Source organism: Vicia villosa, linkage group LG2 (assembly GCF_029867415.1).
Source record: "Vicia villosa cultivar HV-30 ecotype Madison, WI linkage group LG2, Vvil1.0, whole genome shotgun sequence".
Taxonomy (NCBI): Eukaryota; Viridiplantae; Streptophyta; class Magnoliopsida; order Fabales; family Fabaceae; genus Vicia; species Vicia villosa.
In genome coordinates, this window is record NC_081181.1 from 186,059,163 (window position 1) to 186,131,251 (window position 72,089).

Sequence of the window (72,089 nt, forward strand, 5' to 3'; positions counted from 1 at the left end):
ATAGCAAGAGGGAAGTAAATCCTCTTGCCCTTTGATAGGTGCGGTGTCTTTGAATTGGAAGGTACGTGGCCAGAGGAAAATAAATCCTCTTGCCCCTAGATAGGAATTCAGTCCTTGATAAAGGCACCTGAAATTGTGCTTCCTAAATTCCTAAGATCCTTGAAAGGGTTAGTTAATGATGTCATGATGTCATGATGTTATGCGAATGCAGTTCATTAGACATAGTGTGAGATAGTAAGGGTAAACCCGTCCTTTAACAAAACCTGCAAGGAAGCAACAGTTAGTATGTTATGTGAATGCGCCTCATTAGGCACAACATAGAATAGTGAGGGCAAACAAGTCTTTTAACAAAACCTGCAAGAAAACAAAGGTTAGTAGCAAACACAGACGAGTCACACAAGTGTCCTTAGGTTTAGAGGCTCGCGTGAAGTTCGTAGGTAAGTACCCTCCCCACTGAAGTCTAGTTGGTTCAACCTGTCTTAAAAGTAACCAGGTTCTATGGTGCTCATATCCTTGATCTTTCTCGTGGGCATTGTCTCAACATAGCGCACAATCGGCCAGCCAAAAACATCCCTTGAGTCTAATCTCAATGAGTGTAGCCTCGAGTATCAACCGGCTTTAGTCAGGAATCCAAAGCCAGCCATCTCGCTACTTCTTATAAGCCAAAGTCAAGTTCGACTAAGGTTCTAAGGGCGAATTAGTGCTCATGACACCACGCGGTAGCCAAATGTCTCCTCGATCAAATTCAAGGGCCATCAGGACAAACCAAAGTGTCACACTAACGGTGGCCACCAGTTCAACCATAACGATACATGTCGTACAGTCTCCCTGATCTCATGCCACATACCTAAGGTACTCAGATCCGGGTTAGGATCTTTCACACAACAGAATACCCAAAACAGCCCTGCAAAAGTAAAGCAAGCAAAACAAACAATAGAAAACATTTAAGTGAATCCTAAACTTTTAAGGTAACCCCTCTTATTCGAAAAGTCCCCAGCAGAGTCGCCAGTTCTGTAATACGGTGAACTGACTTTTTAATAATCGAAATGTCGCGGTAAGCAAGAGTCGCCACCGACTTTTATTTTATCCAAACAAATTCGGAAAGGCAAAAAGAAACAGAAAAAAACCTTTTTAAAGAAATCTAAGTTCGGGGGGTAATTTATGCAAAGGGAAGGTGTAAGGCACCCTTTGCATCCATGGTTTTCCATGGGCTCTTAATTGCTTTGCTTGCTCGTTTGTTTAGAAAATGTAGATGAAAGAGATAGGGACTTTAGCTTGTGAATAAGCGTTGCCCTTTTGAAAAATTATGAGAAAGAATATAATAAAAAGGTTTGAGCATTGCAAGGCAATTAGGGGCAATTACCTTAAACTCAGATGATAGGTCTCTTTTTAGCCTTTCAGAATGAAAGGGTCTATCCTTGCCATAAGAGGGCAGGAAGCCTTTCGTTTGGAGGTTGAAGGGTCGTCGAAGCATCCTTTACCATAAGACTGTCCCATGCCATAGAAGGGCAGGTAGTCTAAGGCAAGGATCAGAATAAGCCATTTCGTAGGCAGCCAGAAGATACCTCAGCCTTTTTCCGTAGGCAACATCCGAGGGTCGAGGTCATGTTAGTGTATCGAAGGCAGCATCATTTTTAGGGTCTCATAACCTTTATTCGAGGCAACATGGCTGAGGTATCTTCGAATTCGAGGGACACGGCTTATTCTGCAAAAATACAAAGGCAACAGGCAACAAGGCAACAAGGCAACAGAGAGGTTACCCAAAAGCATGCGTGTGTGCACCAATCATGTGATTCAATTCAGTTATTTATCTTGTATTTAGTTATTCTAGGTCAGTTTAAGGCTTGCACTCCCTAAGATTACTAACCACACAATAATATAAAGCAATAAAGGGGGCGGGAAATTGTAACCAGCGGATCCCTTATCAGGGTTTGACACAAGTAATAATAATAACAGGCATAAAATAAAATGAGGTTTAGGTTACCAACAACGTAGCTTTGGCAATTGATAAACCCTGAAAAGGAAAGAGACAAGACAGAAAACATATAGTGAGTGCATTATCAGATTCGAAGGCGAATTCTATTAACCATAAAACAAAAATAAAGAAGTTAAAAGTAAATGAGTGAAGAATACTTAGCTTGGCATTTGCCCTGACAGGGTTGGTGGGCAAAAGGTTTGCCTGAAGCATTAACTCTGACCATTGAGAACTGAAAGAAGAAACATCAAGGCGTGAGTGTATAGGCAGTTCATTGTCATTAAAAATAAATCCTAATTAAATAAAAGGCAGGAAAATATTTAAATAATTAAAGACTAAAACTTAGCTTTTGAATTTGACGTGGCGCGTTATCGGGAGAAACCCTGTTGGTAACCCTGAAAAAGGCATGAAAGGCACAAAGAAATATCTTCAGTGTATGCATGATCTTCGTAAACCCTGATTAGGGTATGAATTAAATAGGATTGAAAATCGGATCAATTAATTATTGGTCTTCGACCTAATTAATTAAATCGGCAAAAAACAAAATTTTGATTAAATTACTTAAACCTGATATCAATTAATAAAACCGTTTATAATTAAATAAATGATTAAACAATTAAGTTAATTTAAATTTCGAATCAAATAAAATTATTACTAATAATTAAAACAAATTAATTAATAAATTATAAAATAAAAGTTATGAATGTTTTCTTATGTAAACAATAAGATTAAAAGAAATTTAGTTGAAAGAATTTTATTAAACAGATAAAAAGAATAAAAGAAAACAAATTAAAAAATCAATTTATGTAATAAAATATAAAATAAATTGGAACTTAGCGTGAATATTCAGGTGTGGACGATTCGTAAAGGCGCATGGTGGTCTTGCACCTTTTGGTCCCTTGGATTAATCTTGAAAGGAAATCTGGTGGCTGAGAATGAGGCTATATCGTAGTCTCGTATGCATCGCGCGCATGGAATCTGGAACAGGCTAATTTAATCAAAAATAAGTGGAGACAGGTATCGAACCTGCCCCTTCATGCACAGAGATCACGCGTTCCCTTCCACCACTAAACCATCTTCAGTTTGCTGTTTATATAATCAAACCAACAAATAATATATAAAAATAATTAATGTTAAAAAAAAATTAATTGCAGAATTCGCGCCCAGGTCCCGTCATCTTCTCCAACGGGATTCTGGAAACACAGCTACCTATAGCAACGGTTTAGCATCGTGGCCGTAGACCTTGCTCCTCAAAACCTGCAAACGAGCATCACAAAACACCAAATAACAGCATAGATCAAAGGCATACAACCTTGCGAACCCACGGGAATCATTAATTTGGTCCGAAGCTCGCTAGAATCGGGATCCCCAAAATCGTGGCTATGAACCCTAAACATGGCAGAGCGTTCATACCTCAACCAAAATCAAATTAAACGTCCAGATATCATGCAATCACCGATACAAACACAAATATAGATGCAAAATTCGTTTAAGACGTATGTATGGATATAATTGAATTCAAAGACACACGAACAAACCGTAAGGGTATGGTGATGGTGGCTCTGAGCGTTTTGGTAGGTTAGTTCTGAGTTGATGATTTGCATATTGTCGGAGGAATCAATTGCTGAAGCGTTGAGTGACGATGCCGCTTGCGGATGCGCGGTTCAACCGGAGTGAGCGACGGCGAACATGTCTTCTCGATCTGTTCCTTTCCTTTTCCAATCGTTTTTTTTCTGCAAGAAACCTTATACCAATCATACTGAATTATGAGTCAATTAGTAAAAGCATATTTGGAAAAACTGATTTATATTCAGAATTAAAGGGTGACCGTTGTGTAAAAAGAATGGCCCCTGTAGCGTTTTTGTACGTGTATGTGGGAGGAGTTGATTCTGTTACGCAGAGCTGATGGTAATGTTGAAAGTTAACAAAGAATATCAACGTGAATGGGTTTTAAGCCTTTTTTACGGTGAGGGTGATTGAGAATGAGAATAAGGATTAGCATGTACGTGGAAATCAGGATCCCCCTCCCTACAGGGTTTTGTTCCTATTTATAATATACCAAATTAGGTTAACCCTAATGGACCATAATTTATTAAAACTAACCAAAAGCCCAAACAAAAGAAATTATCTTAATTGAGTTTTTTATGATTATACTTAAAAAAAAAAAAACTAACCTACAATATAAAAAAGGTGTAGAATTTAAAATCTTTTTATTTTTTATGAAAGAGTGAAAAAACTATGAAAATTAATTATAAATTATAAAAAACAGATTTTTTGTGATTTTAAGAAAAAGTAATTTAAAACGGCAATTAAATTAGTAACAAATAAAAACGTCAGTAGTGGGGATTTGAACACAGGACCTCGCGCTTTTGTACATTTCACGCTCAAATTCTTACCACTTGTGCCAACTCATTTTAGTTGAAATAAAATGGCGTTTGTAAAAATATGTGAGGGCAAATTTTGGGGTATGACAGAAGCCGAGCTCCTTGAACACATATTCATACATCGCAAAGCCATCCCCGTTGAACCGAGAGCATATGCGCTCGTCCTGAGACGGGCACATCACTTGGTAATTCGGCGCTTCGCCCTCTCTCAAAACCTCGATTTCTGTGAAGGCCCCGTCTAGAGACTCAGTGTATCGGGAAGTGACCGTTAAGGCTTCCTCGGCTATCCAGTCGGCCGCAACCGTGCATTCGTAACTAAACAAGGGCATTGGGGAGACCCCTCCCTCGGCGTCGGAACCCGGAGAACCAGCATGGTCATTGTCGACCAGAGAGGGCGCGTTTTGATCCTCGATGATCTCAACATCGGAGCTAGTGGTCGTCGAGCCGTCCGACTCGCTACTCCATGAGTCAGATTCCGAGCTGGACTCCGAGCTGGCGCTCGAATCAGATCCACCTGCACGCAGAAGGGAGAAAGTGAATTCGACAGTTCATCAAATCCACCCTTCCACCGCAATGCAAGCGAAAGGGTAGAGCAGGAGCTGCGGAGCCCTCGGCTAAACCCTCGTCGAGGAAAGACGCCCGTTAGCCGGGGACTCGCAAAATGACGTGACACGACAACGAAAAATCGTATCCGAACAGGCACGACGGTCCAACGCCACATCATCTGGTCCACCGACCCACGCTAACCCCCGGGCATCGCCTGGATAACCCGAGGAGGAAACAACGACCGCTCGTTGGACCCGGCCTACGTTTACGACGACGACCGCGAAAATAAAGCGCACAAACCCTAAGGAAAAGAATAAAGCAACGAAGAGGGAAGCGAACTTACGTGAAGACATGATGATGATGACCGGATGAGCTTCTCGGTAGACGAACGGTATGTTGAACAATCTGGAAGAGTATCTTCCGAGGAACGCCTGTCTGATGCCGAGCAGGTAAACAGAGAGAGGAAAACTTCCAAATGAGAGAATTCGCCCCCTTTTTATAGGGAAAGGGCTCGGAAGGCGAAGCGTCACCTCTCCTGACAAGCGCCGCCTCCTAGACCCTAGGTCATCATTACCTATGCCACGTCAGCGCGTGTCGCCCACGCGCGACGTTTCACCCGCTCCACGGGCTGCTCCGAGGTCACGGGTCCGAGCATAAAGCAAAGTCACAGCTTCTTGACCAGAAAGCTCCGACTTGGGGGGCTCCTGTTCTGGACTGGGCCAAGGTTAGGCCCAACATAGTTTTCGGCCCAGTAAACCTCAGAGGCTCACGTTCCTCCGTGACCCTCCTACGCACCTAGAATGCCCACTTTAGGCGTGCTCGGCATCCCCATATCCTCGGTACATATAACACCCGGCATGCCCGGCACTAACATTCCCGCGAACACCTTCGTTGCCGAGGACCTTGCTCCGCGCAGGGTTCCTTCATATCCAGTCCTCCGAACAACACGGATTCCACGTGGCTCCTAAAAGACCGCGTCTCCCTTGAACTTCGGAGCGGTTAACCAGGACAGAGGGCATGCACGCACCTCCGATATTTCCGCTCAGGAAACCTGGCAGTCTCCTAGTTGGGCTTGGGAATCCAACCCAATAGCGAGATCATGGCCCAGCGCTGGGGGCTATAAATACCCTCTTTAACTAGAGGGTCAGGTATCCAATTCTCTTCTAACCTTAGCTAGTACTTGCTCTCCTTTGCACATCTACTCACTTTGGCATCGGAGTACCTTGCAGGTACACCCCCCTCTCACTTCACGAAGACCAGCATCCGAGCAGGCCTTGACGATTCTTCTGATCAGGTACGATCATATACACTGAAATGTATATACACCGTATCTACACTTTAATATTTTCAAAATATTTTAACTCTAACACAAAAATCAAGGCAAAAAAATAATTAAAAAAAAAACAAAAGTGCATGTAGTTGTATGCATACACGGGTCGGTGTAGTGTAGCTTTTTGGTGTAATCATAATATTTCTCTTATCCTATAATGCATGTCAAACACATTTGTTATATATCTTATCATAATCACCAAATAAATCTAACAATTATATTTATATTTGTTACTAGAACATTTATAAACCAATCATATCATACTATTTTCATTATAAAAATATACATATGTTATACCATTAGTTGATTTAGTAGCAGGTTAAGAAAATTAAAATTAAAAATTAAAAATTATATAATTTAATCATGTTTAACAGTATTTTTAATATCAAATTTATGAAAATTATTATAAAAAAATACTAAGAAAATAAAACATTCATGTTTGATGGAATTCAATAGAGAAATTGTATTTTTTCTTTCTTTTTTTAATCATTTTTCATCAAATATCTCAAGGATTGAAAAGTGCATATTCAATCAATCTGGTAAGACTCAAACAGACAAATGTGTGTGTCTTAGGAAGATGCACGTTTTTTACATCTTTAATCTTAACTATTTTATATAAAAATATATTTAATAACCAAAATAATTGTGCATTATTTTTTCTTTCTTTAATATGCAACTTGTTACTAGATTAGTCAATATAAATCAAATCATGGGACCAACCAATCAATAATGTCTTAACTATTCTTAATTTATTTTCCTCTCCCTCCTTCACTTTAAATATACACTTACACTTACACAAACACTTGTGCTGCTCACTCTTCTCATTTCTTATCTTCTTTTCACTCCCATCCATCATCATGACCTCAACTACCACGCCACTCCTTCCATGGAAGGTTCGCTTCGCCATGTCCACCATCTCTTCTCTTATCTCCGCCTCTCACCGCTCCAATGACACCGTTAACCGTCCTCTCTTCAACTTTTTTGATAGAAAAACCTCTCCTAACCCCAACTTCATCGACGGAGTTTCTTCCTCCGACATCATCGTGGACCCCACACGCGATCTCTGGTTTCGCCTTTTTACCCCAATCTCTGTCTCCGACACACCTCTCCCCGTCTTCGTGTATTTTCACGGTGGCGGTTTTGCTTTGTTCTCTCCGGCATCCATCTCATACAACGCTGTTTGTCGTTTATTCTGTCGTTCGTTTTCAGCTATTATTGTATCTGTTAATTACCGTCTTGCCCCTGAGCATCGTTTTCCTTCTCAATACGAGGATGGTTTGGAAATCCTGAAGTACCTCGATCAAAATAGCAATGTTTTAGGAAAATCTGCTGACATCACTAAATGTTTCTTGTCGGGTGATAGTGCGGGTGGAAATTTAGCACATCATGTAGCGGTTCGGGCTTCGTTAGAAAATTTTCAAGTTTTGAAAATTATTGGTTTGGTTTCTGTTCTGGACTGGGCCAAGGCTAGGCCCAACACCGCTTTCGGCCCAATAAGCCTCAGAGGCCCATGTATAGTTCATGGCTTTCCGACACGCCTTGCTCGGCACCAACACCGCGCTCGGCGTTCATTCTCCCCCGGACATCATCCTTGCCGAGGACCCTGCTCCGCGCAGGGCTCCTTCATATCCAATCCTCCGAATAACTCGGATCCCACGTGGCTCCTAAAAGACCGCGTCTTCCCTTGGACTTCGGAGCGGTTAACCAGGACAGAGGGCATACACGCACCTCCGATATTTCCGCTCAGGAAACCTGGCAGTCTCCTAGTTGGGCTTGGGAATCCAACCCAATAGCGAGATCATGGCCCAGCGCTGGGGGCTATATATACCCTCTTCAACTAGAGGGTCAGGTATTCAATTCTTACTCACTCTTAGCTAGTACTTGCGCTCCTTTGCTCGTCATCTTACTTTGGCATTGGAGTACCTTGCAGGTACACCCCCCTCCTCCTCCTTCCTAGAAGATCCAGTCCGAGCAGCCTACGACGATCCTTCTGATCAGGTACGATCAGTGGCGCCATCTGTGGGAAAGTTGCTTCCCCATCTTTAAAGAACAAAGATCAAAGCTAACCATCACCAATCGTCATGGCTGACAACAACAACATCCCAAGCGCTGACCCTTTCCTCCTTCAAGAGCTGATCGAGGAATCCTCCCGCGAGCTAGCTAATCATCGTCGGGGGAGTCGTCGGCGACAAAGGTCCGGGCATGAAACCCAGGACACCCAGCTGCTGCAGGTCCTACAACAGGTCCAGAATGTTGACCATGTTCCTCCAGAAGGGCACGTTCAGAACGGCGAACCGATCCGAACGACCAACGTGCCGGAACATGCCCAGAATGTGAATGAAACCGACCCTCGCGACGGGCAACATGCTTCCTCATTCACCCACACCTCCGAGAGGCAGAGAGCCCGTCATGGAGAAGAAGAGGAGCCGCTCAACATTCCCGAAGGCACTGACCCCATTACCGTCCGCTTGCTCAAGGAAATACAACTGACCAACAGCCTCCTCAGAATTCAGGATGACCGAATTCACGAGCTGGAAAGACAGCGGCGACGTCGCCCTTCCCCACGGAGGCGCTACAGGTCACACTCCTATTCCTCCTCGCGCTCACCGCCGAGAAGATACCGTCGGCGTTCCCCGTCCTCTTCAAGGTCTCCCCCGAGAAGACATCGCCGCCGGAGGACTCGTTCCCGTTCTCCACACAGAAAGAACAGGAAGAACCAGAAACCTGAAACCGCTGAACAAAGAAGCCCCTCCCCCGAACAGGGCCGTCGGGGTCCCTCCAAAGCAACGACGGGTAACAACCAAGAAGATCCCCGACGAAACAGGCACTACGATTCACCAGGGCCGAGCGACGAGGAGGACTTCCGCAGCCCCTTGTCCGCTAGTATACGGAGAGCCCGCCTCCCTCGGGGGATGGAAAAACCGCCAGCATTGGACCAATACGACGGAACCACTGACCCCGACGACCATATCCGGAGTATCGAAGCGGTCATGGACTATCACGTCGTCAGAGGCTCGATCAAGTGCCGCATTTTCCCGACCACCCTCAGGAAGGGAGCGATGAATTGGTACAGGAACCTCCCTTCGAACTCCATCCATTCTTGGACCGAGCTCAAAGAACTCTTCTTGAGCCACTTCACAGCCTCCCGACGGCAACCGAAATCGGAAGCCAATCTCGAGGCCGTAGTCCAAGGACCCAACGAGCCTCTCCGAGATTACCTTGAAAGATTCAACAAGGAGGCCGTCCAAGTGCAGACAAAAGACTACATGAAGAGGTACATCTTGGAACGAGGACTTCTCCCCGGCAGTGACTTCAAGAAAGCTATTAAGATCGAGAAGGTAAACTCGATGAATGACCTCCTCAGCAAAGCAAAGGTATTCATCGATTTTGAGGAAGGCGAGGCAGCCGCAATCAGAGCCCCGAGGGGCAGTGGCGCCGCTCGCAGCTCAAACCTCGAAGACTCGGGGTCGCGCCGAGGACAAGACAAAAGAAGGGACGACCGGGCCCGAGATGTCAAAGAACGGCGAGGACCAGCAGGGCGTTTCAACGACTACACTCCTTTGAACACCTCCCGGGAGAAAATCCTGTCCGACTGCCAGAACGCCGAGTTCAAGAAATCCAACATCAGGCCCCCGAAGTCAAATCCTACAAGACCGGGGACGGACAAGTCCAAATACTGCAAGTACCACAAGAGTCACGGGCATATGACCGACGAATGCGTACATCTCAAAGATGCCATAGAGACCCTGATCAAAGAGGGCCACCTGGCAAAATACACCAAGAAGGGAGAACCCTCCAGAAGAGACATCCCTCGAAACTCTGACGAGGGGAACTCACCAGACAGCAGACCGCTCCAAGTCGCGCTGTCCGTAACCCGACCGGAAGACTTCATCCCTTCAGTCGGCGTGACGACCGCCCTCAGCACCTGGGAACATTTCCCCACCGCAATGGTCATCTCCAACGGCGGCGACCCCGGCTCTCTCACCGTCAGTTCGGTCAAGAGAAAGTTCGACGAGCTACTCAGCGCCAATGCAGATCTCGGCCCTACTCTTCGGAAATTCCGAGGAAAGTCAGAGCCAATCACTTTCTATCTCGAAGAACTGCCCGGCGGAGCTCCAAATGCCACCATTCCCCTTCTCGTCCGAGCCAGAATGGCAAACTTCGATGTGCGACGGGTCCTGGTAGATGAAGGCAGTTCAGTCGACATTATGTACTCCCACCTCTTCCAAACACTTCAGCTGGACGACTCGCACCTCACTCCCTATGTGGGTTCCGACCTCCAAGGTTTTAACGGAGCCACCACCAAACCATGGGGCTACGTCGAGCTGATTGTCACCTTCGGGGAAGGGGAAGCGTCCAGACAAGTCAAAACCAGGTTTCTGGTAATCGACTGCAAAACATTGTACAACTGCATCATCGGACGCCCAACACTGGCCGAGCTAACTGCCGTGCCCTCCACAGTCCATCTGAAGATGAAGTTCTACACGAGGACAGGGAAAGTGGCCACCATCAACGCCGACATTGAAGCTGCGAGAAGGATCTTCGATGCATCCGTCAAAGGACTAGAGCTGATCGCTCCTCCGACCAGCTCCAACAAGAAACCAAGAGCCGAAGATAAGCGTCCTCGGGAAGATCAGGTTCCAACGGCCAACGTCAGCTCAGTCGACCTCGATGCAAGGTTCACACAAGAAGAACTGAAGACCGGGGAGGAAACACAATCGAATCCCGTCCGACCTGTTCCCGACGGAGACTTCGAGCTGATCCCCCTGGGAGACAACCCCAACAGAGCAGTGAAGATCGGCAAGGGTATCCCTGACCTGCCGAGGAAGCAACTCATAGCCTGCCTTCGAGCCAATGCCGACCTGTTCGCCTGGAGCGCCGCAGAGATGCCCGGACTCGACCCTGAGGTCGCCTGTCACCACCTCTCCATCAATCCAACCGCCAAGGCCGTAGTACAACGTAGGCGTCGGCAGTCTCCCGAGAAAGCGGAGGCTGCCGAGAAAGCTGTAAAAGACCTCCTAGAGGCAAATTTTATTTCCGAGGCCAAGTACTCAACTTGGCTCTCAAATGTTGTACTTGTTAAAAAATCTAATGGAAAATGGAGAATGTGTGTTGATTATACTGATGTTAACCGGGCATGTCCAAAAGACGCCTACCCTTTACCTAATATTGATAGACTGGTCGACAACTCGGCCGGCTATAAACTGTTGTCCTTCATGGACGCTTATTCTGGTTACAACCAGATTCCCATGGCGAAATGCGACAAGCAATGCACGGCTTTCATGACCGAATCGGGCAATTATTACTACAACGTAATGCCCTTCGGACTCAAAAACGCCGGGGCAACCTACCAGCGGATGATGAACAAGGTCTTCCGAGGGGAAATCGGCGACACACTCGAGGTGTATATGGACGACATGATCGTCAAATCTCGAGAAGACTCCGACCACACACTACATCTCGAGCGGGTCTTCAAGCAGGCCAGGTCCTGCAGGATGCGCTTCAATCCGGAGAAGTGTACCTTCGGAGTACGGGCAGGCAAATTCCTCGGTTTCTACTTAACAGAACGAGGAATAGAAGCCAACCCTGATAAGTGCCGAGCATTCTCAGACCTCCCTACCCCCACCAATAAAAAATCCATCCAAGTACTAAACGGAATGCTCACGGCATTGTCCCGCTTCGTCGCGAAATCCGCCCAGCATGCACTTCCATTCTTTAAGCTTCTTCGGAAAGAAGCAGCTTTCGAGTGGTCCGAGGAATGCGAACAAGCATTATCCCACCTCAAACAAGTGCTCTCCAAACCCCCGGTGCTATCCCGACCAGACAGCAACGAGGTTCTCTATCTCTACTTGGCCGTCTCGGGCGAGGCAGCCAGCGCGGCCCTGATCCGAGAAACGGAAGACGGGCAGAAGCCAGTGTACTTCACTAGCAAAGCCTTACAAGGACCCGAGGTCCGCTATCAACAGATAGAAAAAATCGCGCTGGCCCTAATAACGGCCGCCAGAAGACTGAGGTACTACTTCCTTGCCCACACTATCGTCGTCCGGACAGACCAACCGATCAAACAGCTTCTCAGCCGACCAGACATGGCCGGAAGGATGCTGAAATGGTCCCTCGAACTGTCCGAGTTCGACATACAATACGAGGGCAGGAAAGCGCTAAAAGCCCAAGCACTCGCCGATTTCGTGGCCGAGATGACGACGATCTCCAACTCCCTAACACCCACCGTGAATAAGTGGACCATCTACGTAGACGGTGCCTCAAGCCACGCGGGCAGCGGAGCTGGGATCATCTTGGAGAACGACGAGGGACTCGTCATCGAAGTATCCTTAGTCCTCTCCTTCGCCACATCGAACAACCAGGCCGAGTACGAAGCCCTCCTAGCGGGCCTACGCCTTGCAGAGGACGTAGGCGCTCGGGAAGTCATGATTTATACCGATTCACAACTGGTCGCGTCGCAAGTTAGCGGCGATTACCAGGCCAAAAACGACACACTAGCCGAGTATCTGTCGCTCGTCAAAGAAAAGATGAAAGGGTTCGCGAAGGCAGACGTCGCACACATCCCTCGGGAACACAACTCGAGGGCCGACCTCTTATCCAAGCTCGCAAGCACGAGAAAGAAGGGAGGGAACAAGTCGGTGATACAGGAAGTCTTGTCCGATCCAAGCGTAGCCAAAAACGCGCCGGCCATACAAGTGTTTTCCATCGGAGACGACCATTGCTGGATGACTCCGGTATACAAATACCTCATGAACGACGAACTCCCCGATGATCCGAAGGAAGCTTCAGCTATTAAAAGGAGAGCCTGCTCGTACACAGTCATCGAAAATAAACTCTATCGGCGCGGCTTCTCCATTCCCCTTCTCAAATGCATCGACGACTCGCAGGCAATGGAAGTACTGCAGGAGATCCACGAAGGGATTAACGGCCAGCATCTCGGCGGCCGGTCGCTGGCAAGGAAAGCCCTCAGAGCCGGCTACTATTGGCCGACCATGCAGCAGGACGCCAAAGAGCATGTTCAAAAATGCGACAAATGTCAGCGGCATGCCGACATGCACCTAGCTCCCCCCACCGAGCTCAAATCCCTCTCCTCTCCTTGGCCTTTTTCCACCTGGGGAATGGACCTCCTCGGCCCTTTCCCGGTCGGCTCGTACCAGAATAAATATCTCGTGGTCGCCGTCGATTACTTCACGAAATGGATAGAAGCCGAGGCGCTTGCCAAGATCACATCTCAAAACGTGCTCCGTTTCTACAAACGAAACATACTTGCCCGGTTCGGGGTCCCTCAGGCCATAATCACCGACAATGGCACCCAGTTCACTGACAAAAAATTCCAAGAGTTTGTGGCCAAGCTTGGCACGAAGCAACACTTCACCTCAGTCGAGCACCCTCAGACGAACGGGCAGGCCGAGGCGGCCAACCGAGTCATCCTCCGAGGATTAAAGAGAAGACTCGGCGAAGCCAAAAAAGCCTGGGTCGAGGAACTACATAGTGTACTCTGGGCGTACAGGACGACGCCTCATTCGAGCACAGGCGAAACTCCTTTCCGACTAACTTACGGCACCGAAGCCGTAATTCCCGTAGAAATCCGAGAGCCTTCTCGGCGCACCGAATTCCCCCTCGAGGAAGAACTTAACGACGAGGCCATGAGGGAAGAACTCGATATGGTAGAAGAGATTCGAGCAGGGTCAGCCCTCCGAGAAGCTAAACTAAAACAGCAAATAGCTCTTCGCCATAACGCCAAAGTTATAAAGCGCGAATTTGAAATCGGCGCCCTAGTACTTCGCAGAAACATGAAAGACTCGCGCGAAGGCAAGCTAGCCCCAAACTGGGAAGGCCCGTACCGAGTTTATGACAAAACCGAGAACGGCGCCTACTACCTCGAGAATCTTCTCGGTGAAAAACTTGCTCGACCCTGGAATGCTGAAAAACTCAGACGTTATTACAGTTAAACATAAGCTAAAACGCCCGGCCCCCAACCAAACTCAGGTAACGGACGGGCACGGAGCCACGTCGTCGGTACGGACGTGAGTGTTCCACGACAGCAACGATCGGTTCCTCTCGTCGGATAGACGGACCGACCCCTCGGCGGATTCTACACCTAGACCCCCCGTGGAAGTACCTGCATGGCAGAACCCCAGCTCGCGATGGGATCGTTCACGCCGCGAACGCTTGGCCGCAACCGCGGTCTCGCGCTCGCTAAAAGCGCATACCTGCTCTGCGCACCCGGCCCGTACTCAACACGCCCGGGCAATCAATCTAGGTCGAGCATAGCCCACAAAACCAATAATATCACAAGTATACTGGTGACTCTCCGGCATGTCCGAACATAAGTCATCGGTCACCTAGAACAACCGCAAAATACTTTAAGTTCAGAGGAAATACCTCGTCATACAAGCACGGCAGGAATGTTATCGAAAAGAACAAACATACAGTGATAACGCCGAAAGTAAAAATAAACAGATATAAGCAAGAAGAATTGTAAGACATTAAAATTGCCGACCAAATGCCAGGCGATGTCAAAGGTTACAATCATTACCGGGCACGCAGGCCCCAAAAATTATCCGGGCATAGCCCAACAAAAAGAATGGCACGCAGGCCGAGAAAAACGGACACGCAGGCCCGGAACTACACTTTCTACTCTTCACTCCCCGGGGACTCAGGCACCAACACGCCATCTACGATCCTCGAAGAGAGCCCGACATTATCCTCCTTCAAACCAGGGTTCAGAAGCCTCAGCTGGTTAAGAGCACGCTCGAAACCGACGTCGGCCATGTCGGCCAGGCTTATCTTCAGGCTTTCTATCTTCTCCGCAAACTCAGCCCTGGACTTCAGAGCTGCCACATCCGGCGACTCGTCAGCCGAGGGAGCCCATTCGAGTCGAAGGTCAGCCAGCTTCTTCTTCTCAGCCGCGACCTCCGCATCTTTCTGCTTCAGGGCCGCATCGACCTTCTTCCTCAACTCCTTGCGCTCGACCTCCATGGTCTTCACCTTGTCCTCGGCCACCTTCTTAGCCGCCTCGGCCTCCTTCAGGGCCTCGGTCGAGCCCGAACCTCCACTAGCCAACACTTGGGCCATCTCCAAGACCCTCACCACGGCGGCACTGTCGCACGCCAACTGTTTCTGAAGAGACGGGGGATCCATATCACTGATCCGACGAGCTTCATCCGGTGAGGTAGCCAAGGGGAACTTCTCAAAATAGCCTCCATCCTTGTAGCAAGAAGGCAACACGAAGGCGCGCCCGGGACCCAGGTTCGACTGATCCGGACGTCCCCCCTCGGAAGCACGAGGTCTCTTGGGTAACCTCTCGTCGACATTGATCTTGTGAGGGGAGCCTGCCGAGCCTGAGTTCTCTCCAGCTCCGGTACCCTGGTTCCTCTTCTTCTGATTCTTCCTCGCATCCAATGCTTGTTTCAGGATATTATCCTCCTTCTCCGGCATAGCCTCTGCAAAGAAAAAATAAACGAGTTAGCAAAATACCGGACAGAGATCACAAAGCAAGGGGAATAGACACAACCTAACAACGCCCAGGTCTCCTCGGGAGTCCGACAAGCTAGCAAAGCCTTGGTATTAATAGGCCGCTGCTCCGTGATCGGCACCCCGTCCTCGTTCAGTATGGGATCTCCATTCCTCGTCACCCAACGAGACAGGGTAAAGCTATCTACATATTTGCAGAGGACCGAGTACGACTCCCGGTCTTGATCATCCAAGTCATCGTCCTCCCAAGCGTAGTATTTCGGAGGAGACGCAAAATGACCCTTCCACCAGAAAAACGGAAACGTCGTGCAGAACTCCTTTACTTCCTGCCCATGTTCATCCCTTACTATCTCCCCCTCGGCATCCCGCTCGGCCACCATATCCGACACCGAAGAATAGGCCGTTGGACTTAGGGGGCGGACAACGAAGTATCGATCCTTAAAACCCTTCACGGAGTCAGTATACATTCCGAAGAGTTTACGCTCGGCGTTCCTGAACGAAACCCAGCTGTACCGCCCGTTTGACGCCTGCCGTTGAACACGAAAACACCTTCCGAACAACGCAGACGTCGCACCTATACCCAAATAATCACAAACAATCTCGAATGCCCGCATAAAGGCAAAGGCATTCGGATGAATTTGGGACGGTGCCAGAGATAGAAACGCCATGACTGAAACCTGAAAATCAGAGAAGGGTAACCGGAAGCCGAGCTCCCTAAACACGTAATCGTACATCGCAAATCCGTCCCCGGCAAACCGAGAACATATGCGTTCGTCTGGAGACGGGCAACCTATTTGATAATTGGGCGGATCACCTTCCCCCAGGACCTCAATTTCTGTAAACGCCCCATCCAGAGACGCGGTATACCGAGAAACAACAGACAGAGCCTCCTCGGCTATCCAATCGGGCGCAACGGTATGTTCATAACTGAATAACGGCATAGGGGAAACCCCTCCCTCGGCATTCGAACCAGGGGATCCCGTGTGAACGCCTTCGGCCGAGGGAGTGCCCCCTTCCTCAATAATTTCGACGTCGGAACTAGTTGCCGTCGAGCTGTCGGAATCACTGGTCGTCGAGTCGGTGTCCGAGCCAGTTCTTGAGGAAGCGCTCGAATCTGATTCACCTGCACGCAGAAGGGAGAAGTGAATTCGATAGTCTATCAAATCCACCCTTCCACCGCAAGACAAGCGAAAGGGTAGAGCAGGAGCAGCGGAGCCCCCGGCCAAACCCCATCGAGGAACAACGCTCGTCAGCCGAGGACTCACAGATGACACGACAATCGGAAAGCTTATCTTAACGCCAACGTACTACGGCCTGCCAACCCACGCCGACCCCGGGCATCGCTTGGATAACCCGGGGAGGATGACGATGGCGAAGACCTCGAAAGCGAAACACAAGTTCTATGAAAAATAGTAAAGCAACGACAGGCTAAACGAACTTACTTGCAGACATGATGTAGATGGCCGGGGAGAATCCTTCGCTAAGCAACGATCTTGATATGACGAACGAGCTGGGAAATTATGCCCCGAGGAACCCTTGATCGAAGCCGAGCAGATAAATAGAGAAAGGAAAATTCCCTTATGAGAGAATTCGCCCCCTTTTATAGGGAAAAAGGCTCGGAAGGCGAAGCGTCACCTCTCCTGACAGGCGCCGCCTCCTAGACCCTAGGCCATCAATGCCTATGCCACGTCAGCGCGTGGTTCCCACGCGCGACGTTTCGCCCACCACTGGACTTTCCTCCGAGCGCGTATATGTAACGAGGACCGATCCACCGAGCAACCACGAGAAATGAGGGTCCGAGCGTAGAAGCAAAGTCACAGTTTCTTAACCGGAAAACTCCGACTTGGGGGGCTCCTGTTCTGGACTGGGCCAAGGCTAGGCCCAACACCGCTTTCGGCCCAATAAGCCTCAGAGGCCCATGTATAGTTCATGGCTTTCCGACACGCCTTGCTCGGCACCAACACCGCGCTCGGCGTTCATTCTCCCCCGGACATCATCCTTGCCGAGGACCCTGCTCCGCGCAGGGCTCCTTCATATCCAATCCTCCGAATAACTCGGATCCCACGTGGCTCCTAAAAGACCGCGTCTTCCCTTGGACTTCGGAGCGGTTAACCAGGACAGAGGGCATACACGCACCTCCGATATTTCCGCTCAGGAAACCTGGCAGTCTCCTAGTTGGGCTTGGGAATCCAACCCAATAGCGAGATCATGGCCCAGCGCTGGGGGCTATATATACCCTCTTCAACTAGAGGGTCAGGTATTCAATTCTTACTCACTCTTAGCTAGTACTTGCGCTCCTTTGCTCGTCATCTTACTTTGGCATTGGAGTACCTTGCAGGTACACCCCCCTCCTCCTCCTTCCTAGAAGATCCAGTCCGAGCAGCCTACGACGATCCTTCTGATCAGGTACGATCAGTTTCAATACAACCGTTTTTTGGAGGTGAGGGAAGAACTGAATCTGAGATTCGATTCAACCGGGTACCTATTGTTTCAATGGATAAAACTGATTGGTATTGGAAGATGTTTTTGCCGGATGGGTCAACCCGTGATCATGAAGCGGTTAATGTTAGTGGGCCGAATGCAATGGATATTTCAAATGTGGATTATCCGAAGACCCTTTTGTGTGTTGCTGGGTTAGACCCGTTGCTGGATTGGGAAAAGAGGTATTATGAGTGGTTGATAAAATCTGGGAAAGAAGTGGAGTTAATTGAGTATCCAAATATGATTCATGTGTTCTTTTATTTTCCAGAACTACCAGAGACGTCACAGTTTATTTCTAGAGTTAAGGATTTCATGAATAGGCAAATGGATAATGTGAACTAAGGACCTAAATTATTTGAGAAAATTATCGTCAACTGTGTTGTTGTTTAAAAGTGTTATATGCTTGCGTAAAAACACAAATGAAGTGTATGATGTTTAATGTTTTGTATATACTCCGTTGTATGAAAGCTAGAGAAAATAGGATTATATGTATTTATGTAATATGCTTAGATATGTAATAAAGTGTATATTATCTCTTTGACCATGTTTTACTTCTTTTCTCTCCAAGTCACTCTTCCAAACAAAGTGAAAGATTTGCCCTGTTAGTCATATGATAAACTCACAAAATTTAATTAAAAGCGATACATTGGATCGAACCACTTCTTTCATAAACAAACAGCAGAAACATTGCCAAATTAAGAAAACCCAAGTTGATAGAAAAAATGAGTTGAATAGCATTATCCATTCGATCAATCCTTTTTTTAAACAAAGAATTGATTAAGCTAAGAAAAATGGCCTAGAAAACAACTCTATACAAAGGTTGGTTGTTTCCGGATTACTGAAAGATAAAACTTTGCAGTGTCTTGGTGACCACTGATTGTTATTCAAAAGTTTAATATGATAAAAACATGCTTTTGAAGGATGCATATTCTCTAATTGGAGCTCTTACTATCCAATGCTTCCTTGAGCTTCCTTCCTAATGCAAATGCCAGTGGAGGAGGAACGGCGTTACCAATCTGCCTGTGCTTGTGTATGATGTTACCAGAAAATTGATAGTGGTCTGGAAAGCCCTGCATTTACAGATGAAAAAGATGACAAGTTAAAGATGGTTTGATTTCTTATCATAGCATTTAGCATGACGAGTAACTTAAGTAATAGACTTACTTGAGATCGGGCACATTCACGAACAGTAAGAATTCTATCTTGATCAGGATGGAAGCACATTCCAACCTTCCCCATTGGTTGAGGGTCGGTGATGGAAGTTGGGAAATTTCCTTGCCAATCCAACCTACCAAACAGTCCTTTCCATTGATTATGCCTTTTAGCTGTGTTTGGCAAGCACCATGGTATCAAATCAACAAGTTGACCACTTGAAAGTTTTATCTGCATTATATTAGAAAATACAAATTAAAATAACCCCACAAAACTGTCATGCTAAAATTCACAAAGATTTCAATTTACCTTTTCTTCAGGAAGATCACGCCAATCACAACCAGGTCTCTTTGGGATTTTCTGACAACGAATCAAGTTCAACTCATTCATTTCCTTTGATATATGATCAGTCAAGACAGCCATATTGCCTCGAATCTTCTTTTGAAACCACGAGATAGGATCGCTTTGATACTGCAAGCATAAAACCAAGTGAATAAAAGTTCTTGTAGAGCATTAGTGTTACTTTGATTATTAATAATTTCCCTCTTCCACAATAATATTTATAAAATGTCAGTAGTGTAGAGATAACTCAAATTACTTCTAGGGTAGAAAGATAGACAACATGTCTCTTTCCTATTTCACATACCTCCATGTTTGTCCTAGAGGCTCCATTGCCAACAGCTGGGAGTTCACCAATGGTATCCCGAACAGTTATTGCACGTAACGGGGCACCATCTGCAGTACTGTGGACGGCAGCATAATGGACATTTTCTGACAATCGGATTTTCAACTCGGGGGCAGAGAAGACATGCATTGGTTCTGGCCACTCAGGAAGCACATCTTCTGGAGAGGCAGCCCATATAAATGCCCTTTTTCTTGACTGAGAAACACCAAAAGCTCCGGCCTCAAGGATACCAAACCTCACCTTTTGAACAAGAAAATCAGCATTCATTATTTCTCATTAAGATTCTATTCAACTCCAAAATGAAGTAAAATTATGAAGAATTACCTGATAACCCATCTCGAGTAGTGAAGCCAAAGTTAAACGGAAAGTCTGTCCTTTATTAAAAGACACAAAGTTCCTCACATTCTCCAACAGGAAATACCTTGGCCGGAAGTAATCAGCAAAGGATAAGAAGGCTAATATCATTTCACACTGGACTTTACTCCAAGTGCTTGTGTTAAATCTATTCATCCCAGAGAAACCCTGCAAAAACAAATTATTCAATAATTACCAAAGTATTTGTTAAGAGCCCTACATTTGGATAATACATGGACTGAAAATGAGTTGATGAGTGAGAGGCATCCCACGTCTTAGAAACTGGTTTGATGGATTGAGTTAAGCTCAACCCAAATTTAAATATGGTATCAAGGGCTATCCCATATATGCATTGAACCACTCGCTATCGGACCAGTTTTTAGAGTTGAGTTAGATCCAAAGAAATTTTAAGAGCAAAGAGCTATACAAACCTGGCATGGAGGCCCCCCATTAATGAAATCAACTTGCCCAGGTAACGGTAAACTATTCAAATCCTTATCATCAAGCTTAGAGGCCAATTCTGCAGCCTCGGCTGTTGAGATACATTCATTTATATCACCACATTTCTCCATTATAGCCCTGCATTAATATAATTTATGAGTCACTTAAATGTTTTCCACTCTATTCAACCCTGTGGCCTGAAATAATTTTTATTCATGATCATTTACCTAAGAATTACATTACAGTTGTTAATAAACACCAAGGCTTCAGGATGATTAGCTTTGAATGCATTGCCAGCTGGTTCTTCATACTCAATAGCCCATTTAGTTGATGAAGCACCTGAAGCATGAAAGCAATAACACAGAAGTTACATTATGTATAGATATATATATAGCATATACCATAGTGTTTCTTTCTATGATAAAAAGCATAAGCTTACCAGACTGATGCAACCCCTCTGATAAGCCACCGCATCCTGCAAAAATGTCCAGGGTTGCTAAACGGTTTTCATTTGATGTTTTACTTTTTAGATCAGGCACTGGAAGGCTATCTCCCTCTTTACATTTTCCCTTTTTCTTTCTAGCTGCATCATCAGCTGTCGGTCCACTAGAATATTTTACTTTGATATGAGATGGCAACTGCGGAGAAATGAAAAATAAAATAGTTATTCATTGAAAAGCATTTCTGACAATAACAATTCACTATACTAAAACAAAATAAAATAACTGCTTGAAATTTAATTGAAAAAATAATGGCAGCAAATATATCTATACAAGTAGAAGAATTTAAAATTTGAAATAAAATATTCATAAAGCATAAATCTTTAAAAAATTAAAAGCATAAATATTCATAAATCATAAAATACCAATGCTTTTGCAGATTTGTCTGACAATTGGCAAGCACAGTATACAGTTATAATAATACGGTCAAGAATACACTACCTTCTTGAGTGATCCTGTGGCAGGATCATACAGGAGTTCACAGAAAAAGACATTGTGAAAGGCTCCAGGGGCACTTCCTTCAGGGATATCAATCTTTTTCCTGACTTCACATTTACCTTCTACGGATTGAACAGATATCATATATGTTTCATCGCTGAAATACACCTAAAACCATAAATCACAATATTTGTGTCAATATAAATACTTACATGAAGACAATGTATACAAAAATAGAACTGAAAGTCTAAAAATAGCTGCAAATATTAACACACAGGGACCAGGTCACATCAAATTCAACAAGATCAAGCATGGATTGCTTGGTACAAAATAATTTAAAATGTGCATTGCTATGTTATTTTGTGTGCATGTTGATTCAATTATTAAGTTTACTTTTATGTGGATTTTACCTCTTGAACATCAGAGCAGTATGCTTTCTCACTTGATACATCTTCCGGTCGAAAGAATCTTCTGACTTTGAGTTCTGTAGATTTTATTTCAGCTTGTTTTGTTTCCTTTTTGGCAATGATCTCGAGCACTTGGCATACAACATAAGCTTTCAGCCCTACATTCCTCCCACTCTTATGAGTTCCCTGCTCTATCTTTTCCTCAAATTCAAAAGGACTTACATAAACATAGTCATTGAGAGAATATTCTATTCCCTCCAATACAAAACTAGACTTAGACGAATTTACTTTGAAAATTTCCTTCGCCTTGTCAGCTTCTTGTATATTGCAAGAGTGGCAGACGCCAGACCCTAAACCCAGCGAATCAAACGGAAGACTGAAGAAAGCACCCCTCTCAGGCCAGTACAAGCTTTTACAGTAATATTCAGTAGGCAGTCCTTTCTTCTTCCTTTCTTCGGCTCTTTCTCTATCAATTTTACCCGCGGCATTACTATCCTTTCGATGTTGATGCCCCCAAGGTGTTCTTCGGATTCTTGCAACATTTATCTGCTTAATATCTTGCAGTCCCAAATCCCTGCATTCATTAGTCAAAAACACCTCCCTCTCACTCGCAGCATTGCCAAGAACAGTGTGACAACCATGTTGCAACACCCTACCATGAAACATCTTTCTCCCGTCCTTTGATTCAAACATATATTCAATGTAATATATATCAGGAAGCTCATCTGATTCATCAACTTCGACCGACACAGATATTCCCACAGAAACAACTTCCCCGTGAATAATTGCCTGCTTATAAAGAGGCAATCCAGAACGGGTCTTCCTTTCAGGACCCCCTTCCCATGTAATCTCTCCGTCATCAGAAATTGCTTTAATTTGTTTGGAAACTAAATGTGGCTTTAGTGTTTCCTCCAACAGTATTGTCTCTTCCTCAGCATCCTCATCTTCATTCTCTTCCTGTTCCTCCGCTTCATCATCATCCTTTTCTTCGCTAGCAGTTCCTTCTTTTGATTCCTCAGGTAAGTGGTTTGAGTAATACTCTCCCCATATTCTATTGATTAGCTTTGTTGTTGTAGCTTGCATAGCTTTCCTTTTGGATACAACAGGAGCCATTGATGCCCTAGGATTTAAATTTGGCTCACTCTTTGGCAACAGCTTCTTCTTCTTCACTAACCATTTGGTATGGTGCCGTTCTTCCATTTTGTTCATAAGACCGGTCACAAAAGGAGACTTCCTGATCTTGTCATCTGGAAATTCTGCAAACAGTTGCAGAATTATCTGTCCATGGACAACAATATATCTTTCTACAGCCAATGGATCAGAAGAAATATATGACTTATTGTCCTGAGTATATTCAGATACTTTTTTGATAACATCTGGAAATGAAAGCCGTGATACACGGCTCTGCTCCTTCAACAACGTGATAATGCTTATACCAATTCTTGCAGTTTTCAATACTGTGTCATACCAAGGAGTGTACTGCTTTGATGGTTTGCCAAGTCTATACCTGAAAGATAACAAGTATGGATGAGGCCGGTCATCATTTTTTAAATAAAATAAAACATTTAGAACTAAGATCTGTGTATATATTCCCAAGCATACAATATATATATATATATATATATATATATATATATATATATATATATATATATATATATATATATATATATATATATATATATATATATATATATATAGAGAGAGAGAGAGAGAGATTACAAATAGCATTAATTTTAGAGGAGGTACCATACCAGGCCAAATCTGTCCGGATGGATATGAAAACCATAGACGATCCAAATTCAATCATCCACTCTTTTATTGCACTCAGATAAATTGGAATACCATCAGTGTCCTGCGCTCCAGAAGCAATGGAGGATTGGCCAGCCTCTGTATCAAGATTGAACCCACTTCCATCATCTGAAGTCATTATACCTGATCCAAATATTGTAACATCCATCTCTGAACAAGGTTTCATTGGAAGAAGTTCCAACGAAATCAATCTAGAATCAGAGTTGTATAAAGCCCAATTATGCAACATGCTTCTAGGAAGATCTTCAGTGTCATATATGTCAGAGTCATTATCAAAAACTATAAATTCATCTGTTTCTTGAAGAGAAGTTTTATAATAAGCAGGGAGAGGATAATCATTTGCAATCTCGTCTTCATTAATTTTGATATAGAATTTGTTAGATGAAGATGATGATCGAGGGTTTTTCCTCTGCCTATTAGATTTCCAATTCTCTTCATCCTGCAATAGTCGAGCTAACTTTGCATCCTCGTCCTCTGCATCTACTACAGAATCCATCTGATTATTTTTCTCTTCATCAGCAACTCCCGAACCAATCCTTAAAGTTGCATTCGATGGCCTCACTTGTGTGTTTGCAAAGTGTGCTTGTTTCTTGCTCTCATCTCTAAGAGCAATCAAAGCAGGAATATCTTCAAACCCCTTGTCATTTGCCTTCAACATCATGTCTAAACCAATGAGCTGCTTATAAATAAAATCGCCCTGAGAAATGATGAACTCTTTTATTGCCGCAGTTCCAGAAAAGTGCTTACTACCACTCATTGACCGTGCCATTCCAGCAAGTAACTCATCAAGACTTATGTCAGGATCTCCCCCAGAAGACTTTGCAAGCTTTTTGTATACTTCCAAGCAAGCACGAGCTTTTTCAAAGAAAAGATCATAGTATTTTTTGTAGGTACCAGCTGGTTTCTGGCAATCATAGTCAGCAATTTCAGTAGAAATCCATATTACTGGAGAGCCATCTTCATATCCAGATATATCCCATGATTCAATTCGACCAAAACCTTGACATCTAACACCTTGCTCTTTTTTCTTGTCAGCATTTCCTTCTAGTGGCAATATAAGTCCAGTGATGAATAAATCCTTAATTTCAAGCATCTCAAGTGCCTGTGCTGCACCACTTTCATCATGAAGGATAAAGTCTGTAAGTCTTCTATTTGCACGGCCTTCCTCTGGTCCAGCAGTCATACGGACAGCTAGAAGTTCTTCTTCTGCAACCTGATCCTTCTTTGTTTCAACAAGACAAGACTTATCAGATATGGAAAAAGACTTCTCCTTCAAATTTTTACTGGCTGCACTCGCAGATCGTTTTGGCATTTTTCTAGTAGGAGCAGGCTGCTCACTACTCTCTGACAAATTTCGCTTCTTTTGCTTACCACCGGCCATAACTTCCTCTTCGGTGTTTGAAACAACAGGCTCCTCTTTACTCGTGCTGTCCTTACCACCTATTTCAAACAGTTAGAGAAAGGGAGAAAATGAATATACAAATTCGATAACAAAACCAAGGGATTTAGTATAAAAGCAACACAGGGCAACAGAGCAGTCATAAGCATCATAATCATCCATGTTGCCTGTAAAATAAAATGACAAAACAGGAAGGAAATAGAACAATCGCATTCAATCAACAATCAATAAAAAATACCCAAGATATGGGAGCAAGGATATAAAGAGGAATACATCTGAGCAATTTATGTTTTATTTTAACTCAAGGCAGAACAAACATATATCGAATATATTTCCTTGGATATATTTTTTTAAAAATAGGATTAATAGTAGTAACAGAACAATATTTGATTAATTGAAAGGATAAGAAATGGGGAATAGGAAAAATAAATGTAGTAACTAGACACAATGACTATGAAAAAAAGGATAGCAGCCATTAAATATATAACTGGGAAAAATCTTTAGAAATCAAATGCATATTAGTTAATTGAGAATCGCACAAATCAATAAGAATTAATTAATTTAAACCACACATTTATTGAGATGTTTTGGGTGCTAAAACCAATGCTAACTTTGCATACATCAAATAGATTTCCAAAAGATTCTATTTGTTTTCAATTCTGTTTTTGTTGTTTCCTCATTTATAAAAAATTAAAAAGTAAAAAATTTAAAGAGAAATGTAAAGTTTAATCGCTACTTATTTTTCTATAGATCACAATGCATAGCTAACATCCTGTAATTAACCCTAGTAGTATTGCATTTATGAGCAACCATTAGTTCCAGTATCTAGCACTGGCCACGGCTGCAAAATTTGAATTGAAAAAATTTAAAAACATCAAATAAGCTTAGTCACCAATGCTCTTAAGTACATCAAACAAAAATAAACAATTCATTCAAGTCATAGAACAGCACAATAAATAAAGCACTACAGTTAACAATGCAAAACCCAAATTAATACAAAATTTCAAACAATTCTATTAGGTGTTTTGATTAGGAAAAAATCCCAATTCTGAAAGTGCTTTTTTTTCCTTCATCGGAGACACAGCATGAAAAGTGGACCTGAATTCCAAGACACAGTCGAAATCCACTACTTTGGCCTGTTTTACTGTTGAAAATTCTAAAGCATACACAATAAGCCAATCTGTATGTTTTGCTTACAATCAAAACATTTGATCCCAACAAAACTACTAGTGTTTTTAGAAAACTTTCAGACTAATGTACATTTGAAAGTTTTCACCATTAAAATAAATCTAATAATAGGTTTTCTAAAAAATCTTTGGGAAAAAACCTAGAAAAAATTGTGCCCTGGGTCCAATATTTCAATAAACAGTATATACCAGCCCCAAAACAAACCACAAGTCTCTTTAGATTGCTATGGGACCAATATATGAATGTTTTCAACATTTATTAAACCAAATCTAACATAAGATTTTCTGAAAGTTCTCTGAAAAAACGTTTCCCATACAAAAGAAAGCTCTAAAACAAACCACTGACAAAATAACAGCAAACAAAGCTTTCAGTTGAAAAATCCCATCAAATTTTAAAAGTGTTATGGATTCAAATCCTAAGCAAAGATAGAAAAAAAACAAGATTGAATCATAACACAAACACACAAAAAAAACAATAAATCACTGCTGAAAAGATAGATCATGGTTAAAAAGAACAACAAAAATATCAGTTTTAGAGCCTAAGCTAGAAACACAGGAAAACCTAAAGACCAAATCATAACAATAACAACAACAACAGATTAAAAATAGATCATGGTTAAAAAAACAACAAAAAGTTCAGTTGAAGACTAGTAATGTTTAAATCTGCCATAACTTCAAACCTCAAACAAGAACACAATAAAGCTCAAACAACAACAACAACAACTACAATAATCACTGCTTAGAACACAGATCATAGTTGAAGAAACACAAAATTTTACAGTTAGGGCTTACAGATAGATTAAAACCACACAATACCTCACTTGAGATTGAAAAGCTAAGCAAAAACTACAACCTAATTATAAATCAAAACATTAACACAAAAATCACTAGAAAACATTATTCAATTAAAAAACAGAAATCAAGTTTAACAAAAACAAAGCAGCATGGTTAAAAAAATATTGAATCCTCAAATTTCAAAGGTGTTATGGTTCCAACTCATAAGCTAGAAACACGGCAAACCCCAAAGATTGAATCATAACAAACACAAAAACAAAACAAAAAACAATAAATCATTGGTTAAAAGAGAGATCATGGTTAAAAAAACAACAAAGTTTTCAGTTGAAGACTAATAGAATTTAAATCTGTCATCAACTTCAAACCTAAAACAATAACCATGGTTAGGCTCAGTTAGGGCTTAAAGAAAGAACCACAGTAAATACCTCACTTGAGATTGAGACAGTAAGCAAGAACTACAAAAAAATATATAGATAAAATCGTTAACACGTTAACACACAAAAAAACTATAAAATCCGGAGAAAACATGAAGGATTATCAGAATATTCAATTAAAACAACGGAAAATCAATTTTAATAATGAGAAGAATAAAAGCATCGACATGCATTGAAGAACTTGAAAGTACCTTAACGAAGAAAGCAAAGCACAAATTGAGAGAGGCGCAAAAGCAATAAACGAAAAGAGGATGAAGAAAACCCTAGAAGAGAGGCGTATTTATATTACCCGGTTGAGATGAATCGGAGGGATTCAAAAGAGAAGCGGAACCCATGAGTTGGTGAATTTTCCTTGTATGCAAAACGCAGATTCTAGATCTGTAGAAATGGGATTGAGAAGCGTTTTGGTATAGATGGAAAGAAATTGGTTTGAAAAAGAGGGTTTTGAGTGGTGGTATTTTAGTGTAGTATTGGATTTGGCGGGGAAATGAATTTTGGGGTCGCGCCCATTGGTTTTCTTACCATTTAGGCACTTACCACTTTCATTGAATTTAAATGATTAAATGTTTTTGTCCGTAAAAATGTTGTCCAAAAACAATGAATGTTTTTCTTTTGGATAGTGTTTTAAAATTTTACTATATTTTGTCAAAGAATAATAGTAATAATTTATGAATATGGTCTTTTAAAAAGATTTCCTTACAACTATTTCATAATTAAAATATTTAAATTTTATTATTATTATTTTAAAGTTACCTATTTAAATTATCAAAATTGTTTGACTGACTAAAATTTTTTTATATTAAAAACTAAAAAAAAATGTTTTTTAATTGTAAATTTAGTAATTTTTTTTGTTCTTATCATTATGTTTTTTAATATTACTTTTCAAAAAAATATATATTTATTTAAAAATTGCTTCTATATACATATAATATATAAATATATATAATAAAATAAATATATATAGAATATATATAATATATATTTTATAACAATAGTATAATTTTTATAATTTAAAAACAATGAAAAATAAAACTAAATAATTTTACAAATATTTTTTTATAAAACGATAATAAAAGAAATAAAATAAAATAATTGTCCAAAAACATTGAATATTTATATTGTGTTTTACTATTTTCTTTTCTTTTTTTTTTGCAAAAATAATAATAATTTATGAGAAAATAAGAGATGCATTGACAATGACAATGTAAATCAATTTTACATTGTCGACCAATGAATATCGTATATTATGTCTAATCATCTTTATATTTTAAAATTATTTAAATGACATGGCAGAATGTTGATTTATTATTGGACGACAGTGTAAAATTTACACTGTCAGTCAATGCATATTCGTTAAGCTCATAATTTATATAATTGTCTTTTTAAAAGACTTTTTTACGGCTATGTTTGGATACATAGAAAAGAATTGAGCGGAATGGAACGGAGTAGAATGGAACGGAGTGCAATAGAATAAATATATCATTAATCAATTGTTTGGGTACGTCGTGATGGAATAGAATAATTTTGTTATTCCATTCAAATTAGATGGTACAAAAAATAATGGAGAGAGATGGAATGCATTCCATCTGATACCGCTCTATTCTATCTTTTTTTAATCAATCCAAACGATAGAACATAATTTTATTTCATTCTATTTCGCTACATTTCATCTTATCCCATCAATCTAAACATACCCTACATTTTTTAATTAATTATAATTATTTTATAATAAAAATATTTAAATTTAATCAATATTGTTTTAAAAATTACTTATTTAAATTATCATATTTTATTGGCTGTTTGAAAAATTTTATTTTGCGAATTCAAAACAAAAATTTATTTAGTTATATTTTTTAATTGTTACTTTGGTAATTTATTTTGTTCTTATCTTTATGTATTTTTGCTTTTTGCATATACATATATATATATATATATATATATATATATATATATATATATATATATATATATATATATATATATATAATAATATAGTTTTATAATTTTAAAATCAATAAAAATTAAAACAAAAGAGTTGTTGTAAATAATGTTTCTATAGTGCTTTTATGTTTGAATAACACCCTTAATTTACAATTGTATAGTATTTTTAACAGTGTGTTTCTTTAAAATGATCATTGAAATTCTTAAATATTAATATAAAATAATTTAATATAAATTACAAAATAAATATATTTTAAATAATTCAAATTAGTGTAAATTAAAAACTGTTACATTACAAAGATAATTAAAAGTACATTACATTACAAGATATAATTATATAACATAATTCAAAAACTATGATTTTAACACTAATTTTCAATTAAATTTAATATATTAATTCTAACACTAAAATACAAATTAAATACATTAAAATATGTTAACATAATTACTCACATTATTAAAATATACAATCATCAAATATACAAATTAAATATACTAAAATATACAAATAACATAACATTGTTAATATATAATCATCTGAATAAATTAAAAAAAAAAGTTTAAAAAAAAATCCCATGCTAATTTATATTAGTTAATATAGTGGTTAATAAACATACTAACTAGATTGATGATGGTAAAAACATCTAAAAAAAGAGATGGAGGCACAACAACGATAACAGTGGGATTTAAGCGGCGTTCAATAGAATGTTTGCAAAGAATGATAGTTGCAAAGAATACATGATAGAGGATAAATATTTTATAAATGCAATTAGAAAATAGTGGAGAGAACGAAAGCGTAATGGAGATAAATAAATTTGAGAGAAAAAGCAAAAGAGAGTGAGAAATACAAATAAATGGGAGGAGTTGTCTCGCCTCCTTTTAAAGAGAATTTCAAGTGTTAAAGTTGTCACAAATCGAAGAAAGGTTAATACTAAATGACAATTTTAGTTGAAAATGTTTAACAAACTTGTTATTCATAATTGAGATATTGACTCAAATTTAAGGTTAAAACAAATTTTCAAGTCTTATAGAAAACTTGTTAATGACGATATTTTCCTCACAAATGTGCTAGAATAAGTTTTTTTATATATCGATAAATTTGCCTATTGAAATTGTATAATAGACATGTTCCTCTTTCTAAGATGTTAACCTATTGGAGTTCAAATTTAAAAAAAAAATACGTTAGTATCTTGAGAAACTTGTTAACGACGATGTTTCTTTTGAGAATTTGCAAGAGTAATATTATTTACAAGAGAAACTTGGGTGAAATATATCATTTGGGATTTAAAACGATATTGAGTAATATTATTATCATAATTAATTCTAACAACCTTTCTTAAAGATTCCACTAAGTGTGATGCAAAATACATACTCATAAGACCATACCCTTTCACCAGGACCATTACATGTCACCATTATAACTTTATTTTGATAAAAACTAATTTATCATTGCTAGAGTTAACTTGAGTGATATTATCATGTGTTTGATTTTTTGCTACTTTTAACTATAAGAGTATGATAACATGCTCTATCAAAAGAAATATTTGTTGATAGTTGACTTTATGAATTAGAGAATTTTAGTCATTAAATCAAGTTAAAGAGAAAATGATTCAATTTTTTCATGTGTGTAATGTTGATTATAAAAAAAATAAAAATATCTTTAAATTTGTATTCATTGTTTTTGAATTATTGCAAATCTCTTTAAAAATAAATGCATTGTTTTACAATCTAGTGCTGGGTTAAGGTATCATACTAGTAGTATCACGATCTAGTTTGTCAAATTAGGTTGCATGGGTCATGTGTCAGTTTAGTGCTAGCTTCAACTTTTATTATGAATATATGCATATTTAAATGACTCATAACACAAGAGGGTGAAGGTGAATTGTGATATTTGATTGTAAAAAAAAAAATTTAAAAAATTATTGGAAAAAAATGTATTTCAAGAAGATGGTAGAAACAAAAATTAAGCAATAGAAAATGTAAGTTCCTTGAATTTTATGATTGACAATAATTTTGCTAAAACATGTATCACTTCCTGATGTTGGACACAATAATGTACATCCTGAATAATTGTCATAGCAAGAACTGAACTGTTGTTATTTTATTGACATATTTGATTTGATTATGTGAGATTCTCTATGGATATATCTCACTGATTTGCATAAGTCAAAAAGATTTTATTTGGAACAATTGATATAATCTCCAAATGTGCATAAGTTTCTAAAATTGGATATTGAGACAATTTAGGAAACTTGTGAAGTTTTGCTCTAAGATTCGAGGAGATTTTCTATATAATTAGTGCAGCCCTCGGCTTATGGATCAAGAAATATTTGAGTAAAGAAGTCGAAGCCCATGGACAACTGAGGAGTATATAATGGAAAACTTAATCCTAATGTCATATGTCTCTTCACAACTTTGTAAAAGAAAAAGGGAAATTTAAAGTTTTGGATTTTGAGAGTCGTTTTAGTGAGTTGTGTTTAGTGTGTGTCACTCATGTATTACAACAACTTCATCTCAAAAACGTTACACCCAACTTTTTATAGGTTTAACTTGCAATGTTTCAAAATATTACACAACACAAGAGAACTGAGCTTTTAGTTATACAAATTCAACACAAAAACAAAGAAACACAACTCTCAGGTGAAGTTTTGGCTTTTGCATATGCAAAGATATTTGTTCCCACATGCAAAATTGTGTAGATCATAAAAATATATTATGGGTTTGATCATATTTGTCTTTTCTGCCATTTTCTCAAACAAAATATTATATATTTTCATTTTATTTCTCTCATCGAACATCATAAAAATCTTCATAGATTCTTGCTAATCATTAAGACTTCTTGAATGTAAATATCATCATTGATGTTTGATATTTCACTATTTCATTTTGGGTGTAAAATATCCTATGTGCTTTAAAACCATATTGAGTAATATTTTCACCATAATTAATTATTTCAAATATCTTGAAGATTCCATAAAGTGTGATGCAATACACACTCATAAGATCAAACCCTTTCACCCAGTACATTACATGTCACCAATATTACTTTATTTGGTTAAAAACTAATCTTATAATTCTTAGAGTTAACCTGATTGATGTTCTCTCCTGTTTAATTTCTTGCTACTTTTAACTATACGAGTATGATAACCAACTCTAACAAAGGAAATAGTTTTTATAGTTGACTTTATGAATTAAAGAACTTCATTCATTAAGTCAAGGTAAGCGAAAAATGATTCAATTTCTCATGTGTGTGATGTTGATTATAAAAAATAAAAATATCTTGTTTTATCATTTATATTACTTTCCAATTGTTTAATCACATCAATTTAATTGAATAAATGTGTCATTTGGTAAATAAAGACTAAAATGAGTATTATCAACACTATTAAGGTGTTGCGTGATCTACTTCAAATGTGTCTTGTGCAGGTTATATGGTATGATGTGTAATTTGTGATATTTTAAATTGGATATTGTATCATTGTTTGGAATGCATGTGATTTGTGGTACATGTCTTTGATAATTTCCCAAGTGTTGTCAATGTGATGTATATGATATAAATATATTTGTGTTAAGTAAAAGTGTTAATGTGTTGTAATACATGTATTGTGCCATAAAATGGATTGTGTAAATATGATATTAATATTAACATATGAATATTGTAAATGTGCTAGAAATATTTGAGTTATATAAATGCAAACATATTAATCGTGTAGATGTGTTGTTCGCATATAATTAACCAATTACATTAAATACATGCATAAAAGATACTTTATATAATGTACTATAGATTAAAAACCTTGAATGATTACACAGTTTGTACTAAGAAATCATTTAGCATTTTTGTTTTAATAAAATATTAATTAATTCCTTAAAGAGCACTTATTAATTAAGGCTTAAGCATTTTGATGTTATGATTCAGTCTAGTCAAATACCAAGCCTAATATTACTCTAAGCCAAACAAATATAGATCTCATTCCACTCAAACACACTATGAATTCTAACACATTGTGGCTCGACTAATCTCTAGTTATGTTACATGGAACTTTCTCTCTGAAAATTATGTGGCTATTATTCTTTTATTGTATTTATTCATACTCTTCACACTAAAACCAATTCAACGTGAGAATAAATAGCTTGAATAGCGAGTCACAAATTACACTTGCTTCATTCACTTATGAGAGAAAAAAACAACATGCACTGTCAAGCAGTGAAAAGTAATTTTGTTGATTTGAGTTCAGATGGAAAAATGATTGCATCAAGAAATTATGTTCAACCCATTTGTCCTAAACCTATTAGGCTTTCACCTTCCATGCCTGATTTCCTCAAACCAATCAAGTGTTCTAAGCACAGGTTTGATTCTATTTCTTTCTGACACTTCTGATTGAATGCATGTCTGGTTTCCGACAAATATACATATAATATATTTATGTTTTTTTAAATTATTATCAGTGTTCAGATGTATCATGTATGATATTTAACTTGATTATGATTTGTTATACTTTTTCACCAGACAGCAAAACATTGATGAAAGGAATGAAGTACTTAATATGATCATTGAAAAGGTTTTGATTAATTTAACTTAATATATTAGTAATTAGTATGACGAATTTGATTAGGTATATGAATGATTGTTGATAAAATTTTATGAATATTAATGCAGAATGTTGTAGATGGAATGGAATCAATATGTAATGAATGCTTTCCTTATTGTTACTCCGACTCTCCACCACAGAGAACAGAGAATCCATTAGTTCATGATGTTAAATTTCTTCATCAAATGGAAGTTGTTTCACCATTGTTATCACGAACTAAATTTTATGACAAATTCGGTATTATCTCTGCGTCTACAATGTGAATGGGAAAGTAGTTTTATTAAGGGAAGAAGAGTTTATGATTAATTTTAGTAGTGTATAAGTTAAATTTTGAGAGATTATTATATTAATGTAGAGAGTAATTAGTAATGTTTAGTATATAAATGTAAATACATACCAGTTTCATATGCTCAATATATGTTTTTTTTTTGTATATAGCAAGTTTTGTTGTGTAAACCAATATTACAACATTGTTTCAAAACCATGGAATTTGAATCTCATATCCTTTAATGTTAGACTACTTTCTCATCCCCGACTTAAAATTTTCTTATAATAACTCTTATGAATTATTTAAATAACTAAATTAAATTTTTAAATATTTTTTTACCACTTATCAACAACTCTAAATTGAATCTCACGGAAAGAGACACCGGAAAAATCCTAACATAGATACTCTAATATGTCTACTAATTAAAATCTCACCCCTTAAAAATGAATAAGTTAAATGTCACAGATTCGAACGCGTACCACTACAATAGAATATCTCTGCACAAGTTTTAATTGAGTTACCTAGGAATGATACTCTAATAGGTCAATAGTAACTATTAAAAATTAGTCAAAATAGTCGCATATTGCTTAGAAATCAAGGCTAAGAGAAGTTTATATACAACACTCATACATCTTAACCCAAGTTTTCCTTCTCATTGATGGTCGGAAAAGGGCACCATGGAATACTACATCGAGTTTGCTGACTGGATAACCTTACACCAAGCTTTTTATAGGTCTAGCTTGCAACTTTATAATATATATTACAACAACACAAGAGAGTTAAGCGCTTGGTTATACAAATTAAACACACAAAAAAAGAAACATAACTCTCTGGTGAAGTTTTGACTTTTGCATATGCAAAGATATTTGTTCGCTCATGCAAAGCTGTGTAGATCACACAAATATTTAAGGGTTTAATCATATTTGTATTTCCATTATTTTCTCAAACAAAATATTATATTTATATATATATATATATATATATATATATATATATATATATATATATATATATATATATCCATTTTATTTCTCTCATCGAACCTCATCAAAATCTTATACTTACTAATCATTAATACTTATTGAATGTAAATTTCATCATTAACGTTTGATATTTCACCATTGTTTTCTATTTTGGGTGCAATTGCAATATATCCTTTGTGACTTAAGACCATATTGAGTAATAATCTCCCCTTAATTAATTCTTGCGACATGTCGTGAAGATGCCACAAAGTGTGATGCTAAATACATACTCGTAAGACCAAACCCTTTCACCAAGATCATTACACGTCACCATTATAACTTTATTTTACTAAGGACTAATCTTACCATTCTTAGAGTTAATCAGATTGATGTTTTCTCGTGTTTCATTTTCTACTACTTTTATCTATATGAGTCTGATAACATGAAATAATAAAGGAAATAGTTTTTTTTTTGTTTATCACCACCGGTTTAGTCCGGTTCGGGGGTCAGTTCTGGCATCAAGTGGTTCCAGCCCCCTCCCAATCGCAGTTGCGGGGGATCGAACCGTGGTTCTCCCTACCAAGTCTAGTGCCAATCCAAATAGTTTTGAATTGTTGACTTTATGAAATAGAGAATTTCATTCATTAAGTCAGAGTAAGGGGAAATGATTCAATTTTCTCATGCGTGTAATGTTGATTATAATAAATAAAAATGTCTTGTTTTTATTGTTTATATTGTTTTCCAATTGTTTAATCTCATTCCATCAATTTAATTGAACAAACATGTCATTTGGTGAATAAACACTAAAATGAGTATTATAAACATTATTTAGGTGTTGTGTGATCTACTTTAAATGTGTGTTATGTATGTTAAATGATATGATGTGTAATTTGTGATATTGTATACTGAATATTGTACAATTGTTTGAAATTCATATGATTAGTGGTATTTGTCATTTGTAATTTCTCAAGTTTTGTCGATGTGATGTATAAGTTATAAATGTATTTGTGTTAAGTAGTAGGTATTAATGTATTGTAATACATGTATTGTTCCATAAAATAAAATGGTGTAAATATGATATTGATATTAACATATAAATGTTATAAATGTGTTAGGAATACATGAGTTATGTAAATTTTGTCAATATGTCGTGATTATGTGAGTTGTGTGTATATATTAAGTGTATGAGGGTGTGACAAACCTAGTATTTAGGAAAATATAATTATATCGAGTGTGATGATGAAGATCTACTTAAATCATGTGAGTAGTTATAAGAAACAATTTTAAGCGATCGGGGAACACCCTTGTGTCGAGAGCTATCGTGCCACCCTCTATAAATTATGTGCATCACTTAAATAGATCTTAAAATGATATGAGTGAGTCTATGACAACTCGAATGTGAGTACCTCTGTAAGACTGCAGGGCCGTATTTGGGCATGTGCAACCTGGCCCGTTGCACAAAGCCTTCGAAAAATCGGGACCTCAATTTTTTTTATATATTATAAATAATAATTATTCATATGTATAAAATAGGGTTATTGCCATTTTTGCCCTCTGCCATATAGGTCATTTTTTGTTTACCTCCCTGTAATTTTTTTTTTGTAAAAGTAACCTTGCCATTAAAAGATTCTTTCGTTTTAGACCTTGGCAGGAAAAGACACACTCCAATTGCTTATGTGTCATCCTATTTAGCTTTTTTTTTCATTTTTTTAATTGTGCCACGTCAGATAATTGCCACGTCATATTTTATTTTATATTTTATTTATTTCCACGTAATATTTTATTTTATTTTATATTTATTTTAATATTATTAAAACTCAGAATACATAAAATTCTAAAAAGTTTTGCCTCACATGGGACTTAAACCCACATCATTCCACTCAAATGAAAGCATCTTTACCACTACACCATGACAGTTATTTTGTTAATCTTTCACATGATACCTATATGTAGTAAACATTGTCAATACATTAACTTACTATTATAGTATAAATACATTAATTTTTTGTTGTATACATTAATTTGCTTGTATAGTTTAAATACATTTAGAACATTAATGTTTTAATTATTTTATAATTAACAACTAATAAATCTATTTTAGTTAATTTCCGATTTTAATTTTTTGTTTTAAGTACTTTTTTTTTTTTAATATATACTATTAAAATGTGTTTTGATGTACAATTATTTTTAAATTGATATATAAAAATAAATTAAAATTAATTTAGAAATAACCTATAGCATATAATTGGATAAATAAATTGTAGTATGTATTTGAAAGTAAACTGATATTAATTTTTAGCATATAATAATAAACTGAAATTAATTTATAATATATAGTATAATTTTGATAAATAAACTAAAACTAATTTTTCATTTATTCAAATAAAATGAAATTAATTTATAATATGTAATATATATTTGAATAAGTAAACTAAAAATAATTGTTAACATTAATAATATGAAATTAATGTAGTTTATTAATAATATTTCAGTTTATTATTAAATATATAATATTTTACATTAATAATATTTTATATTAAATAAAACATTAATAATATTTCAGTTTATTATTATATGCTAAAAATTAATATTTTAGTTTATTATTAAATATATAATATTTTACATTAATAATATTTATATTAAATATAACATTAATAATATTTCAGTTTATTATTAAATATATAATATTTTACAAAAATAATATTTCAGTTTATTATTATATGATCAAAATTAATTTTCAGTTTATTTTAAAATATATAATATTTTACATTAATTTCATATTGTTAATGTTAAAAATTATTTTTAGTTTACTTATTCAAATCTATACTATATATTATAAATTAATTTCATTTTATTTTAATATACGAAAAATTAGTTTTAGCTTATTATTATATGCTAAAAAGTTAAAATCGGAAATTAACGAAAATAAATTTAATAGTTGTTAATATTAAAATAATTAAAACATTAATTTTCAAATATATTTTCTAAATTAAAAAATATTAAAATGTATTGACAAAAAATTAAACTATACAAGCAAAAAATTAAAACCCGAAATTAACTAAAATAGATTTAGTAGTTGTTAATTATAAAATAATTAAAACATTATTTTTCTAAATGTATTTAAACTATACAAGCAAATTAATGTATACAATTAGCTAAAATAGATTTAGTAGTTGTTAATTATATGACGTGGCACAATTAAAAAATGAAAAATAAAAAGAAAAAGTCAAATAGGATGACACATAAGCAATTGGAGTGTGTCTTTTCCTGCCAAAGTCTAAAACGGAAGAATCTTTTAATGGCAATGTCACTTTTACAAAAAAAAAAAATTACAGGGAGGTAAACAAAAAATGACCTATATGGCAGGGGGCAAAAATGGTAATAACCCTATAAAATATATTGCATCATGATGGCAATATATGTCAAACAATACAGTGGTTAAGTGCTAAAATTGAGTCAAAGCTACCACCGGGACAACCATGAACATTATAAAATAAACAATATGGTTATATTATTTGGTCAAATTTATAAACCCATCAACCCATATTATATATTTAAAAAATTTTTAAATAAATTTTGAAATGTAAATAGTTAATTAAAGCTCCACAACCAATATATTGTTAATATATATATAACAAAATATTTTATTATTTTAGTATTAGTTATAATTTTAATAAAATATGACTTGTTTATTAAGGCCAACTTTAAAAATTGGAATAGGACCTCTAAAATTCCAGAGAAGACAATATGAGCATGATACCAAATTCTGCACCAATTGTTCAAAGTTATATGTTGCCAAGTGTGGGAGAAATGTTTCGTGACAAAGTATATGATTAAATTATTTCTATGCCTTATGAAATGTATAATCATTTTGAAAAGTATCCAGGAACCATAAAGTCATACGTAAATGTAAATATGTGAATGCATGAAATATGAATATGTGCTAAAATTGAACACATGGAGGTATACATATGTAAATATGTGTTAAAAGTGAATATATGAATGTCTCTAAATATTAATATGTGTTAAATATGGATAGGCAAACATAATAATATGTGTAAATAATAAACATGTGAATATCAAGTGATCTGGGCTATAACAGGTGATATCGAGTGATCTGTGCTATAGCAGGTGATATCGAGTATAATATTGTTTGTTGTTTTTTATCGAGTCTTAAACTATGTCTCAATTAAATAATTTTGTTAGTCACATGCACTATTTTGTAATATTGGTTATAAAGACAAAAATAATTTATTTTTAAATATTATAACTTTATTATCACCCTCGTCCCTGAAACTCCGGATGCTAGCAGGGTCAAGAAGTTTCGCCCAGTCTCGTATTGTACTATAATTTACAAGGTCATTTCGAAGGTGATGGCGAATAGTTTAGGCAAAGTCACTGGTCAAGTGGTTAATAACAGCCAAACAATGTTTTTCCCAGACAAGCGTATGTAGGATCATGTGTTGTTAGGGTATGAGCTCATTAGAGACTATAGTCGTAACAGTGGCCCTCCTAGATGTATGATCCATATGAATCTTCAGAAGGCATACAATTCGGTTGAGTGGGAGTTGTGAAAGTTATTTTGCATAAGATGAATTTTCCCACTCAGTTCATCTGGTAGATCATGTTTTCCATTAATATTGTTTCCTACCGGTATAATGTCAACGAAGAGTATATGAAGTTGTTGGTTTCTTAGAGGGGTCTCAGACAAGGAGACTCGCTCTCTCCCATGATCTTCGTTCTTGTTATGGATTACATGCACATAATCATCCAAAGGCTTAAGGAGAACCCTAATTTAAATTTCCATGCTAAGTGCGAAAACCTGGGCATAATCAACTTAAGCTTCACTGATGACCTACTTCTTTTTTTAGAGGTGACCAGAACCTACGATTGGTCCAGAACAATATTATAAATGTTTGTTATTCATTGTGACATACAGATGAGTAGAAAATACTATTTTTGCAATTTATAATTACGAGTATATGTGTTTGGAATAATGAATACGTATCAAATTGTTATTATGGTTTAGCAATAAAATATTGTGTTTTGTAGTTCTTTTGATCAAATATTTAAAGAATTATTTAAAGATAATTTTGACTATACTGAAAGAATGTGTAGTTGCGAAGATATTTGTGCATTATCATACCATGTTAAAATATATAATGGGAAAATAATATAGTAGTTATGATTGTAGTTGCTAAGAGTAGTCAAGCAAGTGATTAGAAATGATTGACCTTTCTTATGTTCTGTCGTCGGTGAAATAAGCAACAACAACTTGCTTTTTTTTGGTCGAATACTCATTGACTTTACTATGCATTGTTAGATAGAACTTTTAGATTAAACGAATTCAGGCCGAAGTTGTGAACAAATCATTTTTTATAGTATTTTAAATATTCTCAAATGTCTTAGAGTTTCTATGCAGGAATACCTATAATAATTCAACATGAACTTGAGTTTGGACAAGGCAGATGAAAACTGGAATGTAGGGGAGAGAATCTGAAATTTTTCTAAAGAGGATATGTGTTTTTGTATTGTGATTTATGAATATGGAATGATTTATTTATAGGAAATGTTAGTGTTGTTTCACAAGGTTGCGACCTTTGATGAAACAACATCCTTTCAGCAACACTTTTACCAAAGGATGCATGGTTTCGCCTACAACAATGTTTTTCAATAATTGCACATTTTCATTATGCAACTCTTCACGAAGTGTTTCCTTTTTCAGAATTCAAAATTCAACTTAAACAACAATAAGAAAGCAACGACCATTTGCCATATGTAGCGGCTCGCCTCCAGATGTCGGCCGAAGACCAGTCGTCGGCTACCGCCTCATAACGATGTGAGTAGCCTAATTTCTCCCTCATAACTCTGCAAGAAGCCCAATTGCTTCGATGCGTCATGCCTAAATGCTAAATTTACGTCTACAAGTCATCATTAGCGCCTCTATGCCACGCCCTCAGACTCGATCCCAAGGTCGGTGTCAACGGTGACGACACCGACGAGGGGGTGTATCAAAGAGACAAGTGACATAATTCTTGAGACCACCATATATGTTCATGTGACACTTTATACTCTTTTATCATTTTATTGAGTTACTGGACATAACTCTTTATAAAGGCTTTTAATGTGAGTGTCACTTTTTATATGAGACTATTTCCTATACATTTATTGACATTTACTCATTTTCACTTTTTTTGTAATTTTGGGACACAACCATGGATATTTATTGTTCATAAATTACAACAATACTCCACTTGTTATAATAGTGACAAGACTAAATACAGAAAAGAGAAACAAAGAATGTTAATACAATTAAGTATCTTTTGATTTTAAACTTAACTTTAGTAAGGACAATGGAAAGTCTAATCGAAATATTAGATACCAATAATTTTAAACTGGTATCCCTTGTGATAAGACAGACGTTACTTTAGACACATCCTTTAATGGGTCTTTTTCTTTCATAATCATGGTCTGCATTTGCCTTCAGTCATGAGCCATATCCATGTTGTATTTGTAATGTTTCAGAAAGGCATTAGCCAAATCCTTCCACGATTGGATATAACCCCTCTTTAAGCCCACCAAATTAATGGATATGTAAATCACAACACATTAAATGTCAACAACTTTTTTTTCCTAGTGGTCTCTTAGCAACTTAAAAGGATTTATATGTTGACTATTTTTCACATATCATATTATGATCGTAATCAAACCTCTCAATTATTATTCCAAAACTTAATTTAGCAGCTTCTGCACACTCATTTAAGCATATGTTCATGTATCGTAAACTCTTGTTTAGTGTCAACACCATTTCCAACATCAACACATCAATATTAGGTTGGAAAGCTCCCGTTGAACCACCCTTTGATGCATTAGATGAGATGACAACATTATGGTGCACCATACTTACAACCATTAAAAATAAAAAGAATTAAATCAATCATCCCAAATAAAGATGTACACGAGTTGAGTTAAACAAGATTTGGCATAATCCATTATTCAACTCGTTCAAAATTTGTTGGATTGAATTTATTGTCCAACCCATAATTGTAGTGTCAAAACTGAATTAAATCAACCTGCTTATACAAGTTAAGTTGGTGTTAAGAAATGTGATTGAGCCGAACACAACCCTACAAAACTTGTTAGTAGGATAAGGATTACCCCCACTTATAAGCATTAGTTAGTAGGGCGAGGATTACACCCACTTACAAGCACATGTTTACGCCATATATGGTGCGATGTGGAACTCTTAACGTACCCCCTCACACCAAGGACTTAGAGCTGTCAAAATGAGCCCGGACCATCGGGCCGACCCATAAGCCCAATAATTTAGCGCGGGTCGGGCCGTAAAATACTCTAAAAAACACGACCCTAACTTTTTGGGCTAGCCCATCGGACCTATGTTTTTCATGGGTTAGGCCGGGCCAAGCGGGCTTTAGGCTGGCCCATTAAAAAATTATTTTGGTAAATTTTGGGGGAAAAATATTGAGATAAGATATGATTGCATAAATGTGTTTTCAAGTGATAAAGAAAAGTTATAGAGGATGGAGATAGATTTTCAAGATGATGTGATCAAGGAAATTGTTGCGAGATATTTGATAAGTATTGGTAATAATATTAAGCTACTTTGTACTTTTACATGGATATTTTTGTGGTATATATATATATATATATATATATATATATATATATATATATATATATATATATATATATATATATATATATATATATATGGATGTTGATTTGATGAATATTTTAAATATCACTTAACTAAGTTTATGATACTCTCTACTTATGTTATAGGACTTTTATCCATTACATCTTTTTTATAAAATTAAAACTATAATATTGAAATATGGGCTGGGCTGGCCCATCGGACTTCACGGGCTTTTGATAAACGAGTCGGGCTCATTTTTTGTAGCTCATTAAGCAATTGGACCAGGCCCGCCCATTTAAACATATTGGCCCACCGGGCCGGAGCGGACTAGGTCGGGCCAGCCCATTTGACAGCTCTACCAGGACTAGACAACTGGAGCGTGTAGAAATAAACGGTGGGTGGTCCGATAGCGGAAACCATAATAGGTGGTCCGCCGAATCTTAAACCAGACTCTTGTACCATGTTAAGAAATGTGGTTAGGCGTAACTCAGTCATACAAAACCGACTTGTAGGGTGAGAATTGCCCCCAATTATAAACACATATTTATGCTATATATTATTCGATGTGAAATTCTTAACAGTTGCGTTGGGTTGGATTGAATTCGTGTGAGTAGTGTATAAAAATATAACTGCACACATTTTTAACATTTCTAATTAAATTTATTCTTGTTCCATAACACTTAATAATAATAATAAGTTTCACAAAACACATAATTTTTATAAAGCCCATAAGCAAAATGATACAAAAACAAATAAACAATAACACTTCTTAAAATTTACTAAATAGTTGTTAAATGTACTTATATATATATATATATATATATATATATATATATATATATATATATATATATATATATATATATATATATATATATATATATATATATATATATATATATATATATATATATATATATATATATATATATATATATATATATATATATATATATATATATATATATATATATATATATATATATATATATATATATAAATTACATATATATTTAAGATCAATGGAATGTTAATACATTTTCTTATACTCAAGGCAAGAAGAATTACATATTATTTATACATAAATAATATCTTTGTAGACTAATATGTTAAATTGAGAATCACCACAATAGACAATAAAATTTTCTCTTTCAAGATTTAATATTGTCGTATGTTCAAAACTGAATTTAAATTTAAAACTTCTAAATAAATTGAAAAAGACTAATATCATCTCATTCAAATACTTCTCAAGTAGAATAATAGTTTTATTTCAATTGGCCAAATGTAATATCAACAACATTGTACAAGGAAAAAAATAGTTTTACCATAAAATTTTACAAAATCATTCAAAAAACTCAACAAGCAACAGAACATGAAAAAATAATTGACCGTATACTTCAACACTGATTGGTGTTGTTGTCTGATACCTGTATAGTTTCAAGAGCATTCAAATTGACTTCACATAGAAAAAAGAAAATAATAATAATAATAACAAAACATATATTACACGGTTGCTAAATACACCCCCATCAAAACTATGCAGCAACTGCATCTCTTAGCAGCATTTTGTTTTTGCTTCAAAGGCTCTCTGAAGAATTTGAACTCACTTTATCCTGTAAAACTTTGATCACCTCAATGATGCTAATGAATTATAGATTCTTTCTTCAGTGCCATTTGTGATGCTTGATATCAGGGTAAAGTCCCAAAACATGTTCCGGCATGAAATCGTGGCGCGTCAGAATCCCGACTATCGGAGGTCTCTGCAAAGTGTAGAGATTGTCAGCAAATTTTGTATCAAGGGTCCGCTTAGATTAACTTATTCGATCTTATCTACTGACGTAAAAACACGCGAGACTGTTTCAGAAGAGTTTATGAAAACAATTTATGCGTGTAATATCGACTACTATTATGTATGTGCAAGTAATATCATACCTCTTGGCTCTTCGGAACAACACACATGTGCCTGAGTCCTTGTTGACGGAAAATAATAGCGGCTTTAGCAAGTGACATCGTCTCAACCACAGTGTACGGTGATGTATTGGTTATTGGATGAAGATCAACGTACATGTTCAAATCTTCGTCTTCGATATCTAAATCCTCTAATTTGACTCCTTTTCCCGATCCCGCCTTTCCAAAATCCAGCACGGAAATATTTTCTAAGATACTCGCGTTTGCGAAAACCCTCTCTCTTGTAAAATTCTTCGCCTTTAGTAAAACTAGTAAGTAAGACCTTAGCACGAGTCCACACAACTCTGGCGAGTCTGTGAAAGGCGGTTCGTCGATGACCGGAAACCCGTTGTGTCCTGTAGTGTTCAGAACATGTAAAATGTTCCCGACCGTTTCGATGCCAGAAAAGGACATTAATGGACCCGAGACAACATCGCGTGTAGCTATATTCCTCATGTATGCTTCGGCGTGCGCTTCTAAATAAGGAAGTCCTTTGATCTTCAATATTTGATCATAGACACCTTTGTTGAAAATATCGGCCACGGATTTCGAGATTAATAATGCCACCATGACGAGTGGAAGTAACAAGAGATCATTAGTGAGTTCGAGTAATATAACACAAATCGAGACTGTCATTCTCATTGTACCACCGAGGAAAGAGGCTGCTCCTAGGAGAGAAAAGAGACCTCGGTCGAGTTTGGTGATTGGTTCAAAGAGTCTACTGATAACACGGCCGTACGCAGCACCAGCAAGTATCACCGGGATGAAAAGTCCAGACGGAACAGCGATGCCATATGTGATTATACCGAGAAAGTAAACAGCTGCAAAGAAGATAAACAAACTTGAAATGTGAAACTCTTTGTTTATCTTAGGACTGAATAGATTACGAATAGCATCGTCGTTGGTGTTTAGAAAGAGGGAAGCAAGATCGTTGTAGTGGCCCGGCGGACATTGGAAGATTTTGTATTCTCCCGACTCGTCAATTGAGGGACAGGCCACCGTCCCTTCAATAGGACAAGGGATGCAGTTTCCAATCCATGGTAGGAAATAATAACAACATGATGTTAAAAGAGAAACTGTAATTACAAGAGAGATTTTGAAAAATGGACCCTTTCTGCAATAAGAAGAAAAAGAAAGAACTGTTAGTTACGATGGTAATACACTAGATTAGACTAAAAGCATGTTTGGATAGACTTATTTAAGCTTATGGAAATAAGCTATGATGAATGGTGATCAGAAAGAAGCAAGTATATTGGTTAATAAATATTCAACACAAGGGCGAGAACATACTCATTGATGATGCTATATGAACGAACGACCTTGTCGACGAGGAAATTATAAATGCTTCCAAGAATACCAGCAATAGTCGCCAACACTATTACTGCTAAAATGTCGCCGCCACTATAGGTTACTTTGGCCGAACTAACATCATACAATATAAGACCACCTTCGCCAAATAGTCCACATTTCCCGGTCGAACAAAATTGAATTCCGCCTCTTAGAACAATAGCAACTACTGCTGTAGTAAAAAATGCCCTCCAAAGTAGAGCACTCCTCCACCAAGAAGCTGCCTCTTCAAGGGCAAAGAGGACACCACCTACTGGAGATCGAAAGGCGGCCGCAACACCAGCAGCAGCACCACAAGTAATCATGTCTCGCCGGTCTCGGTCATTTTTGAAATACCTAAGCCAACTCCAAGTCAAACCGTACTTTTTAGACCCGCCTTGCCCCAAAATAGAAGCTATGCATGCTCCAGTATGAACCATAGGTCCTTCTTTTCCCAACACAAATCCAGCAGATACTCCAAAGATGGAACCAAAAATCTGTCATGTTCAAATCATAAGTTTAGTAGAATTGATTTTACTTCCAAAATTGATTTTATCTTAATCACTTCTAAATGTTCATGAATTATGCATCTTTTATCTGCAGAAATTCTAAAAATGAGAGGAAGTAAACTTGGTTCTACTACTTTAGTATTATTCACCTTTACAAAAAGAGTGCTTGGAGCCAGAATCGAGTGAGCATCGATGCCGTTGAGATATGCTTTAACCTCCGGAATGCCAGAGCCTGCTGCTGACGGAGCAATGAAAGCACAAAGAGCTGCAGCCGCTGCTGCTAAACTCATATTCAAACCGGCATATACTAGAAACGCCTCAAAATATCTGCACTACAACAACTGTTCTATGAGAATACACGAACAACAATTCGAACATTTTTGTGCCGATAAAACCAAGCTCACCTTTGTTTCGACATGAGACTAGTTGTAAGAAGAAGCTTGAAACCAGCTATGTTCTCGACAGCAACGTTATTGAAAAGACCAACCAATCCGGTTCCTAATCCAATGAGAAGAGCAAATACCCATTTAAGTACGACGTATTGGAATATCTGAACCTTCTTCCTGGACCTCCAGTCCTGGTTAAATATTTCACTATCAAAAATCCTGAAAATTACAGAATAAGTATTCTTGCATCAAAAAGGTTCATATTCGCTGATAAGTGGACAAACGCTGAAGCGTAGCGTAACTTGACCGTGGTATTAAACAAATTTTGTTACTCTGTAACCCTAAGCATTACATGATAGAGAACAACAATGGTTACTCGATTGTTGGAGACATACACAATTTTTTTATAACTCCGTATTCGGTCCCGACTAATCCGGGGACCAGTAAGAGCCCAATTGAAGCCAGGGCAAAGCTCTGTATGGACTAACACAACACATGAAATGTTAGCACCTAGCAAGATTCGAATATGAGACCTTAAGAGAAGCAGACTCTTAGATCCCGAGTTTTCACCAACAAGTTAACCCTTTGGGTTAACATAGGCACAATTGATATTTTCAAGCATCAGTTTCGCAATGATATGAATGTATATTATACGAAAGGACTTGCATGTTACTTACTCATAATCGAGACTTTCGATAGGGCAAAGGTTGGAACCGACTATGGCAATCTGAGAGGTAGTATTAATCCTCTTCACAAGAAGAGGTTCTTCATATGTCATGTTCCTCTCAGAAAACTGTGACCAATATCTTCTGATTTCTTCGCCATTTCCATCAAAGCTACCATCATTTTCTATATCAAGCACATCATCACCATGGTTTACATTTTCTTCTTTCTCCATCTTCTCGGTAACTTCGTCCGATGATGTCACAGGAACCTAAATTACAGCAAATGTATCAATCATTAATATTCCCAAAAAAAGTTAAATAGAAACAGCAATCCAAACCACATCATAAGCAAGGTATCTTAAAATTCAATACTAAAATGAAAACTTTTTCCTACCAACATTCTTTTTGAGTCTCAATACTAAAATGAAAACTTTTTCCTACCAACATTCTTTGGAGTGACCACAGTTTTCAAACATTATACATATGAGAAAACTAGTTTTGACCCGAAGCTATCATCTATGAAGCACTTACACTGACATCAGACACAATATTGACAGTCTGACACGTCGACATCAATAACAATTTGAGAAAATTGAATTATTAAATGCCACGTGTTTCAGTGTCGGGTCTCACACCAACTATCAAACGACGAACAGATCTTCAATCTGAAGTGTCAGTGCTACATAGATTATTAAAGAGTATACTTCAAGCCTAGGCTATTCTTGAAATTGTCGGGTCAACTTACAAATTGAAAATGAGCCGAGTAATACACATAGACTATGCAACGGATTACTACTAAATCATAATATCCCAAACCTCAAATCCGGTACCGTTTTTAACTAAGAACAAAACCATCTGCAGGTGGACTTGAGTTCGGAACACATAGCATCAGCATGCAATTGCAGCTGCACCAATCGCATTTAACCATAATTTTCCGCAATATCAAGGATTTCCTTTAACCAAATCAGAACTATTTAACCTTGGATTAGCTAGTTTTAGTAGCATATCAATGAAGAACATGAGAAAACATCAACATTGAAAAGTGCAATAAACTAAGAAGCACAGAGTGTCCGAACACGACACCAACACTGGACACAGATAATAATTTGAAAAAGAGACTGATTCGGACACAGACACAAACACGTTTTTTCCAGAGGTGTCGGTGTTACAGAGACAATAAAGGTGTCTGTGTTACAGAGACAATAAAGAGGTTGGTCATACGTGATCAACCAATTGGTGTAAGATCGAACTCCACTTCTGAATCCAATCCAAACTCAACCAATTATACATCTCTAAAAAATTGAAATCTTCATCAAAATAAATCATAAAAAACAACAATCCATAATACAGAAGCATATAAAACATTTAAATTATAGATAAGATTTCATAAGAAAGATATACATACACTCATTATAAATTGCAGCTTTTGAACTCAAACTCAAAATCTTCAAAGCTTTACTTTGCAATAACCAATAATAATGCTTCTGAAGTGTTCCAATTATCAAGATCACAAATAAATTAAAGTTACTTCTCAATCATCACTTTGCAAAGTCAAAGAACTCTCTACACTTTGATGGATACAACAATCTCAAAAGGACACTGTTTCTCTCTCTATGTCTCTCACATGAAACAGCTACCACAAAATTTGACTAATTTAAGGAAAATAAGATATATTAAAAATGTTTTTTTTTTTTATAAAAAAATTGGAAAAATTGGGTTTTCAATACCCACAAGAAAAAATGATTGGAGTCTTTGAATACCTGAAGATAGATTTGAATTTTAATTTCAGGTTGTTCTTATCTTATCTTTGAATAAATTAAGTGGCAAAATAAATAAAAATAAAAATGATGTGTTAACATGTGTTAAGTTCAAAATAGCAATATTCCTAATATTAAGTATGAGATACAAGGAAATGAATACCAAAAAGTAAGATGTGTTTTTTATAGAAAAAATGACATTGATTACTCAATTTTACATTTTAGGAAATTCTAATAAGTATTAATTAAAAAGAAATATTGAAAGAATGTAATTTTTAGTTTTAGGAACAAAATTGAAATGATTGAGGATGTAACAAACAATCTTGATTAAGGTTGCATACAAAAATAGTCTCCAATAAAAATAACATACAACTTTATTCCATTAAATGAGTCTATTAGTAGTTTGACAAGAATGTTTGATTAAAAAGGCATGAATTCTAACTCATGAAATCTCTGGCTTTTTTAGTAAAACAAATTATTAAATAAAAAATAATAAAGACTCATTCTTAGTAAAAGTAAAATTCTTAGTATCAAACTATTAGGAAAAAAAAGTTATTTACAACTTATAATTCAAAAGAAAGTTTTTCTAATTTTTTATGTTAATTTTCTAATTGAAAGTTCCTACTGCGATTTAAGAGTCTTAAATAAATGTAGAAAGTTTCATTTTTGTGTTGTTAGGCTAAATATTAATCTTATTGTATACGCATTAAAGTCTTAATTTTATATTATTCAAAGATAAAAACGAATTTAGAATAAGTTAAGAGGAGATTGGTGGCACGATGTCACGTTTAATGTTTGCCAAACAGTTGTACAACAAAGATAAGTTGTTCCCTACACGCAAAACACTCACTGCCGGTTGCTGTTACTCGATTATCATGTGACTATTTGATGCTGAAAAGGACCTTAATTTATTTGCCTAATTTTATATTCTTTACTTTCTTTGCACTAATGTTATGAGTTTTTATTTTAGAACTATTTTACTTGTGGTAAGTTCCACCTTTGTTTGCAAAATGTCTATCATTTTCATTTAAGATTTGTTTAAGAGGGAAAAGAGTCTATCCTAATGCAAGCAACCAAAGGAAATGTGGTACACATGGATGCTATTGTGGACTATGCAAGTTGAATTTCTATTCCTTTAGGACCACCAAATTATTGGAGAGAGTTTTTGACATGTCATTTTTAAGCCAACTATTGTGATCTTGAGTTAAGAATTTGTACTGGAAAATCTTAGGTTATAATGTTGGACGCGATAAAGAAAAGACTCGTATGTTAAAGCTCAACGGATGCACAAAGTTGAAAAGATTGTATTATGATAATACAATATGTATCAGAGGCTTGCTATTTGTACACCAAAAAATATACACCATTCATGTAGACCGTATCAAATATAGCATAGGTATATGTATTGTTGTGTCAGAATAAAGGAAAATTAATAATTAAATATTTTTTTAAAAAGCAAAACCGTGTAATGCTATGGTGTAAATGCCACTTTTAGTGTGCAAATAACATTTCTCTAAGTATTATGATAATTCAATATGGATAAAGTAAAAACGAAGTTGTGGATTGATAGTCATATTAAAGACTTATTTGTTAACTTCTCTTTTGTGATGTTAATTTCTCTCAAGTTGCAAACTAATTTTTTAATAGTCTTTCTTTGTTATTACCTTGTTTTTCATTTTATTTGAAACACATTTTTTATGTTTGGCATGACAGACAATTGTGGTTTATTATGCCATCTTTTATTTGACATGTGGGTTCTAGGTGAAGAGGTCCACATTCTTCCTAAACAATGCCAAGATTTACCTTTCCTATTCCTGGTTGTTACTAGATTCACGACTTGATAAGGAATTTCTTTTATCTAGAACTCTTTTAGCTCTTTGATGGGGACTACTCTCGATTTTATACAAATCATTTGTTGATCCAGGTCGACCATGTCTTCTACGAAATTGATGTCTCTTATGATGGACATAAGTGGGGGAGATGTACTCTTAGTTTTTTGCAAGTTTTAACTTCACTACATTGGTATCCTCGTTGTTTATGAGTATTTTAATGTTAGATACAAGGTGGACGGGGTTGCTCTCGATGTGTTCAAGACAAGGTTTGCCAATTATGATGTTGAATAGAAAAAAGGGTGTTCACTATAGGGATGTTCAGAACCAAACCGACCAAATAGAAAACCGCTAACTGAATCAAACTAAACTGAAACCGCAAAAAAATGCATTTGGTTCGGATGTGTTTGGGCCATTTTTTCACAAAATTGTGCGGTTTGTTTTGCGGTTTATATTTTACAAACCGAACCAAACCGCATTATGTTACAACCCAGACTTCATTTAACTCACATCCAACTAAAATCCAAACCTATTACGCCTTAACCTTACGATTACGAATGCTTTTATCCTCCTCACACTTAAGGTTTCAGTTTAAGTCTTCTTAAATCTCTCTTAGCGATATCACACATTCTTCTCATCTTCTTTTTCATGTACATCTCGCCTCTTTCTTCTCTAGTCTCTCGTCTCTTATTTTCTTTTTCATCTACTTATTTTTCTTCTATTGTCCTCTTTTTCAATTACCTTTTTAATGCACCTCTTCTTATCTAATCTCTCCTTTCTCTTGCTCTTTCTTTTTCATCTTCTCTAATCTTTCATCTCCTCTATTTTTTGTGTTTCATTATAATATTTTTGATATTGTTTTATACTACTATTTTATGTTTTTTATTCAACTTTTCTCTAATTTTATTTTTGTATATCCTGCACAATTTCCACATTAAGTCGAAACTCAAAATTGCTTTAAGGGTATGTTTGATTTAGAAGAGAAGTTGTGAAGAGAGAAATAGATAAGAGAGAGTGTGAGAAGAGAGAAAATGATAAGAAATAAAGTAGATTTGAAATAGTGATTGGTATAGGAGAATGAAAGGAGAAATAAAGAAGAGAGAAGTGTAATTTTTTTTAAAAGTACAATAATGTCCCTAAACTAAATAATACTTCTATCAAAATTAATTTAATTTTGCATTTAAATTCAATTAATTAATTAATTAAATCATTTTAATTTAATTAAAATATAAATTTTTAATTTTTATCTTAAAATAATTTATGATAATAACATTTTGATAATAATACAACGTAAAGTAGTATCTTGTAGGCAATATTTGTGAATGAAATAACTTACTGAAATTAAATAGTACTAGTTTAACTAATAACATAAGGGTAAGGGTAATTGGGGGAAAACAAGAACTCAGTAGTTAAAAGTTGTTTCCTTTGAAAAAGTGCATGGGCCCACAAAAATTGATCTCTCTTCTCTATTTCATCTCTCAACCAAGCAAGAGACATAGACTATTTCTTTTATACTTCTCTCTTGCTAAACTCTCTCTTGACAAGATCATCTAAAACAAACACACCCTAAATGCGACTACAATAATTTGGATAAAGTCTATGGTGAGGCGGGTTAAGACTTAAGATGAATATGCATGGTTTGAGAGTTGAGTAAGACGTGATCGACGGAGATATTACGAGAGATAGCACCGGCAGATACATGTGCATATTTGCAACAAATTTTGAAAAAATCTAAGTTTTGAAGGTTGAGTTGCTAGCCATAATTATTGGTATTGAACAATCAAACATTATGCATTGTCATAACAACTTAGGGTAATGCTAACTTGTGTCCCTAGGGCACAAGTTAAAAAACCTACTTTTAAAAATTTTGTTTTGAAAAATACAATAAAAAAATTAATTTTATACTTTCATTAAAATTAATGCACAAATTCCAAAATATTATTTCTCCAATTAGTGGACACAAGTTAGCATTACCCAATATCTTAATATAAAGTAATTTTTATCGTGCTATTCAAACAATGAGAAATGAGAAGGTAATTCATTGGAACTTGTAAAATAAATGGTTCAAATGTATATTACCTTTGACGAATTTAACATTTTTCACATTTTTTTCAAATAGGTAAATAATTGCGCCAATAAATTGGTCAATCGCAATCATCACATCCTGGATTATGTTTGGTGGGAAATACTTTTTATTTTAATCAAAGAGTATTTCTTCAAAGACCATTTCAAATTATCTAACTTTAAATTTTCAAGTTTTTTCCACTTTTATTTTCTTTTTTCACATTATTATTATTATTATTATTATTATTATTATTATTATTATTATTATTATTATTATTATTATTATTATTTTCCTTCGATCAAGGTCTCTAATATATATATATATATTTTTTATTTAGTAGTATAGTAGAGTTTATCTAAAAATATATAGGATTAAGTATGTTTTTAGTCCCTATAAATATCTCAAATGACATATTTTAGTCCCAAAGTTTTTATGCATACAAATTAGTCTCTGCTATTTTTTAAAATTTAAAAAACTTTTTAATTACCTTCAAATTTTTAAATTTTTGAATAATTTTTTTCATACGTGTTTAGAATACTATAAAATATTTCTTTACTAAATTATATAATTTTTTAAAATGAGAAGAATTAAATATGAATTTTTTAAATTTCAAAAGATAATGATAAAAGTAATGCAAATCTCGACTTAGAAATCAAATTTTGAGTTTTTTAAGAACTTTTTATAACGTTCTAAATATGTCTGTAAAACAATCATTCAAAAATACACATCGATTTTATAGTAGAGGCTAAAACTACGTGCACAATAATTTTGTGGGAATCAAAACATGTCATTTTTTTAATAGCGACTGTACTGACCTGAGGATCAGAACCAGAAAGGACCACGCACGTCTTGCACAGTGTTGATGATGCCGAGGAGGGGGTGTACCTACAAGGTACTCCGACGATCAAGTCAGTAGGAACACATATACGATTTAGTGTTTAGGGTTATGAAATTGTGTTACCTAACTCTCTCGATGGAGAGAGTTTATATATTACTCCCAGCGCGTGACTAACGATCCGTGTTTTGGGTTGGATTGTGGATTTAGGCCCAAAACGCGTGACTTCTAGAATTTTAGGAGTAAACCTAAGGATCCTGGGAGACTGCTCGAAACCAACTTTTGGGCGAGCAGAGGAGTGTCCCTGGTTGACGGGGACGAGATCCAGAGAGCTGATATTCGACCAATGGTGCTGGAGCTGATATGATAGTCGAAATCATGGTTAGCTCGGAGACGGGCAGAACATAGAGCGCTATTTCCGCCCATGATTGATTGGGCCTTGGTCGTTGGGCTGTCCTAAAGTGGATGTGGATTGAACCATCTCTTCTTATCGGATTAGTCCAAAACAACAACCAAAAATAAAATTTAATAATTTTACAGAGACTAAAAACACATTTAACCCAAATATATATTATAAAATTCTCATTTAATTTTCTATTGGAATGTTTACCTATTAAACTATGTCCAATAAAAAAAAAGTATTTTCTTAAAGACTTTTTCATAAAAGTATGAGATCAACTAAGTTTATCTAAATTTTAAATTGTCTAAAATTAAAAAGTAATTTTTACTAAGTTAAACAACGGCACAAATTCTTAAATAGTTTCTCAAAACAACCCTAACAAAAAAAATGCTTGGAGAAGAGGTTTTATATATATTTTTTTTCATTTCTAAAAATTTATTTTATTTACAATTAAAATAATACCAAAAAAATGTGTGCAGCCCACGTAACAAAGTAGTACAAAACACAAACCCTAATTTCCATCTCTCTCACTACCACGGCAACCTCTCCTCGGTCGCCACCGTATTCTCCACCGTCCCACCCTAACCGCCGCATCAGGTATTCCTTTCTTCACCATCACAGCGCCAACGCACTCTTTACCTTGAAATTCAAAACCAATACCCCCAAATTATTTTGTTAATTTTTTGTGAATTTTAGCTTCCGAATTCTTGTTACTAGTTTTTCCCCTTAGCCTTTTTCTGTTGTTATTGAATTCTGTTGCTGAACTTAAATTACGCACGAAAAGTACGTTTTTTTAATCCCAATATAAGCAAATTCAATAATTCAAAAAATGAACAGCTTTATTTATAAAAAAAGATTTTCAAAGTTGATTTTTTACTGCTGAAGAAGTTGTAGGAGGTGTTTGTTTGGAGTGTTTCATAATTGGCATTGGTGTTGCTTGTTGGTTTGTTGAGTTGGGTGTTTCAATGTTGAAGTTGCTATGAAATTTTATAGGGAAATTGTTTTTGAGTTAGGAAACATTTGATATTTTTGAATGTTTGGGTTTCTAGTGGAGGCGATATTAGTGGCTGAAATTTCATCCTTTAAAGGTTAATAAGTGGGATTTTGCAGGTTCAAACTTGATGTATTTGCACAACTATCAATTGAGCTGGTTTAACGGACAATCATTTCTATTTAGTTGATATGTTATCTGTATATATATATATATATATATATATATATATATATATATATATATATATATATATATATATATATATATATATATATATATATATATATATATATATATATATATATATATATATATATATATATATATATATATATATATATATATATATATATATATATATATATATATATATATATATATATATATATATATATATATATATATATATATATATATATATATATATATATATATATATATATATATATATATATATATATATATATATATATATATATATATATATATATATATATATATATATGACTGTCCTTGGGTTATGCATAACTTCAGGTTTGCATAACTAGGATTGCTATTGTTTGTGGAGTTTTTGATTTAGATGTTTCTATGTGGAAGTTTCTAAAACTAAAAGCCTAACGGGGACATTGTTTTCAAGATTCTAGTGGAGAAATTTTCATTCTTTTAAATTTTCTTTGGAATTTGTTTCTAATTTACTTAATATGTTAGTATGTAAATATATAGGATTGTCTATGAAAGAGTTGTTATGAGTTCACACGTCACGCTTTCTCTTTTTAAATGTTCTGTCTTAACAATCATATTCGAATTTCTTGATGTTTTATATAAGGCGAACCCTTTTTCCCACGCATTGGGAATGTGGGAGTTGCAACTCAAAAGTGATTATATATAATTAGCGTGTATTGTTAACATTGTTTGAATTTATTTGCATTTGAAATATGGTTCTTTATTTTTTTCTGATTAGAATTCTAATACTGTAGATCTTCCATTTGAGTACTTGAGCTCAAGATTTTCATCAGTCATGGCAACTAGTAAGTGAGACATACATTTACATACACAGACATATATGAATATATTTCTATATTACTATGTGGTATTCTCTGGTGTAAATGAGGGTATATTGAATGATTATATGTATTCTGCAGGACTTCAGTTTGAGAATAATTGTGATATTGGAGCTTTCTCTAAACTTACAAATGCATATTGTATGGTTGCCATTGGAGGTTCTGAAGGCTTCTACAGGTTTTTCATTCTTTTCAGACTAATGAAAATAATTTCCTGGGTTAATTTAAGTTATACAAGTCAATAGAATTTATTTTTAAATGGTTTGAAATTGTTATGGCAATTCTCTAAATGAATAAAGTAATATGGTGCTTGACACAGTGTATTTGAATCTGAGCTATCTGGTGTTATCCCTGTTGTAAAGACATCTGTTGCTGGCACCCGCATTGTTGGTCGTCTTTGTGCTGGTAAAGCTTTTCTTGTCCTCATTCCTCATGGCTCCATAGTTCGTCCTATTTCTTGTTGTTTGTTATTCCCCCGTCTCAATTTTCTTCAAGGTTATGCACACTTAAGAAAATCATTGAATATGCTAATTTCTATGATAAAATTAGTTTCATTTGCTAAAATATACTTTTTAATACTTGTTAGTGGAGTAATCAGGTGAGATGAAATACAATATGTAAGCGTACGCTAATGTAAAAAAGGGATAAATGATTAGTCTGTAATTTGAAATGACATTATTTGACTGTGTTGTTTTAGTTAACATAGATAGAGTTTGACTGGTTTTTCCATTGATTTGTAGGAAACAAGAACGGGCTTCTCTTGCCCCATACCACCACAGACCAAGGTAATTTTAATTTTTGTCACATGGGTTGTTTATTATATTTTTCTTTTGTACAAGGCTATTTTTATATGATGTACTATAGCATATTCAAAACACCTTTGTAAATCTCATTTTCCTCAAGATAATAATAGAAGCCGTTACTCGGTAATTAACCAATGATGCTGATTTCTGTTGTCAGCACGGATGAGTCGATAAAGTTACCCTGTTTCTTTGAAAATAACAGACACTAATACTTCTGTGCAATTATATACAATTATGAAAACTACTGGTTTAATTACCATCACCAAGTTACAGACTCCCTTATCAGTTAGCTGAATTTTTCAAGTTACTAAGATCCGTTTGTGTGTGTGCAAATCGCATAATTTTATCAACATTATAGTCTCAAGGCACTTTCCAGCTTTCTTCTAACATGTCTTCATTTGCTCCAATTCTCTCTGAGTTTGGTTGGATTTCTAGAATGTCACCAGTTCTGTTTCACCTTTCTTTGTCACTTTGTGGTAATTATGCTATACGAATTCAAAGTTATGATATTGATTGTACTTTCATGGTTATTGCTGCAGAACTTCAACATTTGAGAAACAGTCTACCTGATCAAGTTGTTGTTCAGAGGATAGAAGAAAAACTATCTGCTCTGGGGAATTGTATTGCATGTAATGACCACGTGGCCCTCACTCACACTGATCTCGACAGGGTATTGTCTTCTTGTGGATTACAGATTTTATTTTCCTCTATTAATAAGTTATTCATGTTTAAATTATCTTCCTTTGTATCCATCATTGTTATATCCATTTATTTGTTGAATCTTACATAGTTACATATGACTTTATTCCACTCAAAATTTCTAATTTGTAGAAATATTATCTTGGAATGCGTGCAATCTATTTTTTGAAACTTTAAATATGACTTTATTCCACTCAAAATTTTAATTATGGTATCCTTAACATGTGTCCTTAGGGCACAGGTTAGCAAGACCCTACTTTTTATTCATTGTGGAATTATTTGTTCAGGAAACCGAGGAGATAATCGCAGATGTTCTTGGAGTAGAAGTTTTCAGGCAAACCATTGCTGGTAACATTCTTGTTGGTAGTTTCTGTGCCCTCTCCAATAGTGGTGGTTTGGTGAGTAAAATACGTAATTTTCCTTTAAATTCATATATTGTCTGTCTATACCGTCTTTTGATCACCGACACATACACTTGATACAGGTCCACCCTCACACTTCCGTAGAAGACTTGGATGAACTTTCTACTCTACTTCAAATTCCTTTGGTTGCCGGAACTGTGAACCGAGGTAGTGAAGTGATAGGTGCTGGAATGATAGTAAACGATTGGACAGCATTTTGTGGTTCAGACACTACAGCAACAGAGCTTTCTGTAATTGAGAATGTTTTCATGCTGAGGGACTCAAAGCCTAGTGTCATTGTCAATGAGATGAGGAAATCCCTCATTGACAGCTATGTTTGAAAATTGGTAATAGTAATGACTTTTGTTAAGATGTTTTAAAGTTTGGTTATAGTTTTGTGTAATGCAATGTTCCAAAAAGGATTGTTTGGGGGATCGGTTGTTGATTGCCGGGACCTATAAATCAAAGGTATATTTGGTTTAGTATGGATTAATAGAAAAGTGATGCTTAAACTTGTGTCGCGTGTTTTGAAATCGGTCAAATCATGATGTAATTTTTGTCTGTGGTTATCCTATGCCCTTGTTTTTGTTATGTTCAATTGTTTGGTTTTGATTTAGCTTGTTTGTTTTTGCTAGGGGTGCTCAAAACCAAACCAACCCAATAGAAAACCGCAAACCAAACCAAACTGAAACCGCAAAAAACTGCATTTGATTCGGATTAGTTTGGGTCATTTTTTAACAAAACCGCATGGTTCGGTTTGCGGTTTGTATTTTGTAAACCGAACTAAACCGAATCAAACCGCATTATGTTACAACCTAAAATTTACTTAACTCACATCCAACCCAAACTTAAACCTATTATACATTAGCCTTATGTTTACGAACAATTTTTTCATTCTTACACATATAATTTCAATCCTGATCTTCTCAGATCTCTAATAACATTATCGCACCTTCTTTGCTACATACATCTTCTCTCTTCTTCTATAGTCTCTGTACTCTCTTATATTCTTTCTTTTTCAACTTCTCATTTTTATGTAAATGTTCTGTATTTCAGTTTCATTTTTATCGCACATCTTCTTATCTAATCTCTCAACACTTTTTTTTTCTTTTTCACCTTCACTAATCTTTCGTCTCTTCAATTTTTTGTTTCATTATAATAATTTTTATATTATTTTATGCTATTATTTTATGTTTAATATTCCACTTTTGTCTAATTTAATTTTTACATATTAAATGGAAAATTGTTGTCAAAATATGACGAGTTTTGTTGTTATTTGATAGTGTATAAATGTCTAAATACAAAATTATATTGTCATCTATATGTGTATGTATGGCTCAATAAAATATTTATAAAAAACCGAACCAACCGAGCCGAACCAAACCGCATTAGTTTGGTTCGGATTTTTTTTAAAAGCCAACCGAACCAAACCAAACCGCACTATTTTTTCTCTTGCGGTTCGGATGATTTTTTTCGTCAAAACCGCCCAAACTGCACCGCGAGCACCCCTAGTTTTTGCTCCCTAGCTCCCTACATTGCTCTTGACTCTGCTGAGTTTCGTCTGTTCTTAAGCGAACAGTTTACTCCCACAACTGGCGGCACATCTTCCAATTATAAACAAGCACCAACTTGCCATGGTTTTCTTAGTAAAAGCTTAATACATTTAAATGAAGTCCTAAATCATTACTGCAAACTCTATCAGTATAAAATTATGCAGTGTAGAGGACAGCAAACACTACTGCTATTTGCCACTGATTTTCTCTTGAATTTCCCTCACTATTTTTATGAGCAAATTCTATTATTCTATTAAGAACTACATTTATGATTTTAAAAGGAGATTAAATATTGATTCGATAAAATAAATAAAGATGTATTTTGTATTGACCAATTTATCTAGCCAGTAAAAATTTTTTTGCAAGTAGGCTAGTAGTTGGAATTTATCATATAAATAAATGGAGCGGCTCACATCTTTATCTTTATATTTGATGTCTCTATATAATTATTTACTGAGTTGACCTTTCTTTACAAATTTATTTATCATTTATATGTCTTTTTTCTTTCTATCAATGGTTATGGTTTTAATTCTTCCATTACATCTAATTTCACATCTATTGGTTGTAACAGTTGTATTACTAATCAATTTTATCATTGCATTAATAAAAAAAAATTATTAGCCATTTATTTTACTTAATCATTTTCACTATATTAATTAATAAAATATATAATATTAATTATTTTCAAATATTATATTGTAAAATGTACTAACCAATTTTTACACTCTAATAATCAATTTGACTTTTATTAAGGATTTTTTTTTCCAGAATTCATTAACCAAATTATGAATTGAACAAACCAACCTTATACGGGTTAAACCAACCACTCTCGTACCCCAAATTCGGATAATTTCAATGTGAAGTCGATTGATTTACTACGTCAAACTTTATTTTTTAATGACATGACACTCAATAATCTAATTAAAAATTATATTAACCAACTTATTACACTCAATTAATCAATTTTATTTTTCACTTAAGACTACATTTTTAATGTCTAAACACATTAATCTAATTATAAAATATATTAACCAAAATTTTAGATACCATTATCAAAATTTATTTTGGAGCAAGAAAAAGCCAAATATAAAAATGTCAAAAAAAATTATGAATATCACTCTTCAAATTTGTGAATAAATATAAACGTAAGAATTTGGTGTGAAAATAATATTTTTTAAAAAACAATCACCCCAAATTCACACCGACCAACTTGTTAATAAAAAAGGTTAAACAAAATATTGTTGAAGCTGTTATTATCATTTGTTGTTTTTTTATAATTACAAGTTATTCATATTTATAATAAAGTTATTTTTAGAAAGTGTTCAAGTCTGTCAAACTTCTTCAAACAAAAAGTGTTATTCAATCTGTTGATGATATTGCTAATGTCTAATTGTTGAAGTTCCCATTAATAGGTTGATGATAAAAGTGAGAGTAACGCTAGTTTGTAATCGGTTTCACCACTAGAGAAAACGTTTCATTGAAATTGAAACCATGTTGCTGGTTGAAGATAGCTTTCAGCCTCCAACCTGACCTTATATTTGTTTATGTACCATAAGGATTCTTAATCCTAAACACTCGTTTCCACCAAAATGCCTTTCTATAGGTGGTAAATTAGTGAGAGTCCATGTATTTTGTGAAAGATATGAACTCTTCCATATGATTAAATTACATGGATATAATAGTGGTATTTAATTGAGTTTTTACAAATGTATGGAATAACTTAAAAGCATCGAGGGCTTTAGACTTATTGTTTAAAAAAATGGATCCAAGTTAACTAGTATATATGAATCAACAAATGCTTATATTATAATTGTAACCATAATTAGATGGAAAGGGACCCCGTGAAATCAGTGTGAAGTGCACAACATCAAAAGAAACATGATATAGTTGATGGTAAAGGTTCATGAAGCCTATGTGATTTACCTAAGCTTCACATCAAAAGAAACATGATATAGTTGATGATAAAGGTTCATGAAGCCTATGTGATTTACCTAAGCTTCAACATCAAAAGAAACATGATATAGATGATAAAGGTTCATGAAGCCTATGTGATTTACCTAAGCTTCAAGATTTGAAAAAGTCAAAAGTACTTTTACTTGATATATGAATATAACAATGGCTGAGTACATTTTTTATGGAAGAAAAATTAGCTTGGCTAAGTCTAGAATTCCATGGAAAACTAGAGTTAGAATGATTTAAACTTGTTAGCTAGTACTTGCTAATTCAGAATTGAAAACAACAAGATTTTGAACAAAAGAAGAAATGCCATTATTTGTAGGGAGGGAATCAGACTTTGAGGATTCTAATATTATCATGAGAAAGCAACATAGCCCATTGGCATAAAAAATTCTTTAATAAGAGTGTGCTTAGAACCCTGAAATTTCACACAACATTTTATATTGGAGATCAAACAGAATAACTGAATAAGGTTATCCTTATAGAATTTGGAAACAAATAATAGATTCCTAGTGATTGAGTGCTAGGAACGAAATTTGAAGGAAAATTGGATGAACCAGCAAATTTAATTTCTAAACTTTGAGTATTACCAACATGATTTTTATTATGACCTACATAGGACTTTTTATTGTTGAAGCTCTCATTATCATTTGTTATTCCAACCAGTTACAAGCCACTCGTATATATGAGATGCTCACTATTGCAAATTGAAACACATAATAAAACTAACTTTTAAGTAGCTCAGTTAATTTTCTTTTAAGGGATGTAGCAAGCAATAACTTTCTCTAACACTCGTAAGAAATAACAATTAAAATTAAGAGACTAATTTGTACCTCAAATATATTATGATAGCAAAAAGTTCACTCTACTAACAACTTATATATTTGATAACACTAAACACATTTAAACCTTAAAAAAAATTAGGTTGATATATTCTAATAGTGAAATAGAATTAAATATTATAATTTAGAATAGTTAAAATTGGAAGATGAAGTGATATCTTTTCATTTTAAAATATATACACATAATAAAATATCCAAACACAATATTACCCCCTAGTTTAGATGAGTAGCTGATATGGACTACTATTTACATCATATGCTTAAGGCCAAACAACACATTTCTAATTTGTTGATTCAGTACGGGAAGTAAAGTAACTTTGCGTTAGGCATTCCACCTGCCACTTTTTTCCTTAACTATTCTAATTCTGAACACATGGAGCTCTGAAGGGATAGTGACATGTTGAATTGGAATTAATGATTTACGAAGTTCTAACTGACTTGGTTAGATGGTTGCTAATTGGCAATTTTAAATCTGTCTATTAACAAGCATAAACAAACCTCGGTGTAACAATTCATTTTGAGGTCAATTAATAGAAAATGTGTCATTCGCATCAGAACTCTCACACAAGCTTTCACTCTATTCATGATATTCACTCTTTTAATATGATGAAACCCGCTGACAAGCTAATCAACAGCCATGTTTCAATGCAACACAGAGAAAGGCCTACTCAATCACAATACCCAAAGACAGAAAGATATACGTTCGGAAATTTAGTGGAAAACAAGCAGCTTTCAAAATAGAGTGAAACCACAATTCAGCCTAGCACAAACTCAGAACAACGAACTGAGAACACTAGATAAAGCAGATGACATTTGGAACATCATTAAACAGTTCACAATTTGCTTTGTCAAACAGTACAAAATACAAAACAGTACAATCAAGGAACCAAAACTTCTCAAGAATAAATAAACATAATGGTTTAAAGATGAACAAGAACCTAGCAGACTTTCAACTCTCTATGTCAAAAAACAATGTCAGGAGAACTGTGTTTAATCAGGAAGGATTTGCTCGCCATCAGCATCTCCCTCTGTCTCAATCTTAGGCTTTGAAGGGCCTGCTCCAGGGGCTTGCGTCTTCTTGATCCCACTCACTATATCATCAATCCTCAGAAGCATGCATGCAGCTTCAATAGCAGTCTTGAATGTTTGAGCCTTCACATTATAGGCATCCCAGATCTAGCACCATAATACAACATATCATTTTCAGAGCTCAATTGCTAACAAGATAACTAAGGTGAAAAAGTATTCCAGTTACAATGACATAAACATGGATTTCTTCAGTGTTGCCTCTTAGAAATAAATAAACAATGTCGGATCTAATTTTAATGTGACCAACTTTCCTCAGCAAAATCGCTGGGTAGTTTTGGATATCAATATCATTTACAACAAGCAAACTCCAAGAATAAGATAAAAATAAAGTACCTTGCGCTCTTTCATGTCAGCGATAGCACCAGTATTTCCATCGATACCAATCCATGCATTTTCTCCATTTGCATGCTATAATTTTCAAAAACACAGAAATTAAACAAAAATTCGGCTTCAAGGAAGGACCATATAGAATATATACTAGCAAACTATTCTTACTTTTCCTTGTAGTGCAGTCATTGTCCGGATGACATTTACTCCACAATTTTGTGCCAAAGTACGTGGAATAGCTTCAAAAGCAATGGCAGCCGCTTCATATGGCCACTGTTAGTCAACAAGAATTAAAAAAAGTGAGAACCAGAGTAAACTGCTGCTCAACCCACCAAGAATGAAGAAGTACTACTGGTTCACTGAAACAACATTGAAACACACTCACCTTCTCTATGCCTTCAATAGAAGAACTCTTCTGTTTCAAAGCAGCTGACACAGTCATCTCTGTAGCACCACCTCCAGGAACAAGTTTTGGGTTTTTTATTATGTTCCTAGCAACAGACATAGCATCCTGACATGGAAAAGAGTTTCAGGAAGCAGTATGAACAAATATGTTTGAATTTTCGTAAATAAATAACAAAAATTTATACCTGTAGGTTTCTTTCAACCTCATTTAAGAGATCCTTACTGGCACCTCGTAATAATACAGTACAAGCTTTGGGTTCTCTGCAATCAACAATAAAAGCAAAGTACTCGTCTCCAATTTTCTTAACTTCAAATAATCCTGCACCAGTACCAACGTCAGACTCCTGCAATTCATCTGGTCTGTTGACAATAACAGCACCGCTTGCTTTGGCAATTCGATTATTATCTGTTTTCCTCAGTCTTCTGATTGCACTCACTCCATGCTTGCTCAGATAATGGCATGCCAAATCACTGAGACCCTTCTCCGTTACTACCAAATCTGGTTTGAACTTCAATATCTGCATGCAGAGCTCCTCGATGTATTCTTCCTCCAACTTCAATAACAGACTCCAATCTTCTTCTTTAAGCAGTTCAGCATTTGTTTGGTTTTCACCCTTTTTATACTCTAGAGGACAGTCAAGGAGAATGATACGGGGGTTAACAATTTTTCTCCTCATCTTGCCAGGGGAAACCACATCTTTGTTTATCATAACTCCCTTGAGAACTCTCGAATCCTCCAGTTCAGCGCCTGGGACCTTCTCAACCTTGATATAATTTTTAATATCTACATCTCTTAAACCTTGGCCAATATCAACACCCACTGTTGTAGTAGCATCAATAGCTAAATCCTGGAGTATAGTCAGAGTAGAACATTTAGAACACAATTCAATAGATCTAGAAATGCATGGCAATTGTTTAGGGCTATAATAATTATCTGCACTTGTAGTAGCATAAAATTTTAGTCGTGGTCACTCAAACAGAAACAAATACAACCAACAAACAAGAAAGGAAATAATGAGTTTAGTAAAACACTATCGGCTAGGTTTGCATATAAAGCAATTTAATTGATACAGGATAAAAACATACCAGAGCCATATGTTCTTAGATGTGTTGCCTCCCTAACTACACAGGCTTAGCTAACTAAATGGAGATAATTTTCACACTTACATGGCAATAACCATAACATGAATTCTAACCAATTACATTGGATTAATGAAAAAATATCAATTTGTGCTTTCATAGAAAATTAAAATTATTTAAAGAACACTGTATATGACAGCTTAACTTCCTACACCGCTAAAGCTACCCTCTCCCTTGGTCATATTAAAGTCCTTCAGTGGGCATTTCAAGAATAACCATTTCCAAATTAAACATAGAGCTCAAATATTTGAAAATATAAAAGAGCAAAGAAGAATATCATTTGGAAATCTAGCCAAGAGAAATATACTCACAGCAATTAAATCCCCAAATTGACTTGTGAATTTGGTGCCAATGCAGCTTTTGACAAGCCCCAGCATTTGACCTCCTGCATTTTAATTCATCAATAGCACTGGAATTATATGTCAAGAAATTCAATGATGCACTCTTCTTACAAATTACTGAAGACTACTAGGAGCTTTTGAAGCAAAAGAATCACAACATTACTACCCAAATCAAACTATTTGGACAATCTATTTTAGGTTTCTCCTCCACACAAAATGGAATACAGAATTGACAGGGTTTAGCTCACTGGAAGTTAGTAAATTACTGGGAGGGTATTGTAAGAAAAGATGACCAATCTTGAAAAGAACAATAAAACTTACGGTCCTGGACATCAATAGGCATTGCAATTTTGTCAATGGCAGCGATAGCATCCTCCAAAGCTTTGTTATATGCTGCAAATACAAAGTTGTATCAGTCATTATACATAATTTTATAATGTACAAAAGAACCACTGGTTAATACTATTACATTACCTCGGCATATAACTGTAGGGTGGTAGTTTTTGTCAATGAATGCTTCAGCAACATGGAGCATCTCACCGGCTGCACAAATATGAAAAGATATTGAAAATGAGAAAAATAAATCGCAATAAATCAGGGAAAAAATTAATCCTCAATTCAGTACAGATACAACAAATAAACTCTATAGTTTGTTACTCAATAATGCAAAAAAATAGTAAGGCATATGTGGAAAGAAACTGAGTTCAGACCAACTTAGCACCAGAGAGGAGAATCAAAACTACACCAGCTATCGTAGATATGATCTAAAAGAGACATTGAAGAGATTAGCTAACCAACTCATAATTTACCAATTGACGTATGAAAAGATCTCTAATAGAAAGACACGAGACATCAAAATAGTTTAAGATTATGAAGTTTAAGAGTATATGAATGAAAGGAGAAGTATTTTAATCATCTTTATCTTTAAGAGCAATAAATGAAATAAAAGTGCAAATTATAGAGGGATTAAACTCGGGAGTAACTAGGTCACTTTAGAAGAGAGTGAGTGAACACGGTAAGAAAATAAACTAACATCACCAAAAATCCATTTCGAAGCGATAACTTCTTACGAAGATAAATTGGAGTACAGACAACACTTAAAGTTGAGGATGAGCAAGAAAAGCAATAGACCCAACAAAAGTGATATTAATAATCTTACTTAGGGAGTCGGGAGAAGAGATGGACGAAAAGTTTCAAATAATGGAGACACAAGTAAAAATAACATAGTATATAATATGCAAGTTTAGTGATACAAATGAATTCTATTGTACAAGCAGCAAAAGTTTGAAAGCATACAGCTATTCAACTATTAATAAAGATTTAGAGGAAAATTGTCTTATCTTAAATCTAATGCAAGACAGGACTTTATAGCATTGATTAATTAGTCTAGTCCCCGTCTAATAATGGAAAAATTGTTGGTTGTGTTTTCTATTATTATTTTTGCTATGTGAACGAACGAATCATTCCAATCTTGCAACAAAAAGGAATTTCAGAATAAGCCCAATTATATATAATACATGATAACCAATTATTAAATATGTATCAAATATAATGATACATGCCCTCATAAATATGAATGCAAATAACATACCGAGGATGATGACAGATGTGGTTCCATCTCCTACTTCTTCGTCTTGGGTGCGACTTAATTCAATCATTGACTGTACTCATCCAAATAAGCCAACAATTTCAGAAAGTGTAAAACAAAAGAAACTAAGCCTATAAACTCGATGCAAACCAGAAAGTTGGTTATTCACAAGACGTGGTCAAGAATGCACTGTATGGCAACCTCAATGAAATGAAGCATGAGAGACAAGTACCTTAGCCGCTGGGTGAGCAATATCCAATTCACGTAAGATAGCATTTCCATCATTTGTCACCACAATTCCTGTTATAGTTTATAAGGGGGAAAATAGGTGTTTGAGTACTTCGAAACACAAGACATAAAACTAAACATTTATCATAAATACTATTTGTCGTCTGCAAATGACTACTGCAAACGGCATGATTGACAATAGTCCTTAACAAGCTAAAAGTTGATTTAAGAAATGAAAACACTAACCTCCAGAAGCATCAAGAAGCATCTTTAGCATGGACCTGGGTCCCAAGGTTGTACGAATTATATCAGCAACAGCCTACATTCATCAGCACCCACGTTAAATTAGAAACAATAAATGTATATTAAGAAACAATAGCAAGCACTAAGTTTTGGGAAGTAATCATCAGTAAAAGGTTCACCTTTGATGCCTGAATATTAGCATGATGCACCTTAGCTCCAGACTCACGTTTCAAAGAGTCCTCTGCACAATTACAACATGGATTTAATGAGTCACTCCATATTAAAAAAATATGCTTAAATGTACATAAGAAAGCGAATATTAAGAATCATCGAGTTTAAAAAGTGAGAATATTAAGAGACTGTATATTCTTCAACAACATTCTCAATTATAGATTTTCCTTTTTCACCGTGACATGGAGAAAATAGAAGCTAACTAGAGAGAATACATTTTCAAAAACACTGAAAACAGTGAAATTTTTCAGAAAGGTAACCTAAAAAATCAAAAGTAAAATCACATTCAAAACTGCCATATGACCTTCTCTAATATGAGAATAGTAACATGAAACACCAAAAATAAAATCATGTTCAAAACTTCCATACCACTTCTCTAATGTGAGAATGGTAACATGAAACACCAAAAGTAAACAGCCCTTAAGAAATCAAATGAAAATTGTGAAAAGTAATCTGCCCTCGACAATTATAATATTGATATTTATTTATTTAATAAGAGTTTTTTATAATTAAAGAAACTCAAACTAAACATGAAACCAATTCAAATCAATCAAAAGCGAACAAAAACACTTAAATAGGTCAAACAGAGAAACAAAATTCCAAACGCAGAGAGAGAACTTACTGAGAACCAGAACTGAAGACTGCATGATTTCTAGGTTTAAAAATCTCCCGAGATTTTTCCAAAACAAAAACCAAATCCAGCAGCAGAGGAAATTTAAGCTTCACTGCACATTTTACAAATTTCACAAAACACAATCAACTATAAATCCATATTCAAACTCAAAACACCGCAACAGTATAGCTTCCATTAACAAAACACGCCAGATTCAAGCATTCTTTCAAGCATTTCTTCAAGCATAACAAAGGCACGAAACGAACAGATTTCGATAATGAATGAAAAGTAAAACCCTAAATCACAATACAAAGGTGGTGATGTGGTGAACGAAACCGGATCGGAAGGAAAGACGGAAGTTACCTGAAGTCGGGAAGGGAGTGTTGGGAGCGGCGGCGGAAGGAGCGTTAGGGCAAAAAAAAAGAAGAAGATCGGTTATGGAGAAATGAGTGTAGTGTTAAGAATGAGACTACACGCTCGCTCAGGTTTTCCGCCAAAATGAACTAGTAGAAGTAGAAAACCCTGGAACACTACTATACTTTTATTATTTTTATTTATTTATTTATTGAGTAAATAAACTTTTCATTTACTTAAATATATAGTGAAAATAACTCAATGCAAACCATAATAATTTTAGGGAATTCTTTAATGAATCTTATGCATTATTACATTATTAACATCAACAAATCTCTCTGAAAATATAATAATGTCTTCAAATTTCGGAAATGCATTACTGAAAATATTAAAATTTGATATTTTTTAAATTAAATTTTAATTCAATGAAAAAATATTATAGAGATACAGCTTCATATACGTTACGTAGATGTATTTCTGGACGAACTAAAATTCAATGCATTTTTTAATGAGGCCCTAACTCGACGACAAAAAAATTACGGAGATGCATTTTTGTATGCTTTATGTAGATGTATCTCCGGTGGACTTGGATCCTCTCATGCTCTTTCTCTCATGTTTCTATCATGTTCCGATCTCAACCATTGATTCAAGTTTCTCTCTCTTTTATTTGTACTATTGTTTTTACTTGGTGTGATATTTAACCATTAGATTAAGAAAAGGAGAGAAGGCATGACCAAAAGAGCATGAGAGGATCCAAATCCATCTTCGGTTGCATTTTGTTGTAAAACGTGTCAGAGTCATTGACCTTCCTCACTTCTAAAAAACACATTTTCTCAAACTCTCTCAAATTACATTCAAGCAACATCAAGCAACTTCAATTAACCAACATCAACCAACTGCAAGCAACAATTAGTAAGTTGCTGATTTTTGTGAACTTTATTGAGTTTTGTAAAATGTGTAAAAGTTGAATTTTAGGTTATGAAATAGATAGATTTAACATGTTTGATAGCTTATGCTTAATGAGAAACGAGTTAGATAGGTAGTTTTTACGATCAATGCATTATTTTTAATGATTTAGGGGTCTGCATTCTGCCATTGATGATGATGAGAGTTATAGATAATTCCATAGATGCATCTTCGAAATTTCGCAACGTTGGAAACCCAAAAACCAGAATTTTGCCTTTTTTGGTTTAAACTCATAGTGTAATGTTTGTGGTGTGGTTTATTTACAGGAAATATGGTTGATAGACAAGACCGATTGAGATATGGCAGGATGGCACAACATGCATTTGTTCAAACGAAAAAGAGTCAACCATTACGTGCTCTTATTACCTCTAGCCTGGTTGATGCAAATGCTTTAGTTTTTGGAGCTCATGTATCTTCGCCTTCATCTTTCTCTTCCCATAGGAGATAAGTGTCCCTTCCTCATGCATCCCTGCATTCATCTTTCCATAGACGACAAAGTTCACCTATTCAGGAACCCCGAGACATTAGAGGTACCCGAGTCACACAAGAGCCACAAGAGGTGTAACGCCTCAAATATTTTAATTTTATTTTTATTCGATATGTTGTGAATTATTTGATGAAATGGTGATGTAATTGTGAATTATTAGTAATTATGCTATTTTAGTATATAGTTAAATAATAATAATAATAGAATATAGAATGATTACTTAGTTGGGCCAAAAAAGATGTGTTAGCATGAAAATTAGTGGGGGGGTGTTAAGCCCATTAGTGTAGAAGAATTAGTGAAAGGTTAACTAAAAAGAGAGAATTGGAAAATAGAGGGAAGTTCGAGCTTTTAAAGAGAACGTGAAAGAAGAGAGGAACATAGCTAGGGCAAGAGGAACCTCCATTGATAGAGAGAGAACTTCTAAGAATTTTGCTAAGATAAGGGTGGGGTTCAAACTTTTTAATAAATGGTATAATTATGGGCATATGGGGATAAATTGTAGGTTAGGTTTTTAGTGTAAATTATTCATGAGATTGATTCCTATAATTGATTGCAATTGGTGAAATTGATGTGATAATGTGTTTTAGATTGTTGTATTATGTGTATGTATGAACCTCTATGTTTTGGACTGATTTTCTGGTGTTTATAAATTGAATTTTTGGGTAAAAGGGGGGATTTTCGTAGCAGTAGAAACTGCAAAAATTTTGGTTCTGAACGCAAGGGAATCGGTTACCCAGTTATGGTAACCGGTTACCCGATGAAAATTTTGAAATAATTGGGCAAAACGTGAGGAGGTAATCGCTTTACGGAATTATGGTAACCGGTTACCCAA

The 72,089-nt window shown here is 35.8% G+C and overlaps 5 protein-coding genes across 8 annotated transcripts; 2 read left to right on the plus strand and 3 right to left on the minus strand.

Moving 5' to 3' along the window:
* The first annotated feature begins 7,013 nt into the window (after positions 1–7,013).
* Positions 7,014–14,704, plus strand: LOC131650869 (probable carboxylesterase 18). The gene is made up of 2 exons (XM_058920575.1): positions 7,014–7,677; positions 14,699–14,704. Exons 1-2 carry the CDS (start codon positions 7,093–7,095, stop codon positions 14,702–14,704), a joined length of 591 nt encoding a protein of 196 aa, XP_058776558.1. The 5' UTR covers positions 7,014–7,092.
* Positions 14,705–18,888: 4,184 nt separating this feature from the next.
* LOC131653257 (DNA (cytosine-5)-methyltransferase 1) lies at positions 18,889–28,310 on the minus strand. The gene is made up of 12 exons (XM_058923347.1): positions 28,087–28,310; positions 23,925–25,422; positions 22,174–23,677; positions 21,767–21,931; positions 21,265–21,463; positions 21,053–21,164; positions 20,816–20,963; positions 20,355–20,552; positions 19,992–20,270; positions 19,655–19,816; positions 19,358–19,576; positions 18,889–19,263 (listed from the first exon to the last, which is right to left on the minus strand). The coding sequence occupies exons 1-12, from the start codon at positions 28,130–28,132 to the stop codon at positions 19,126–19,128; spliced, it is 4,668 nt and encodes a 1,555-aa protein (XP_058779330.1). The 5' UTR covers positions 28,133–28,310; the 3' UTR covers positions 18,889–19,125.
* Positions 28,311–44,585: 16,275 nt separating this feature from the next.
* Positions 44,586–49,764, minus strand: LOC131653258 (chloride channel protein CLC-c-like). 4 transcript variants are annotated; one of them, XM_058923349.1, is made up of 7 exons: positions 49,456–49,764; positions 48,063–48,319; positions 47,404–47,604; positions 47,149–47,326; positions 46,455–46,987; positions 45,150–46,278; positions 44,586–44,977 (listed from the first exon to the last, which is right to left on the minus strand). In XM_058923349.1, the coding sequence occupies exons 1-7, from the start codon at positions 49,459–49,461 to the stop codon at positions 44,882–44,884; spliced, it is 2,400 nt and encodes a 799-aa protein (XP_058779332.1). In that variant the 5' UTR covers positions 49,462–49,764; the 3' UTR covers positions 44,586–44,881. The 4 variants fall into 4 exon arrangements, with proteins under 4 accessions (XP_058779332.1, XP_058779331.1, XP_058779333.1 ...); XM_058923348.1 differs by lacking the exon at positions 49,456–49,764 and adding an exon at positions 48,867–49,431; XM_058923350.1 differs by lacking the exon at positions 49,456–49,764 and adding an exon at positions 48,881–49,430.
* A 5,628-nt stretch (positions 49,765–55,392) lies between these two features.
* LOC131653259 (eukaryotic translation initiation factor 6-2) lies at positions 55,393–59,485 on the plus strand. The gene is made up of 8 exons (XM_058923352.1): positions 55,393–55,533; positions 56,908–56,958; positions 57,073–57,169; positions 57,311–57,396; positions 57,732–57,776; positions 58,334–58,464; positions 58,781–58,891; positions 58,978–59,485. Exons 2-8 carry the CDS (start codon positions 56,949–56,951, stop codon positions 59,233–59,235), a joined length of 738 nt encoding a protein of 245 aa, XP_058779335.1. The 5' UTR covers positions 55,393–55,533; positions 56,908–56,948; the 3' UTR covers positions 59,236–59,485.
* Positions 59,486–64,030: 4,545 nt separating this feature from the next.
* On the minus strand, positions 64,031–69,973 carry LOC131653260 (T-complex protein 1 subunit gamma). Its single transcript, XM_058923353.1, has 14 exons — positions 69,814–69,973; positions 69,460–69,562; positions 68,786–68,847; positions 68,610–68,682; positions 68,368–68,435; positions 68,139–68,208; positions 67,022–67,090; positions 66,869–66,940; positions 66,518–66,591; positions 65,252–65,914; positions 65,047–65,172; positions 64,830–64,934; positions 64,668–64,742; positions 64,031–64,421 (listed from the first exon to the last, which is right to left on the minus strand). The coding sequence occupies exons 2-14, from the start codon at positions 69,482–69,484 to the stop codon at positions 64,236–64,238; spliced, it is 1,668 nt and encodes a 555-aa protein (XP_058779336.1). The 5' UTR covers positions 69,485–69,562; positions 69,814–69,973; the 3' UTR covers positions 64,031–64,235.
* Positions 69,974–72,089: the final 2,116 nt, after the last annotated feature.

What these genes read in the sequence shown, in the direction of transcription:
- LOC131650869 (XM_058920575.1), top strand. Translation starts at nt 7,093, where the DNA reads ATGACCTCAACTACCACGCCACTCCTTCCATGGAAGGTTCGCTTCGCC.
- LOC131653258 (XM_058923348.1), bottom strand. Translation starts at nt 48,905, where the DNA reads ATGGTTTTGTTCTTAGTTAAAAACGGTACCGGATTTGAG. An exon ending in ATCGAAAGTCTCGATTATGA is followed by an intron (nt 47,605 to 48,062) that starts GTAAGTAACATG and finishes TGTAATTTTCAG; the next exon opens with GATTTTTGATAGTGAAATAT. An exon ending in TTGTTCCGAAGAGCCAAGAG is followed by an intron (nt 44,978 to 45,149) that starts GTATGATATTAC and finishes TACACTTTGCAG; the next exon opens with AGACCTCCGATAGTCGGGAT.
- LOC131653259 (XM_058923352.1), top strand. An exon ending in TGTTGGTCGTCTTTGTGCTG is followed by an intron (nt 57,397 to 57,731) that starts GTAAAGCTTTTC and finishes ATTGATTTGTAG; the next exon opens with GAAACAAGAACGGGCTTCTC. An exon ending in CCATACCACCACAGACCAAG is followed by an intron (nt 57,777 to 58,333) that starts GTAATTTTAATT and finishes TTATTGCTGCAG; the next exon opens with AACTTCAACATTTGAGAAAC.
- LOC131653257 (XM_058923347.1), bottom strand. Translation starts at nt 28,132, where the DNA reads ATGGGTTCCGCTTCTCTTTTGAATCCCTCCGATTCATCTCAACCGG. An exon ending in CTCCGATTCATCTCAACCGG is followed by an intron (nt 25,423 to 28,086) that starts GTAATATAAATA and finishes TGTTTGAAATAG; the next exon opens with GTGGTAAGGACAGCACGAGT. An exon ending in AACTGTAATGTAATTCTTAG is followed by an intron (nt 20,964 to 21,052) that starts GTAAATGATCAT and finishes ATATTAATGCAG; the next exon opens with GGCTATAATGGAGAAATGTG.
- LOC131653260 (XM_058923353.1), bottom strand. Translation starts at nt 69,484, where the DNA reads ATGCAGTCTTCAGTTCTGGTTCTCA. An exon ending in GCCTATTGATGTCCAGGACC is followed by an intron (nt 66,592 to 66,868) that starts GTAAGTTTTATT and finishes ATTAAAATGCAG; the next exon opens with GAGGTCAAATGCTGGGGCTT. An exon ending in CTGACATGAAAGAGCGCAAG is followed by an intron (nt 64,422 to 64,667) that starts GTACTTTATTTT and finishes TTATGGTGCTAG; the next exon opens with ATCTGGGATGCCTATAATGT.